Source organism: Panthera uncia, chromosome C2 (assembly GCF_023721935.1).
Source record: "Panthera uncia isolate 11264 chromosome C2, Puncia_PCG_1.0, whole genome shotgun sequence".
NCBI lineage: Eukaryota > Metazoa > Chordata > Mammalia > Carnivora > Felidae > Panthera > Panthera uncia.
This window is the reverse complement of record NC_064810.1, coordinates 103,564,292-103,636,380: the sequence shown is the minus strand read 5'-3', so window position 1 is coordinate 103,636,380 and position 72,089 is coordinate 103,564,292. Positions and strand designations below refer to the sequence as shown.

General features: G+C 37.5%; 1 pseudogene; it reads right to left on the bottom strand.

The window, feature by feature from the left end:
* Positions 1–30,829: 30,829 nt before the first annotated feature.
* On the bottom strand, positions 30,830–31,272 carry LOC125922134 (60S ribosomal protein L32-like; annotated as a pseudogene).
* Between the last annotated feature and the right edge of the window lie 40,817 nt (positions 31,273–72,089).

Sequence of the window (72,089 nt, the reverse complement as noted above, 5' to 3'; positions counted from 1 at the left end):
GAGATCGTGACCTGGGCTGAAGTTGGACGCACAACAGACTGAGCCACCCAGGTGCCCCTGTTTTTATTTTTTTTTAATGTTTATTTTTGAGACAGAGAGAGAGAAAGCGGCGGAGGGACAGAGAGAGAGGAGGACAGAGGATCCAAAGCAAGCTCTGCACTGACAGCAGAGCCTCGCGTGGAGCCTGAACTCACAAACTGTGACATCATGACCTGAGCTGAAGTCCGATGTCAACTGACTGAGCTACCCAGGCACTCCATAAACCAGACTAGTTTTAAATCAGAGAGTTTGATTACTAAAGTAAAGATAATTTTTTGATGGTTTTATTGTATCAGGCAGTTCTTGGGAAGGATTCACAGGGTGGTGATAGAATCAGAATCTTTTAGCTAAATAGTGCAAGTGAAAATTTACGGAGTGTGTCTCTTGCTTTTGTGCAAGGGGCTGGAAGTCTGCAAATCTTAATAGGGTATGTCTAATAACATGTTAATAACTCACAAATTGCCAGCTTTGGACTACAGATCTTGAGTGAAAGGGTCTTCATAAATTATACATGTCTGACAAATAGGTGATACATTTTTCAAATCACATAAGCTCCTCAGAATCAAGTCTGCTCTATGGAGATAATTAAAGAAAATCGATGCGTGTTGATTGATAGATATTTGACTTGAAAACATTCTCCATGCTGCCTCAGACAATGAGACGCCCGAGCTTTAAGGCCGTTCTCTGAAGATGGTAGGAGTGTGGTGGAAGGCTTGAGCATGCTGGGTGTAGTGCTTATTACTTTACATGCTGAGTTCTCACCTCATTGCTGGCCCTGACCCTAACTCCCCACATTGCTGAGGGCAGCTGATTTGACCTATCTCTGTCTCCTTCCCTGAGTGAGAGTATGACTCTCTGTTTTAGTCTCACTGGGATGGTGAGGGGCTTAATTCATCAATGCTGGTAAAGTGCTAGGAAGATGAGAAGTGCTGTGTCCATTCTAAGCAACATTATTGATTCAATTTTTTCCTTGTGGTTAATATAAAATTCTCCACATATCAGATAATGGCTCAGCATTGCATAAACAGCCAAGAATTGCTGGAAGAAGAGATGTGGCCTTTGTTTTCCCCTAGGAAAACTGATGTCTGTAAAATGCCTTCAGTTTCTCTGAAAAAACATTATTGCATGATTTAAACTGATTATGTATTGTTATTGCATTTTTATTTGCCTATCAGAATATTTTTTTTTTATTTGTTTGTTTTGGTTTGCTTTTCAGTAACCATCTATAATAGTGTTGAGCCCAGTAAATGCTTTACATTATGGAAGGTCTGGATTGGTAAACATTTTGCTTTTCCACTCAGCATAATCCTGTTCATCAAATGATAGTGCAAGTATATATATATATATATATATATATATATATATATATATAATATAATTTATAATATAAAGTATATATATATAATATATATATATAATGGTATATACGTGTGTGCTATATGTGTAAACATATATGTTTATATGAACATAAAATCTAACTTGCATTATCCATAGTGCATAATCCTGTTTATTAAATAATAGGAATAAATAAATACATATATCATGTTAATATCCTTGTATATATCTTTATTATTATTCTACTGAAGTAATAAATATGACAAGTAACCACTAATTGTAACATTTAGCTAATTCACCATTCTTGAAAAGATTTAGGAATTGTACTCCTAAATGACTTTCCACAGGTATTTTAAAAAGTGTATGAGAAATCTAGGCCAGTTACTTTATCATTATATTAACAAATCCCTTAACTGTAATAATATTGTGATAATATAATATCATCTAGCTTATAATTTATCAGACTTGGTTCTGGATCACTTTTGCATGCTTCCAAATTCCAAATATCCCCTCAGAAGGTGGAAAATTCAACAGAATTGGTTATCGTAAAATGTAATGTGCAGGGGGCTATACAGACTGCATTGAAGATAAAGACTCTCATTTGGGTACATAGGGTCTGGTTTATTTGTTTAAAAAATTGTTTTTTTTTTTAATGTTTATTCATTTTTTGAGAGACAGAGAGAGACAGATCATGAGCAGGGGAGGGGCAGAGAGAGAGGGAGACACAGAATCCGAAGCAGGCTCCAGCCTCTGAGCTGTCAGCACAGAGCCTGATGTGGGGCTCGAACTCACAAACTGTGAGATCATGACCTGAGCCGAAGTCAGATGCTTAACCAACTGAGCCACCCAGATGCTCCCCCCCCCCAAATTCTGTTTCTAATGATATTATGATTATGGTGCTAGAAAAAGTCTTTATCTTTCCATGATACATACTGGAAAAAGAAATCCATCTCATTATCATATGGTTGTACTATTTACGTATAGCTCACCTATGAAAATAAAGCCTACCAAGGAATGAATTTGCTTGTTTTATTTTTTATTCATCAATTTATTTCCTACTTCATTTATTGGATGCTGGGTATGTATGAGATGCCATGAAATGCATTAAAGGGTAGAAGATAGTCTTTACTTTTAAGGAAGTTGTGATCTAGTTGAGTCAAAGAAATGTTCTAGAGACAAGAGATTATATAAATTACTATGGACAGGGGCTGGTAGTTGTCCCCCAACATCTATTTTCCTCTTCTTTTTCAGTAACAGAATTCCTAGTTTTTAGTTGGGCACATGGCCACCCAGAGTAAAGATGCATCTCATCAGCCTCCCTTGCAGCTAGATGTGGCCAGTGCCAGGTTTGGACAGTGCTGTGTAAGAGGAATTGTTCTCTGGCAGTTTCTGAGACCCTCCATTATTTGTCCGCTCTGCTCCCTTTGGCCATTCTTTTTCACATCTTCTTGCTCACTGGATGTGTATGTAACTGTTGAAGCTCCTGTGACCATATTGGAGCCTGCAGATGAGGGCCTCACCTAGGGATGGAGGAGTGAAGTCTGGAAGGAGACTGGGGCCCTGTGTTTATGGGACTGCCATACTGCCCTGGGCACCCTCTCTCTGGATTTCTATGTGAGGAAGCAATAAACTGCCTTCTGTTATAGGTATTTGGTACTTCTGGCCAAATATAATCTTGACAGGCACATCCGGCAAACTGTGCATTTTAAGTGTGGAGGGGACAGCATGCGGAGCAGTAATCAGAATGGGGAATTGCGAGGAGGGAAGGCCTCCTGGAAGTGTTTGCTATCCCCGCTCCAACTCTTCTCTTAACCTACTCATTATTTCTTTCACCTCATCATTTCTTGAATGTGACAGCACTCTCTCACTTCCTTACCTTTGCTCATGCTGTTCCTTTTGCAATGCTTTCTGTATGCAACTTCTGCGCACTGAGTTAATTTTATAATTATATTAAATTACATAATCTCCATAGGCATTGAGCACAGTTAATTAAACTGAGTAAACACTCAGTACATTTAGCTGTTATCCTCATCGTTATTACTGGCCAGCTCAAATTTTGCCTGTGTTCTAAAACCTTTCTTGAACACTCGCCCACTTTTCTCAGAAAGAACTGTCCTCTCGGTATCCTAAAACCTGGCACTAAACGATCGTCAGGGAACTAAACTGTTTGGGGGAAGTGACTGGCTAGTTATTTGTGTAGCTACCTGTCAGGAACAATGGAGGGGCAGGAGAAATATGGCCTTCCAGCATTCTTTCTTTGCATTCTGGCTGCTTCTTTGCCATTGTGTCCCCTCTGTATCCCCAGGTTGCTGCTTCTATGGCCACTTTTCAGAGGCAAGGCCATAGCAACACAGCTTCAGCCCTGCTTTAGTTTTGCTTCCTGGATCCTGAGCTTTGCAGACATGAATTCTTATCTTTGTTACTTGGGGGTCAGGAGAACAGATTAGAGTGTAGGGCTGGGGACAAGTAAGTATTTTAAGACCAACTTTAATACTATATTGTTCTGCTCTTTGGTTTTCAGGTGTTTCTTTCCAGGTGATTGCTGTGCCAGCATGACCCAAGTGTGGGGCTTACTCTCAGACACGCCACTGTCAGCTCTGCTCAGGTGTCCACCTTGTACTTTCCTCCTTGCAGCCTGTCCTGTTGCTGTCCTGCAGGGTGGGGCATGGTCACATTGGGGTCGGTACAGCTGAGCAGGCACTATTCTGAGGTCTTGGTTGGGCTGGCACAGAGATTTCTTGGTTAGTCTTTGGGAGTTCAAACACACTAAAAAAAAAAAAAAAATCTTCCCATCGATGAGGGCCTTGACATTCACAGGATGAGGTAGATTTCACTCCAGATCATGGTCTTTAGAAAAAGAAACTAGTACTGTCAGATTTGAGGTTTTCAGTCATTGAAAAAGAAGGGCTGATTTTGAGACTCATTTCCACAGTCCCTTCCCCCTTTCTTGGTCTTGTCTCTGTTTAGAGAACTGAGTGAAGGAAGATGTCTGTTCAGCTTCCCCCCATTGGTGCTGACATACCTATGCTGGTTACTTTTTGTACCATGTTCCACACTGGCATGTCTCACATCCCTGAAGCCAGCATACACAGGACTGTATTTCATTGTAATGGCCTATTTCATTGAGGGCTTTTTAATCTTACTTGCTTTACCCAGTAGGACAAATGCTTACTTTATTTAAAAGCTGTCTTCTGATAATAGGTGATTATAATATATTCTTTTATTTTTTAATTTTTTTGTAATGTTTATTTTTGAGAGGAAGAGAGACAGAGCGCAAACGGGGGAGGGGCAGAGAGAGAGGGAGACACAGAGTCTGAAGCAGGCTTTAGGCTCTGAGCTGTCAGCACAGAGCTGGACGCCGGGATGTGGGGCTCAAAATCACGAGCCATGAGCTGAAGTTGGACGCTTCACTGAGTGAGCCACCCAGGTGCCCCGATTATAATATGTTCTTAATCTAAGCATATCCACCTGTGTTTCCCAAAAAGCAAAGTCTCCAGGTGAATATTGGCTACCTTTTTTTTTTTTTTTTTTTTTTTAATAAAGAGGCTGGGAACATTAAGTTCTAACATTTCTTTTAGTACTATTGCTTTTTGAGTCTACATTAAGAGTTAAGGGCATATTTAAAAAAATTTTTTTTTTCAACGTTTTTTATTTATTTTTGGGACAGAGAGAGACAGAGCATGAATGGGGGAGGGGCAGAGAGAGAGGGAGACACAGAATCGGAAACAGGCTCCAGGCTCTGAGCCATCAGCCCAGAGCCTGACGCGGGGCTCGAACTCACGGACCGCGAGATCGTGACCTGGCTGAAGTCGGACGCTTAACCGACTGCGCCACCCAGGCGCCCCAAGGGCATATTTTAAAAATACAGTTAGTCCATGATATATATATCTATATATATCTATATATCTATATATATCTATAGATATAGATATATAGATATATATAGATATATATATGGCATAACTTGCACTTAGTAAACAATGTCATTTGAAAAGTGGAATGGAAAGTGTTTCTGGAATTGTTAAATTAGAAAATATGCTTTAAAAAATCCTGAGCATATAGTGTATAAGGAACCACCTAATAGCTGATGTTAGGGTGACCAGTGACATAGGTGGCAAAGAGTTGCACAGAGAGTAGCGCAACAAGCAGGACAATTAATTCACTCTCCAAAGGAAGAGAGGGGCCAGATGTCAAAAGAGATGTTGGCCCCAGCTTCTGTTGGGTAGGGCCTTTTAAAGTTTTTTTTTTTTTTTTTTTTTTTTCCTCAAGGTTGTGAGAGGGTTGCAGCTGCCCATGAGGGGTGAAGGGAGGGGGTTGATTCTTGGCCAGGTAGAGCAGGAGGTGGCAGGTTTCTTGAGGGGCTCTGCCTGTGGGTTGTGGTCTGGTCAGAGGAGCATGTGTTTTGTTGTTGTGGTCTATTTTCTGATAATGAGGGGGGCACCATGACCTGGAAAAACAAAAGAGGGCCAAGTACAGACACCTGTGAGTTTTGTCTGCGAGCTTGACTGGTGAGGGGGGCTTTGAATAGAACCCTTTCAGCTGAAATGCAAACTAAGGACATCTGATGTATTCTTATACAGTTTTTTTTTTTTTTTTTTTTTTTTTTAAAACCTGGATTAAGTAGGGTTTACAGAGCCGGGGGCAAATCTGGCCTCCAAATACTTGGGAAATGCTTTTGAGTTTCACTGCTTAGATCTCACAACCTTGCACAGAAACCACATGATCTAAATAAACAGCTCTCCTGGTTCATCAGGACAGATAACACACACAAAATCTCTGCGTTTGTTACTTAGCGAACTACATAAGATTAGAGAAACGAATCATTTCCGTTTCCGAGGAAAGGCTCCCCCTTCGCGCAGTTGGAACTGGATGCTGTGCCCGGGTTCGGGGCATTGTGGGAGTAACGAGGCAGCAGCCCGTGTGGGGGGCGGGGCTCACGCCCCACTTCCAGGAGCAACAAGCGCTTGCGGACTGGACGGAGAACGCCACCACCTCAAAACTCTGTGACTGGGACGGAGTTCATGGCTTTAGCACGTGCGGGGTGCCTGTTTCTCTGGAAGGCCTCCTCCAGGACGGAAAGGTAGGTAATCGAGTTCCTTTTTTTTTTTTTTTTTTCCAATATATGAAATTTATTGTCAAATTGGTTTCCATACAACACCCAGTGCTCATCCCAAAAGGTGCCCTCCTCACTACCCATCACCCACCCTCCCCTCCTTCCCACCCCCCATCAACCCTCAGTTTGTTCTCAGTTTTTTTTTTTTTTTAATTTTTTTTTAACGTTTATTTATTTTTGAGACAGAGAGAGATAGAGCATGAATGGGGGAGGGGCAGAGAGAGAGGGAGACACAGAATCGGAAGCAGGCTCCAGGCTCTGAGCCATCAGCCCAGAGCCTGACGCGGGGCTCGAACTCACGGACCGCGAGATCGTGACCCGGGCTGAAGTCGGACGCTCAACCGACTGAGCCACCCAGGCGCCCCTGTTCTCAGTTTTTAAGAGTCTCTTATGCTTTGGCTCTCGAGTTCCTGTTCGGGAATAAAGGATCCTCCCGGAGCAGGTGTGGTGTTGGGGTCAGAGGTGGAATGAACATGGTATTCTTAGAAACTGTCCCTTGTTGGATTTCGAAGTCCTCCCTACTTGCAGTGGAGTGAGGCCAGCAAGAGTTGAACCCGCCTGGGTTAACCTTGCCTGACCAGAATGACCCTTGAAGGTGACTTCGTTGGCACTGCCAGTGCACTGCCCTTCAGACCTGGTCTTTAATGAGACCTGAATCTCAGAAATTGAGGGGAAGGCTGGGAAATGCAGAAGATCTTAGTTCTTTGTTAGGAAGCCAGGTGGCTGGGGGCGGTGTTTGCAGCGGTCGTAGTTTTGTCGTCCTGCGTCAAAATACAGGGACTTGTAGGCAAGAGGTAATGGTACTACCCTAATCGGGGCCAAAGGCAAACACTGGGAAACTGCTTTCTCAGAGGATCGTGAAAACTGGCGTTTTGGTCAGTCTTTTCAACACCCCTGCCAGAGTGTTGTTAGCTGTAGTTTACAGGCTGGCTATCTTTTTTTTGTTGTTTTGACATGACAGTAGAAAATGGCTGAGAAATAGCCTTCTCCCTGTGATTCGCTTTCTCTCCCCCTATCTCATAGGTTGGTATAATAGTGCTAAAGTAACAAAATGGCAGCTGTAGAATGGCATGTGGCCCACAGACTTGGTTTTTATTTGGCTTGCAGAGGATTTAACATTTTGGGGGGAATTAGTTCCTAAATAATAAGTGGGAGATTTCACATAAAAAATGATTTCCAACTTTTCCTGCAAAGTCAGTTCTCATTTGATGACAGTCAGCAAGCACTGGGTGATGGCTGCCTTTGTTAGCTGAGGCATTTGCTCACCACTTCAGCACGGCCCCCATTTGTCCAGTTTTGTTCATTGTCCATTCAGTCCCAGAAGGCGTTTGGGTTTGAGACCCTTGACACAGACTGCTCCTCAGCGTCCACACTTTTCAGTGTCCCCTTTGCTACCCCTGCTATCTCAGGAGCTCCCTCAATGAGCCTGGCCCACATGTCCCTCTATAATAGATCCTATACTGCAGCCTTCTGTTCCCATCCTGGGGAAAAGCTCCATGCTTCATTGTGCTGCAGATTTTGTTGCAGGTGTAGGAGTTGGGAAGCCAAGTGATGACCCCACGTAACTATTGGGGTGAGCTCAGTTACAACCTAAAATCAGGGGCAGAGAAGTATGTTTTTTTTGTTTTGTTTTGTTTGTTTTTTAATCCTCTTGGAGAAATGTGGACCTTCCCTCTATAAAGGTTATAATAATAATAGAATTATTATATATATATATATATATATATATATATCTAAAAAGCTTTTTATAAATCATTTCTTTACACCCGACTGTGACCTACTTAAATGAGGATTATTGTTGCCCCTGTTTTGCAGATGAGCCCTAGAGAAGGGTCAGAGCACCTGCCCCAGGTCTCAGTCACTCAGCCCAGCAGGGCATCAGAAGCCTTTTAACATTTCTTAAAAATTTAAAACTAAAATCTTTTATCTGTATCTTGCAGGGTCACAATTTTAACCTTAAATGTTTCTGTATAGAGAAATGTGTGTAATTTCTATGTATTTACATATATATGTATATATATGTATATATAGCCACAGTTTAGTGCACAGAAATTATCAGAATTATTACTCACATTCACCTGTCAATGAATACGTCATTAAGGACCCTAAGGAGGAAAAATCCCCAGGACTAATACCTATAAATTTCTCAATTTAAACTTTTGGTATCCTGAACTAAATATCAAAAACAAATGAACTTTTAGTAACACAAAAAGGCTTTGGCACTTCTAAATATTCAGAAATTTGCAAATCACCATCATTCCTTTAACCATATCCACATACTGTTATAGTCTTAAAATTTTTAAATTAAAATTGACACCTCAAAAGTTAAAAATGTGTCATTTTAAATTTGAATTAAAAAAGTTAAGAATAGTCACATCTCAATAAAAATTGAAGTTAGTTTGCTAGTTATATTTTTTTAAATGTCCATGAAAATAAATATATAACTATTTATTTCATTTTAAGGTTCATTTGTGTATTATCTAAAATTATGGCACCTTTACCACCCTTTGGGAAACTCTGCTTTTGATGGAAAAAATCATGCAAATTGTAGCTCTTTATATTTGTGTAACCACTGAGTTTCCCTGGCTCAGTGTTGGAAATATATAATGTATAATACAAGAGGCATGGAACAAAATCATTGGGGGACTTGGCAACACTGTGTAGTTCTCACCATCTGTCACGTCTTCCTAGGATTTTGTGTGGTGGTGGGCAAAGCTGGTGCTTTGGTGGATATAGGATGTGCTAGGCACCTATAATGACCTATATCCTTATGGTGATCCTGCCTCACGGGTGGGGACCTGCATTCTTCGCCTGGTTTTGTGGAGAAATCTGAGTTTATCCCTGGTTGGTAACCTCTATAAGAACTCATAATAGGAACTGTCATATGAATATTTATTTTCTCTAATCCAAATGTTAATTTGATTGATTCAAGAGATGGTAGGAAAATATTCCTCATGTCTTGAATATTGAATTTAAATGTACTTTAGAATTGTAGCAGTAATTCATTTATTTTATTTTATATATTTAGACTTAGAGCCTTTTGAACTCAATTAAGCAAATTTATGCACATCATAAGCTAGTTATTAATTTGAACAAAAGGTCCTGATCTTTTTTTAATAGATTTCAAGTACTGAAGATCAAGTGAGGAAATTTGTATGTATTTATTTAAAAATACTGAAGGCAGCACTAAAACCAACAGGAACTCTTGTGGCTTATGTGCCAGAAATTCACATTGCCTGGATCCCAGTGTCTTCCTAAGCACTTACTTTATTGAGTTATCTGTATGGTTCGTATTGGTAGGCAAAGATGGGGCCATCTTACAAGATCCAGGAAAAATAAGAGTTTGGGAGATGCCCTTTGGGCTGCTTGTAAAGAAGAAGGCTCTGATAGCTCAACCTTTGTATATACCAGCTTAGCCTTTTGAAAACCAACAAAGGAATCACTGTATAACATTTCTTAATACAGTTTTTGAAAAGCTTATATTGTTCTTTAAATATGTTTACCCACTATAGTAGCCCTTGTAATCTTCTGAAAAATAATTCATAATTTGTGATTTTGGAGTGATTATATTTTTTAAATGTATGCATCCAGTCCAGAATAGCTCTCAGAGGATATACTGCACATAAGTACCAGGCTGCAGACAGGGCTTGGATTAATAGACCATGGAGGGCTATTTTTATTGAGAGTTTAAGTGCATATTATTATTATTATTGTTGCTAAACTGAATTAATAATGTCTTACACATGTCCAGCATGTGTATGACATTTTACTGTTCTACCGAGTGCTATTGCATACATTGTCTCATTTGTTCCTTGCAGCAAGCCTGGGAAGGAAGTTGGGATGTTTTTAAATGTTGACACTGAAATCCTTTGCTGGAGATAAAGTTCTAGTAATGTGAGGGAAAAGAAGATGCTATAGAAACACAAACATTCTTATTACTATATTTTTGACCAATGTCATAGCAGTTGCTTAGATTGGTTTCGGACATGCTAGTCCTTAGGGAGAGACCATATCTCATCATTTCTTCTGCCTGGTAGGAAGAAAAAAATGAGCAAAATATGAGTGCTTTCTTGGAGGAAAAACTGCAAGAGTAAGGGATTCACTTCCATTTCACAGCAATTAACAGCAAACCCTTGGATTCCCTGTTGAGCACTTCTGGATATTCTTCTTGTTTAAAAACACTTTTCTATATCCCTCTTGTGCCATGCGTGGTAAAATCTGGAGAATCAAGTAAGTATGCAGAGATTGTCAGAGGAAACAGACTATTTTGGTATTATAGTCAATAGTGATTAAATCTGGACTTATGTATTATTTATGTAATATTTTGGGCTTTCCTGTTTCACCAACAGCAACATGGGGACTCAGAGACAACAAGCTGCACATGTATTGACAGCCAGGCTGGAATAGTGAACCTAGGACTCTGGAATCCTAGAATCTGTGTTGAGAAATATTTAAATAATTCATCGTAATGATTATTTCTACAGGATACAACTGCAGGATTAAATGATAATTTTATTTGACTTACATAAAGGGGAATTATTACTGCAGTTACTTTTAAAGAGCTCCCTGGGTTTGCAGGGAGCATCTGAATTAACAGAAAATTGAGTACCATTACTTATTAATGGGGTCTAGCTGATTTATTGGTGGTATATCTGGCAATTAGCCATTCTGCATAGTGTCTTTTGTTTGGCCATTACTTTTTCCCTATTGAGTGCAAGCTCAGAGATGAGCGAGCACCTTGAACCAATGGGGAAGTCTGCCTGTCAACCTAATAGGGCCTTGCATCATCTTAATGGTGAGTTATGATCTGTCTTGAAGGATATTTGGACACACTAAATATCTTCTGGATGACAACCATTGGAAGCATAAGTGAAAGTACATGTTGTCATTGAACCACTAAAAATCTTTATTCAGTCACTAGATAGCCATTATATTATCTGACTCTCTTTGGACATTTATTTTATTTCTTAAAATTACACAATTGCTTTTGGCTTTTGTGGCACTTATAGAATGAATTGCTGTGAGTGAACAGTAGCACAGCAAGGTATGGCTAATAGTATTTATTTGCAACAGTCACTTTGGGGTGCCTAATTTGTCCTCAGGAGAAATATCTTTTTGCTCAGCCTGCAAAACGTTGTAATAAAAATTGATGATTGATGTTGATTATAAGATTAAATGGCTGGGCCACAGTGGCCAGTGTCATAAATCAAAGCAGCCCAAAGTTGTGATTGGCCACTAGAGAAGGTTCTAAGTAGGAGTGTTTTTTTAATGAGTCACTATATTTCAAGTCTGTATAGTATTGACTCCTACAGCTTATTGAAACTGTATTTAAAACATCATTCTACAGTGGTTCAAATAAGTTTCTAGTGCAATTTGTTTTTGCCTATCTATGCAGTAGTGGAAGAAAATAGACGGGAAAACAGTTTAAAAGATGGTTGGCATAATGTTGATTGTTTAGCGAAAAAATTGATCTTCTCAATCCACATTTGTTTTTTCTTATGTGTTGTGAATAATGCTCTTTGGACATTGAAAGGTAGAATACACAGTGTTAAAAGATGTGGAGGGCTTGAGATGGGAGGTGGTGTTTCAAGAATACTTCTGGCTTTTTGAAAGTGGTTGTGTTATACTTAGGGTCTTAGAAGAACTTCCCTGTGAATTTTTCAAACTGGTGTTCACAATTGCTGAGGAATTATTCTGCTCCTAGATGTAGCTGAGAGAGTTAATATATAAATAAATGTGATATCAAACAGGGGTTAGCAAACTATGGTCCATGAACCAAATCCGTCATGCCACCTGTTTTTGGAAATAAAGTTTTACTGGAACACAGTCATGCCCATTGATTTATATACTGTCTATGGCTGTTTTCATGATAAAATGGAAGAGTTGAATAGTTGCAACAGAAACTCCCTAACCCTTTACTGAAAGTCTGCTGACGTGATATAGAGCAAAATTGTTGTTAGGAATCATACTCAAAATGCTATGGAAACATGGAGAGAAATCAATTAATGGTGATTAGGTGAGTCTTCAAAAAATGGGAGCAGTTGAGTTGGATCTTAATGATATGATGAAAATTCGTAGAAGGCCATGGCCCTCTCCCTCTCTTTTCTCTTTTTTTCATGCTCTAGCCTTCTTATTCTCTATCTCTGCATCTATCTCTCTATAATTTTGTTAAATTTGCCTTTTCAGTATTACATAAAGGTTTGATTCTGTATACTCCATGTTCTAGTCAGCTTGGATATGGAAGTCAGCAAAAGTCTATGAAGTATAAGGCCAGGAAGTGGTATTACTGTGGTGAAGTAGGAGTTCAGAAATTCTTCATTTCAGTAGGCATATATCCAGAGAGGGCTCCAGAGTGGTATCTGGAAAAATGATCTGAGGGTGATGCTATAGCCTGTCCTTGAGTCGACTGTTGGTGCAGAGTTGGGTGCTATTCTTGGCCATGGTAGACCAGTACGGCTCCAAAATTTCTTGAAATTTGATGTTGTAGTACCTGCTGTAACTGTGTCAAATTAGTGAATCATTTCATTAACTGTATTTTTATAAGCCTGCTACTGAAGCCATTATCTAATAATTCTAACATAATTCCCTTTAGAATTTCCTTTCCACTTCTTAAAAAAATGTTTTTGATGTTTGTTTATTTTTGAGAGACTGAGACAGAACACTAGAGGGGGAGGGGCAGAGAGAGAGGGAGATGCAGAATCCAAAGCAGGCTCCAGGCTCTGAGCTCTCAGTGCAGAGCCCGATGTGGAGCTAGAACCCACGAACCATGAGATCATGACCTGAGCCAGCGTCAGACACTTAATCGACTAAGCCACCTGAGCGTCCCTCCTTTTCACTTCTAACAGAAGCCAGAAGGAAAGGTGACATAGCAGTGGTAGCTTCCTGGTCTCTATCTTCCCCAGGTACTTTTTTTCCCAGTCAGTGGGATAACTTTATAATCTTTTAGCAACGGAGAGAAAATTTTCTTCTCCCTTCCATCTTGCCAGGTGCTAGTTGAAATTTGCAGATAATTTAAGTACAATGGTTAAGTGTACCCATTAACCACTTCACTGAAGCTCAAAACTCATAAATGTTCAGAACACAAACAACTTTCTGTTATAGGGGGCCATATATCTTCTTAGTAACAAATCCAAGCTTAACCAGCATGTATATTTCCAGAACACATTCAGAAGGAGTTTAAAATTTTATAATAACAAAACTATAAAGAGCTTTCACCCCAATATATTGTTATTTATCCCAGATTATACTTTACTTTTTTATCCGAAGCTGTCAGGGATTGAGTTCAAAGCAATAAACAGTGGGGTGATTTTCTGGAATCTGGAAGGATTATAAATAAGGTTTCCATAGGAAGGATTTTGTTGCCCTTCAGTTGCCACTTTGGGTTGTTATTTACTCATATCCAGGTCTTATTTAGAATCCCAAATGTTAACAGAGTAAAAATCCTATTGTTCATGGTTCCTGAATCAAATGAGAGAAAGCCACTGGAAAAACCCCAATGGTTCTGTGGCTCTACAAAAATAGAAGTTATATCGGTTAGAAAACCTAAGGAACAAAGCCTTTCTTTTCTTAGAACTAAACCACCAGTCAGTCTGGCAACAGCATATTCCAACTAGAAACAAACACATTTATCTTTTATTGTTGAAAACAAGGAAGAAAGCCTAGACTGCTGAAAAGTTTTCTCCCTCACCAAATGAGCATGCCATGTAGGTTAATCTGGTGAGCGTTTATGAATACCAGCTTTGTGCAAAGGCTGCAGTGGGCAATGTGAAGATGTGAAGGTGAGTCCCCTGTGAGTCCTGAAGAAGTTTTCTTAGTACATGGCTTTGCTTTGTGTGGTTCCTTACGAACCTGGGAAAAGTGAGAGGAAGGTCTTGGAAGTTGAATCAGTAGATCTTCTCTTTGCATGAAGAGCAAGTCAAATGTAATTTGGTGGCTTTGGTCTTAAGGGAATGGGACTGTCAGAATCATGACATTGGTCTGAGCAACAAAGCGAACTAGGCTTTCATTTAGCTTTGCACATCGCTTCTTCCAGTGCACTAATTGTTCATTGTGATTCATACATCGTTCTGACAAGATGGCAAATGGAAAATGTGGGAAGTAATTAAAATAAGTGTGTGGCTTAAATTATAATAATATATTGCCCTGAGCTGAATGCCATTATCAGGGGGAAAAGGGCTGCATTCAGGCATAGAGGACTAATAGTTTCTGGGCTTGTCTTTATAACAGAAATTCAACTCCAGGAAATGGACTGAAGAGAGACTTGGAGCTTAACTTGATAGTTCTTGGAAGTTGGAATAATAATTATATTTATTGGTTAAGATCAAATTTTCTAGGGTGTTATCCATGTATATAAACTGATTAGGAGGGCTATGATTGAATTTATACATGATTATCATATGACCATGTAAATTTTGGCTCTTATTGAAGTAATATTGGAATGTTGGTCTTGTAAATATTCCTTTTTACTTTTGTCAAGTTTTTATTTAAATTCTAATTAGTTAACATAAATGGTAAAATTAGTGATTCATATAATACCCAGTGCTCATGACAATGTAAATATTCCTTACAAATACAACCATACATCTTGGAAATTGTTTCCGATAGGCAAAATTTTTGGGAAATCAAATATTTGCCTATTTGGAAAGTTTGAAATGTGCTTTATTACAAATAGCTTATATTTATTATTACAAATATAACAATGCTTGTTACAGATATTTTAGGAAACAGATAACTGTACAGAAAAACATTTCTTTGCATTCCCATTAGGCTAACTTAATAATCTCTGTAAATTTTCTGGTCTTTTTTTTTTTATTTTTTATTTTTTGGTCTTTTTATTTTTTAAAAGATAATGTGTATATGTGTGTTTGTATGTTTACATAATTATGTTCTACAATGTTTTGTATCATGATTTTTCTTTCCATTTCATTGAAACTTGTAGAAAAATATGTTTTTAATGATTATGTAATAACTGATTTTGGGTCTGGGCTGTAACTTATTCAACCTATATAGACATGTGGGGTTTGCCCATGTTTTTGATGCACAAACATTTGACTGCAACCTTATGGACTTCTCTTACATGGATTCTTTAAAGCAGAATTTCTGGGACAAAAGGTTTGATGTCATCACAAGAGGTTACTTTAGTACAAACAGACAAATGTTGAGCAGTTGAATTGAAGCAGATCTCATTTTTAGAGTCAGGGTATTATTTTTGGATTATTGCTCCTTTTTTTCTGTTCTGATTTGTTTTTCATGGTGCTAGAGTTATTGGGACTTTACCATGAAGGCCAAGATTCAAATTCTAGCTCAACTGCTTATTAGCTAATTGATGCTGATCAAATGACTTAGCTCCCCTGTCTAGTGTTCTCATCTATCAAATGGGGTCAGTAATAGGTTTTCTGTGAGGATTAAGTGCCTGTCTCTTGTTAGAGGCTCATGGAATGCTTGTTCCCTTTTAAAGGAGTATATGGAGCTGATAAAGATGTGAACATCAGTTGGAGGATGAGGGCACCAAAAATGCTTGCAGAGTGGTATTTTGAGATTTTTGCCTTATACCATTTAAAATTTACTCTAATATGAAAATTTACAGTAGACAGGGATCAAAACCATATATCATTCAATTTGATAACCCCACTCCAAGGAACTAAATAATTTGAAAATTCAACCTACTGATAAACACACCAGTTTACTCCACACTGCTTGACTTCTTTCAGAGGGAAGTTGAGTCTCTGGAAGTGATGAGAAGCAAAATTAAATGAGTACTAATCAGTATCCTGTTCTTTGGGCTGTGAGGCCATCTTTATGACAAGTCTCATTTTAATGAATTATAATAGAAAATTATAAAACTGATAGTAATGCATTAACAAAAAAGAAAAAAATGGTAACTCTGACTTCTGAATGATCTCATTCTTTCAGAGTAGACACTCATTGTGTTTTTTTAAATGTTTATTTATTTTGAGAGAGAGAGAGAGAGAGGCCTTGTGTGCACACGTGCACATGAGCTGGGAAGGGGCAGAGGGAGAGGGAGAGACCCTTTCACGGCTGGATCTCATAATCATGAGATCATAACCTGAGCTGAAATCAAGAGTTGGAGGCTTAATCAACTGAGCCACCCAGGCACCCCATGAGGTTAGAAGTCACAAGCCTTTTGACAGCTAACTCAAGGATTAATTTGGAAGGTTTTACAAATTTACTAAAAATGTATAAAGAAAAAATAAAATGCACAGTATTTCAAATATTATTTTCTGGTAATTCCTACAATGAACTGCGGCCTAGATAATGGAACTAATTAAGATTTCTCTAATTAAGCTTCATAAACTCACTATACAGAAAAGGGACAAAGCCTTTTGAAGAAAAAAAAAAAGGCTTGGTAGTTGGAAGTTGAAGAAGAAGTATAGTATTTTAACCCCTAAGAAAGGGAAATGACTAGGGGTGAGAACAGAAATATCAATTATAGCCCCTTAGTTTTCCATCTGTAGCTTTCATGTATGAATGAAATGTTACAAATACTGATGTTCTATGAGCAAAATCAAATAGTTTGGAAAAATATAAGGATTAGCACATTTTTAATCCAAAAAATAGGTTGTATTCTTTAACATACTAAAAAGTATGATGAACATGTCCTCCAAAGATAAGGCATTTGTGTGTGCCTGGCTGGATTTGCAGGGTCAACCCAGGAGTCAGAAACCATACAGTAATTTGAAAAGGACAAGTTTCATATAAAGAATTAACAACTATAACAGAGGATTGGAGCAGTGAGGAATTGGTTAATAAGAAATAAATAGAACTCTGAAAAATTTGGGAATAGCAGTTCTAGGGGTAATCATTACATCCAGGATTGAGGTAGAATACCCAAGGAAGGTGCCCATCTAGCCCAAGAGCTGAGATACAGACTTCGTTGGAGAGGGAATGACCATGGCTAATGGATGCTAAAGTCACTGAGGTGCTGTGCTGGCAGAATTCACTGGAAATCTGCCCTCGGGGGTTCAGGAAAGCATCCATAGGAAGGGACCATATCTTGGAACTTGCCTTAGGTCACCCAAGAGGAGGTTGGGGAAAGCCATTCATGGACAGATGCCTTGCCACTGTGAAGCTGCCTGTAGGGATACTGTTGAGGGAAGCTTTTGGCCACTGGGAACTGCCAGATGCTGTATGTTCCAGGAGCTGAGTGCTGGAGAAGCTGCTTATGGTGCAGGAGTGGATGCTGGTGAGACTATGTATGCTGCAGGACCTTCATGAGAGGAGCACACCAGGCTAGAATAGGAATTCCTTCTTTCTGCAGTGTACCTCCAGCACCATCAGGTGACTTAGCCTATCAGTCCAGCTGGCAAAGGAGAAATATTTACACATCTCAGTACCATAGAGGAGGCAATAAAGGGTGGATCTGCCCCTCAGGCAATACGTTGATAATTGCCACAGTATAGGCCTTTGGTTACTTAGCTTCCATATACACTCTTCTACACACATTTGAATTTCTGTACAACAATGAACAAATCCTTCTTGCAAGGGAAGAAGATTTTATCCTTTTCCCAAAATGAGGGGACACACAGTCCCAACAGTCATTGTATCTATTGTTGGCTATATTAATTAGTCATCATTCTGTCAAAGACCCACAGCATATTTTGTTACTTACAAATGAAATTGTAAAGTTAACCTCTAACAACTTCTATATAAAATAAAGACGAGAAGGAGGTAGAAGGAGAAAATTGTTAGCATATGTAGATATACACATACATATAGCAAGCAAAGAGAACATATGCAAATATACTATAGACCTTGTTTCTCTAAATGGTCAGAAGGCTTGTACTTGATATCAGTGGTTTCTTTTTTCTACTACCTTTCTTGTTACTTTCTGTTGGAACCTCAACTGGTTGGGGTTTCTTATCTGATAGAGTAACCCACATCTCCCCAAGGGTCTGGCTCCTCAGTTCTCCTTCATTTTTTTTTTTTTTTTTTTGGTTGCTATGATTTTACATTAAACTTTTACTGTTGTTTTTGGAAATACTGAGAGACACTGCAAAGAATCTCCTATGTTCCAGAAATAGTTCTTTTTGCTCTCATTTGTACCAACAGCCTAATTTCCCCTTGGTAATTGGGATCAATTACTTCAGCCAGAAACATAGTCTTTTTTTTTTTTCTTCTCCCTGCTTGTTGGTTCAGGGCATAGGTCTAAAATGGCCAATTTCATTTTCCAATCCAGCGGAATCATTGTTGTGCCCTCTGATTGAAGCATTGCCCCCTTGTGAACTAAGACCTCTAAACTAGCAGAGCTCAGGTTGCCAGGACAGGAAGCAACAATTCTTAGAGTGATTGATTAGCTATAATAATAGGTGGAGCCACTTCCATGTGCAGGGTCCTAACTGGTGTCATAACTGAGTCTTCAGTAAATCATTCCACCTTTCAACTAGCCAGTTTATTTTATGGGAAAAACCCATTGCTATACTTCCCTGTGGAATAAGTTCATTGATCAGAAGCAATGGTATGGAGATTGCTATGACAATGTATAACACATTCTTTGGGTTTATGGATGGTGATCTCCACTTCCCCTTCAGCAGGGCAGGCAAATCCTTACATATCCAGAATAGGTGTCTATTGCAGTGATAATGAATCTGTGTTCCATCCATGTTGGGTGGAGTTCAGTGTAATCAACTTGCCACGTGGTGGGGGTCTGTAGTCCTGGAAATGGTGCCTTAACTGGGGATCAGTGCTGATCTCAACTATTGACAGATTAGTTACACTTAGCCTGGTCATTTCTAGGTAAGGTCTATGTTGTTGAGCACAAGCACAGCCTCCAGAGTCACTTTATTGATGGGCCCAGTGAGAAAGCACTGGGTAACTGAGGAAAGAGAATGATTGGCATTATTTTGCCATCTGATTACTAAGCATTTCCTCTGCAGCAGATAAATATGGGGACTCTTGTGGAACACAAGTATCTTTCTCAGTCACTGGTCATAGGAAGCCATGGATTGAGAAGCCATGGATTGGAGGCATCGCAACTAGAAACGTGTTGAAGGAGTCTGTATTGTTAATACAGCTTGTGGAGTAGAACACTGCAGTGTTAACCAATGCCAGGAGAAGACTCCAACTACATGGATGATAGCAAAGATCATCACAAACTCTAGCCACCAGGAATGGAACTCAAATAGTTCTACCCCAGTATATCTTAGCATTGGAATCACCAAGAAAGACATGACATTGTCACATACTGGATGGAACAGTGCTTTTCTTACATAAAGAAGAGACAGAGCAAGATCAATTCTAGTAATGTGCTTTGGTCTCTCATCACTAGTGGGTGCCCTCTGGCAGCCAATGAAGGGCAGTTGGCTTATGCGCACCTCTGTCATGCCTTAGCACAAGGACTTCTCCCCAGTCATCATGGAATCTGAAATACTGAAAGCTAGGACCATGCCTTTGGGCTGTTAATGCACACACTTAAGGAGAACAAAGGAACACACATTGAGCCTAAAACAGGAAAAGATATTACCATATAAGGCAATTAGCCCAGCACAGGCTGCATGAGCTCTTTATCTCTTGAGAAGGACATGTTCTGGACCCAAGGCCTATTCTGACTTGGCTAAGGTGGGGTCAAAAGATTGTGCACATGAGACTGCCTTTCTCAGCACAACTTTTTCAGACCTTCCAAAGTTGCTTCATTTTTGTTTTATGACAGGTAGATTGTCTACTGCACGTGCTTAACCTGTGACTAGCTAGCACTAAGTTCATCATGGGAAGCTCAGGCCTCATGGTCACCTGCTTTCCCATGGTTAGGAGTTCAGTCTCTGTCAAGGCCCAGTAGCAAACCAGAAGACGTTTCTCAAAAGGATAATAGTTATCCATAGAAAAGGGCATACGTTTTCTCCATAATCCTAGTGGTCTGCATTTTGAGTCCCTGTTGGTACTTGTCAGAAGTTCTAAATAACATCTCTGTTTGCCTCGGAGATTTCAAGTGTCATTGAATTGGCTGGATAATAAAGGTCAAGTGGTAGAGAGGCTTGTACTGCAGCCTGAACTTACTGCAGTGTCTTTTCTTGCTCTGGTCCCCACTTGAAACTGGTAAACTTGTGCATGGCTCTCTAGAGGAGCTGAAGTAGCACACTCACATGTGTGTTGCTTCCAAAATTAAAAAAAGGCCTCTCAGTCATTGTGACTTTTATTTGGTGGTAGGTGGTATGAAGTGCAAGATCTTATTTTTAATCTTGGAGTATATATCTCAACTTGTTCCAGACTATTAAACCCCTAAAACCTTCACTGAGATGGTGGGGAGGAGTTTTAAAATTTTTAGGGTTTTATTGTCCATATGTTATACCAAGACATTAAGTACTTGTTCCTTCCTGCTCATTAGATCCCATCAGTATAATCTTGTCAGTAAAGTGTGAAGTTAGTGGAACATCAAGACAATTAAGATCTCTGGATATTATATTATGAAGAGAGCAAGAAAATTGATTGGGTATTTCCTTTTGTCTAGTATGCGGATACTCACTCTAGTCAATGGCCACATGTCTTCAGGGGAAGAATTGGAGAGGTATTTATAGTGAGAACTTAGGGTCTCTTTTGAGGCAGATTCCATCACAAATTTAAATAGATAAGAAATCTATAGTTGCTCTGAAGCAAGACGGTGAAGATATACTTATCTTCCCTTTGAAGAAAAACAATTTCTTTTTTTAAAGTTTATTTATTTATTTATTTTGAAAGAGAGAGTGAGTGGGGGGAGGGGCAGAGAGAGAGGGGGAGAGAGAATCCCAAAAACAGGCTGCATGCGGTCAGTACAGAGCCTAGTGTAAGGCTTGAACTCCTGAACCAAGAGATCATGACCTGAGCTGAAACCAAGAGTCAGACATTTAACCAACTGAGCCACCCAGGTGCCCCAAAACAAACTATTTCTGATGGTCTTTGCACATTACTATGGAAAGAAAGGCATTTGTTACATACCACATGACAAAGGCTATTTATTTGCTTAGTAAAGATACTACATCTAGGTCAGCATCTGCATTTATTGTCACTACTTGATTAAGATTGTGATACTCCACAGTCATTCTCCAGAATCGATCTGATTTCTGCACAGGCCAAATTGGTGAGTTAAACGCACATGTGATAGGTACAACCATCCTTGCTTCTTTCACAGCTTTGGTGGTGGCATTAATTTCTGAAATTTCCCCAGGTTTACTGCCTTGGTAGGGAGGGGAAGTTCCAATAGCTTTCACTCCATAGAGATATACTTCCAGTTGCCAAATGTGTCTATTCCAATTACACATTCAGAAATTGGGGAATAACTGCAAGCTAGGTCCATAGACCAGATGGGCCCACTGTAATTTGCAAATAATGTAAGACTCCATCTATCATGTGAGCACTGTGAACCCCTCCATAGCTCATAGTGATATTGTTGTTTTTTAAGAAATTAGTGTCAGCTCAGAGCCAGTGTTTAGTAATCTTTGAAATATTTGGGTATTTCCTTTTTTTCCCAGTATACAGACATTCTAATAAATGGCCACAGTCTCTTGGAGAAAACTTAGGGCAGTTTTTATAGTGGGAACTCATGGTCTCTTTTGAGGCAAATTCCATCACAAACTTAAATAGCTAGGAAGCATATAAGGATTAACATTTTTATCTGAAACTAGGTTTTATTGTTTAATTTATCAATAGCATGATAAACATTTACTCTAAAAGATACAGCAACAGGAGAAAACATTTACCTGACTTTTCTAGCTGAAATGAAGGTCTGGGGCATTTCAAGGGCATCATCGCTCAAACCCTCGTTCTTTGCAGACTTACAGAATCATATTTATAATGACCTAGACCTGATATTAGAAACAATAAAATGAAAGCCAAAAGAATCATTCTCTTACAGACCAGAAAGCATCTGATTATTATGACAAAGGTCTTTGTAGCCAGCAAAGGTCGACTTGTCATCACCTTTGCTCTAACTGCAAATCCTGTCAACAAGTTGCCTTTGAAAAGTTACTTAGGACAATAGACCAAACGTGTTTCCTGACTATCTGAAAAGACAAAGCAATAGTGAGTGTAGACATTTCAAACATAAAACCTGACCAGTTTAAGGTGAGCATGCTCCAAAATGTTGCCGAGTTAAGGAAAACCTCAAATCCACACTTGATCCCTCAGTCCAGTTGAAAACTGCCCCATTGCCCATTTTACTAGTTCTACAAATTACACCTAGATAGCTTGGCTCGAGGGTGATCCTTCCCTTTCTGAATGTACACTGTTACTGCTAATGAGCAAGAACATAAGGATATGGCTCAAAGTGGGCAAGAAGCAAAGAGCTTTGGAGAAACCACAAACTAGAAAACCTGACAAATAATTGACAGTTTAGCAGCCTGTGCAAGCATTGTCCAGAAGCCTGTTTCTGCAGGTACAGGGGGCACAGCATTACTTTCCTGGGAGGAAAAGCAACCTTTAAAATTATGTGTTAGAAGCTTTTACAGTTCAGACAGGCTCCCCATTTGAGGGAATAGCTTACTTAAAATGGTTCATTTGAAATATTTTTTGCTAAGGTTTATGTGTCCAAGGTCTTTTTTTAAATATTTATTTTTTTTGAGAGAAAGAGAGAGAGCATGCATGGGAGGGCAGAGAGAGAGGAGAGAGAGAGAATCCCAAACAAGCTCCACACTGTCAGCACATACTCCAATATGGGGCCGGAACTCATGAACCATGAGATCATGACCTGAGCTGAAACCAAGAGTCAGCTGGTTAAGCTGGCTCCAGGGGAGCCACCCAAGCACCCCGGCCTAAGGTCTTTTTTAAGAATAAACTTGTTTCTAGTTTGAGATAATTTTAAAATCATTGGTTTCTCTTCTTTCCTCGAATTTAATAATAGATACTAATACTTATTTGATATTTTACCTGATTAAAGCTTAGGTCTGGCTTGCTTTCTAAGATACTTCCATGTATTTAAAAATAGTAAACATTGGTGATGTTGCATTACTGGAATTTTTTCCCCTTCACTCTTCATCTCTCACCACTCTCACTAATTACAAAATATGAACAAAAAAGATTAGGAAAATGAATTCTATGACATGTCATGCACAGGATGTTACACTTTAGAAACCCATTTATATTTTTAAGAACCAGGATCACATTAGAATACTATGGCATATAGCTTTAGTAATCAGCCTCTATTGATTTTGAAAATGATAATCATACAGAGACAGTTTTCTACACTTAATTTTTCTCCTAATATTTTCCAGGTAAATGTCTATATAATCTCTGGCCATAATGTATATTATAACTTTCAAATAATTCCATGTGTTGGTGCATTCATTTCAGAATCATATATTCAATAGCTTTGGACCTGTGCTTAATAATATTTGTCACATATAATTCTTTCTTAAGAAATTTCTTTCTTTTGGCTTAGTAGCATTGTGGTCATTTGACTCTTATAGGGTAGAGGGAGGCATATCATAATAATATAAATAAATGATCAACTTGCTACTCAGTTATAGAAATGCCTTAATATTCATAATATGAGGCCCTGTAAAATGCCATTTCCTACTTCAGGAGGAATAGGGATACTTTGGGGAACGCTTATGTGTGTATACAGGTCTCTGTAGAGATAATCGTCTTCAGGCGATAAATGGTAAAACACTAGCACAAGGAGAGCCCAAGATACACATGTGCACTCATAGATCACCTCTCAGTTACATTAAATAGGGTGTGGTCTCTAGGTTCTAGAAAGTGGCATCCTAAGTGAAGAAGGAACCTGCACAGGTAAACTGTTAATTGGAGAAGACTTGGGCAAACACCTTGGTTTCTGAGGTGGAAAATGGTAGATTCTGGACATGGTAGAACAGAACCAGTATAGATTTTCTAAGGAAAGTCTTGATGACTTAAACAAAACATTACCTAGCTATTAGAGGTGATTTCAGTTAGGTTGGATTGCATGAAATTGGTGATGCTGGGAGATACTTGTCTTAGAAAAAATAGTAATTTCATAAGATGCAACCTACTAACTACTGTGTTTTGTTATTAAAGCATTTTTAAAAAGTTTTCCAAGAGTGAGATGATGGAATCTCACCTGGGTTAGCTCTTTCAGCACTAGGTATGGCTAATGGCTCAGTGTCCCCTTGACTGGTGTCTCTTGCTGAGCTCTAAAATAAAGTGCTCTGACTTTGGCTCCAGCCTGTCCAGTGTTTTCATCAGTATCTTAGGTAAAGCTAAACAAAGCAGACTTATTAAATTTAGAGGGAACATGAATTAAGAAGTATAACTAATGCTGAGTTTAGACTGCAAATGACCTCAACTAACTGAATTTCAAGGCTGATTCAAAAATTAAGTAAACAGCAATGGATGGAGATTCCTAAATTGAGATTTGTTTAGTTCACTGGCTCTTATTGAATCCCTACCATGTGCTAGACACTGTTCCAGGTACTGACTTTATAGTGATGAACAACTCTGCTAGGGTCCTGCTTTGGAGGTTGGGCTGAAAAAAATAGACAAAGACCAAACTATCCCTTACCCAAAACAGTAAAGGAAAAGAAAGATCCTTAGTGCAGCAGGTTCTTGTGCAAAAATTTTGGAGGCTTTTGATTATCAGGAACTTCAGTGCCACAGACTTTCTGGATGTGTTAGGAATTGTACTAAAATTGTTAAGCATGTGGTATATTTGCTAGAAGAAAAAGAGCCAGTGAAATCTTAGGATTCGTTGTCATAAATGCAATGTTCAGCCCTTTGGAAGTGATTTGACCATGGTTTTCTGGGCCTTTCAGACCACCACAAGGGTCATTCAGGGGTGGGATAGGTGGGAGGGATAACATTTTAAAAGGAATGCTGACAAACGAGAGTGTACCTAGACAAGGGGAATCAGGATATCAGTGGATCTGGAAGTCATGTATTTTAAGAAATAGCTGAAGGAACTATAGAAAAACACACACTAAAGGGAGACGTGGTAATTATCTTTAAATATTTGAAGAGCTGACAAGTAGACAGGGAAGGAGCTTATTCTTTGTTGCTCTGCTTGGCAGAAATAGCATGAAGCAAAGGAAGTTTCAGGACGAGAAATTTTTATTTGATATTATAATGACACTTCTCAGATATAGAAGCTGTCCTTCATTGGGACACATGGTGCTTGAGGTAGTGAGCTTCTTGTCTCTGGAAGTATTTAACCAGAGGCTGGTTGATTCTTGGTCAGGGGCAATAACTTAGCATTCTTGAATTGGACGAGAGATAGGAGGAGATGCCCTGGCAGTGTATAGGAACAAAGATCAGTTTAAATTGGAGTTGGAAGTAGATTGCCTCCAAGTTTTTGGGACCAGTCTCAGAGTTGGAGAGTCACTACAAATTAGGTATAGGAATGCTAGGAATGGGTGAGGAATGGGCCACATGGCTGTTGGCCACAAGCCAACTAGCTTGTGTCTATGATCATAACTGGGAGCAGGCAAGGCCCCAGTATAAAAAGGTGAGATTTTACTCTAGTTACCAGTCCTAGACTCTGGGGTTGAGAGTGGGATTCTGGTTAGGACTGCTGGTTGCCATAGACAGAAACCCAACTCAAATTGCCTTAAACTAAAAAGAGGTTGATTGACTCATATAACTAAAAAGTACAGGGGTTGATCTGACTTTAGGCATGACTGAATCCAGATGCTCCAACCATCTGTCTTCCTTCTTCCCTCTCTTTTGTATTCCTGTGTGGCTTACATCTACCATCTACTAGGGTACCTGACAGGGTAGATATCTAACAAAGATTTGCTGAATGCATACATGAATGAGTCCGCCATCTTGGCAACCCTACTTAAAAGCCTCATAGCCAGAGTTCCAGATGGGCTTCAATTTGGCCATACTTTGGTCATGTGCTTGACTTTAAGCCAATCACTAGCATTGGGGAGGATGGAACACGCTGATTAATTAGGCCATTAGGCTAGACTGACTAGGCCTGGGAGTTAGCAATATCTAGTTGCATTTTATTCTCCATCTTCTGTAGGCTCATTAAGGGGAGAAGGAAGGCCCTCATACTTTTCTTATATCCCCATAGAGACTAGTACTAAGTGCATCGTTTTTAGTCAGCAAGTGTTTATGCTTTTCCTCTAACCCAGAATGGCTCTTAATAAGCAAAGGTACTGAAATAACTGAATTATGGCACCTTTCTTGAAAAAGGTACAACAAAAGATTTGAATGAATTCAGAATTTAATGTATTGCTTCCAGATAATTTTCATGTGCATGAATATAAGTGGTAAATAGGAATTCTGAATTCATTCCACTCACCACAGAAAGTTATCCTTTCAGCTTTTTTTTGTGCAATTAAAAGATTAAAATTGAGTGAATATTCCTGCAAAAGGAATAATTTTCATGGAAAAGCTTATCTTTCCATCAAGGGTATCTGACTTCTGCCCCTGGAACAAAATTAAGGAATGAGTTATTTTTTATATTCTTTCACATAATTTTTAGCTCCTCTAGTCAGGACCTGCCGCCGAGGGTGGTGCTGCCTTGTTCACCAGGAATAGGGCTGGACTGTATGGATACAAGAAAATGGTACAGAAAATGAACTTGAGCAGATAAAGAATACTTTACAAGTAGGATTGTTTTTAAATGTTTTGTGGGGGCAGCCACCCTGGCCTCAGGCCACCTTGCCCAGCAGCTGGGATAGTGGAGTCAGTGAGCTCTTTTTAAACCTGTGGGGAGCTGATTTTTCTGAAACACTGGAATGTTTCAGTGATTTGGTCTGGCAGGGATATGATGGAAAATATCCTGATATAGCATTCAGGGACTATCTTTTTGTAACAGCAAAAGGAAATGATTCTTTTTCCCTTCGAGAATCCTTCCATTTTATATTTGAAATGGCTTTGCTGTGATATAACAGAACCATAGTCTGTATGGATTCTTTTTCCTTCTGGTCTAATTTAACAGAAACTGAAATATACTCATGTGTGGTGGAAATTAAGTGTATTTGCAGTGTATTTATCCTACCTGATCTCTTTTTAGTTTTTTAATTATGTTCTTCCCTTGTCATTATTATAGCATTCTCTTCTGATACTATAAGATACATGATGATTAAAAAAATAAAACCCATGAGACTGACACCTCTAATGAGAACAGGCCTGTCATTATTTTATAGGCAGACCTAGTATTAGAGTGTCTGAGAATCAACAGAGACTACATTGATAAATATAACTCTAGCATTCAAAATGAACAGATATTAAACATCATTTTACTTGTGTATATATTTATCTTTTGTTAAATCTTGTCTTTCTCTGTCAGCTTCTCATAATTGAGATCAGATAACTGTTGGGAGAGAATGAAAATGTGGATAATATTGTACTGCAGTATAGCTAGAACATGTTGGGAGAATTTTATGAATATTGTTTCATTTGTATTCTTTATTTGTATGATGGTGACAGATGTTATCACTATTCTCACCTATTAAGCCAGATGACATTTGTGGTGGAAAACACACCTATATCTATCTATCTATCTATCTATCTATAATTAACCACTTGTAAATACTGTATCTGTCGTGTGTGTGTGTGTGTGTGTGTGTGTGCGCGCGCGTGCGCGCGCACGCGCACAAATAACTATTTTATAGCTAGATGGAAAAGTCTGGTTAACAGGTCTAAGTATCTTATAATTTTCTATTCAAAAGTCTAACTATCTAAAGAACATCAGAACCACTACTACCAAAAGAACTGAACAGGTTAAAGGCATGACTAGTGACTCCCTATTGGTTTGACAAATAATCTTACCTTAAGGAGCAGAGAAGCCTGTCTAGGAGATTGACTGAGCGGATTGCTTGTTCAAAGCTTCCACTTTTACGCTTGTAGCATTTTGGAAGGGCTGTCAAACGACACTTTCCACTTGAGAAAATCTTAGCTTAGTGCCTTCAGAATCTCTACAACAGCCACTTGGGCATTCAAATACTTTCCTAGCTGGATTTTAAGCTATCGGTGCAATAGGTGGAAAAGGGCAAACGGAACATTTTATAAACTTGAGCATTTGTTTTTTTTTTTTTTTTTTTAATTTTTTTTTTCAACGTTTTTTATTTATTTTTGCGACAGAGAGAGACAGAGCATGAACGGGGGAGGGGCAGAGAGAGAGGGAGACACAGAATCGGAAACAGGCTCCAGGCTCCGAGCCATCAGCCCAGAGCCTGACGCGGGGCTCGAACTCACGGACCGCGAGATCGTGACCTGGCTGAAGTCGGACGCTTAACCGACTGCGCCACCCAGGCGCCCCGAGCATTTGTTTTTTACAGTAGCCTCTCTCTGAGGATTTTTATTGTAATTCTGAGCATTAGATGCATCATGGTGAATTTTAGTAAATACAAAACACTGCTAGTTTAATTTTTGAATCATTCAGATACCCACCTTTCTCATATAGACTAAAACCAACACATTACTATTTGAAGCTTCACTGATCTCCTGCTAAATAATGAAAATTTAGTCAATATTCTTTAGCATTCCTCTTGCTTAGTAACTTGTATTCATTTGTGGCTTTCTGATGTCAACCGGATGGGTTTTGCATAATTTGGGTGCCTGTGCATCTTTTAGAAGGAAGACATGCTTTCCAGAATGTATTAATATTGATTGTCACTATATTATGGCCAGAGAGATTAATGTGCGCTTCTTAGAATTTCACCCAGTTTAGTCCTGGTTGACAGAAGTTGATTTATGTACAGTCATTGTAGATGGTCCCTTGCAGATATTATATGAGGGCAGTAGGAAAGTTCTGCCTAGAAATCTCTCCCATTTCTAGGATATCTGAAATTCCACTTTACATTATTTGCTACTTTGGGTTAAACATTGTCTTCTTTGGCTAATCCTTTAAAACTAAAAACTTAGTAGGAATTAATTTCTCCCAGTTGTATTTGTTTTAAATTATGGGAGCACATGTTATTTTAGGACTCTGAAGTGAAAAAAAAAAGTATATAGAAAGAGTTTTGCTGAAGGTAAATTCAGGGTACTTCAGAATTTTTGCTAATGGTCAACTTTGATGTGTGAAAGATTTTTTTCCAGAAATATTGTCTTTCTCATGTTTTCTAATTCCTTCTGTTTCAAAACAGAAGGAATACAAAACCAGAATAATCCCAATGTTGCAAAAAAAAAATAATAAAGTAGGTTAACAAATACTGCATATTAGAACAGATTGGTCCCCTTTTTTCTTTTTTCCCTTTTTCTGCAAATAAAAGAAAACTTCTTAATGATATGAGATAGATTGAGCTTTGGGTGAACAGTGATAGAAATAATAATACACTGTATACTAGTTAAAGAGTAGCATTTCTAAAATAATATATAAAAGCATATACATATCAGAGACCTCTGTCTTTCAGGCATACATAGTAGCCCAGTCATTCTATGACAGTAAATCAATTTTCTAGTAGAGAACAGTTATGGAAATAATATTAATTTGTGGCTTGAGAGAGATGGCTATGAGTTGAGGTTTGAGGCACTGAGGGATAATGATGATGTTATCTCTGGCCTGGAGTGGTCCTGGCCTGAAGTGGATGGAAGCGAATGATGCTATGGTGGGCTCTTGATGGGGGTTGGAGGTGAATACAGCATTCATGAGAATGGTACTCAATGGTGGCCAGTGAGTAGAAACAGGGTCATGCCTAATTCTGGCTTTTATTGTCTGGCTATCTTGCTGGGTTCTTGAGAAAGATGAAAAGGTAATTTGCTTACTGATAAATGGATGCTGAACAGGCTTCATCTGAAATAAGGACAGATCAGCTGTGAAATTGAGCAACAATACAATTTTATAGAAAAGCAACCACAGAATAGTATGTATTAAAAAATGTTCCTATTATTAAATAATTGTACCTCTTGTTGACTTTTTTTTTCTCTGTGATTTGGGATGGACCATTACTTCTTTTCCTTTTCTCCAGACTCCTGTTATTGTTAATTATGTGCCTAGTATAGACAACAGAGGGAAATGCACCAGAAGGTTTGCAGTGGTTACCTTTGGATAGAAGCATTATGGGTGATTTTTATTGTCTTTGTTTTTGTTTTTCTCCATTTTCCAGATTTTGTCATGAACATTAATTACTTTTGTAGTCTGTAAAATAAAAGCTGTAATAGTAACAGAGTGGTTTGATCTCAACATGAACATGTTTAATCTAGTTCTGCAAGCCAAGGAAGCTGCTTCCTTTGCACAAATTGGACTAGTGGGAAGACAGAGTTACAGTCTTCATAAATGTGTCAAATCCCTCTCCACTACTCTAATTGCTTCCCTAAAGCGCTGAAACTGTTAAATTATCAAATGCTTAATTTACTGCAGGGGGTAATTTACTTACCATGTTAGGATTATATCAAACAAACATGTTTTATAATTTGTATTAGAAACCTGGCCCATTTGTAAAAGACCACCTCACTGACACTTGGATTTAGAATTTTATTTATTTATTTTTTATAGTTTTATGGTTTTATTAATACAAATATGATGTGCACATAAGCTGTGTATTCATTTTCTTTGCTGCACAGCCTGGCATTGGAATTGGTGACTCTGATGGCCAGCTGGGCTGCTCTTTTCACAATGGTTTTACTGTTTTTGGAGTAAACATTGTGAGCAATCTCTACACAGTACGATTGTTGCACATTAGGAGCGCTTTAAGCTCCTTGACTTTGTGGACTAGGAACTTCTGGAATCTACTGGGCGGCATATGCTTTGTTTTCTTGTTGCCCCTGTAACCAAGGCATCAAGATCTGGCCCTTGAATATTCTGCAGACCTGTTATCACTGCTTCTGGGTTTCCTCCAGAAAATGTTGACACATTGGTCTGACTGGTGCCAGATGACATTCTTGGTCCTCTTTTTAATGATTTTGGGCTTCATCAGAGGTCTGAGGGTGGCCATGATGGGGAGTAGGAGATCGCTGCCACCCCCAGAGGCAGCGCCAAGGAAGAGTGATTTAGAATTTTACAACACACCGATAGAGAAAAATTGAAAAAGCGGGAGGCTTTTCATTGTGTTAAGAAATATGACTTTTAAGCAAGTTAATAGCGTTAACTTAGTTTTAAAAAACTGTTTTAAAAGAACTTTTAGCTCACTGTTAACACAGATGTTTGTGTAGTCTCTGAATTTAAAAAAAAAACAGTGAAAGTGTTATTCTAGCTTAGGCAAGATTCTGCCAAATTTTATACAGATATGTATAAGTACACATATTGAAAAACTTCCTTTATAATTTATTCATATTCTGCTTAACTTTGGAAAAGGATTCGATGAAGGTTATATCTGCTTCCTATTGAAGGAAAGTTGTTTTTACTTCTTCAAGCAAAGATGCAGTTAGTTTATTCTTATTCATATGCCAGAACTTTACTACTTTTAAGCATAAGTAGCCAGAAGTAGGATTACTGGGTCAAATCATGGGCTTACTGGGCGGTAGTTGTGGTTGTTTGTGTTCTCATAGCACAATCCGAGAGAGCGTTTCTCTGATATGCCATGCTAGGTATTACTCCGCTTGCAGGTTTGTGCCAATTTCTTCACTGAACAAGAACATCTCACTTTTACCTAACTTGCATTTTTTTGCAATAGTGGTCAGGTCATTTTTGTGGCCATTTATTTTGTTCTTCTGCCACTTACCAAGTCATACATAGTTTTTGCCCCGTTTTTGATTACATTTTCTTCTTACCAATATGTAGTAGCCTTATGTATTTTATGAACAATAATCTGTTGTTGGCTGTCTGGATTGTAGTCTTTTTCACTGCATATTGTTTGGGTCTTTTAATGGTATGTTTACTAAAACAAATAGTTTAATTTTTCTGTCATCAAGTATTTTCCTTTATGGCTTTTAGATTTCCTGTCTACCTGAGAAAGGTCTCCTCAACTCCCAGTTTATAAAAATATTTTCTTATGTATTTTCTGTATTTTAGAGTAATCTGTTAATTATATATATAAACATTTAATTCATTGGGAATTTATATTTTTAAGTGGGGTGAGGTAAAATTCCACTTTCTTTTTTTCCAAATGCATAACCAGTTGTGCCAGCATCATTTATAAATAAATCACTTTTTAAAAAATTTAAATTTAGATACTATCTTTATTATTCCTCAAGGGCTAATGCGTACTAGAAGAGATAACACCTGTTGGGATGAGTGCTGGGTGTTCTATGGAAACCAATTTGACCAATGTATAAATTTCATATTTAAAAAAAAAAAAGAAATAATTAAAGCTCAGGCTCTGAAATATGTATTTTTTTTCCATCCAGTTGACTAATGCAATTTAATGGTAAATGAGATAAACATGCCTGCATATAGACACATTCTCCCAATATAACACTAGCACTCTCTTTTACCAGTTGCTCTTGAAATTTATATAATGCACATTGTTCACTAATGAACCTGGCTCACTAGTTTTTAATCCTGAACTTCCTGAATTATAGCTCGTCCAGAAAAGTTTTTTTTTTTTTTTTTTTTTTTTTTTTTTTTTTTTTTTTTTTACTACTGGACACTTTTGGGCATAGTAGCCCATGTAGTATTTCAATCATAAATTTTTGTTGACACTATATGAATTTTAAACAACAAAATCCATCACCTAAGCACCTTAAAGAAGGGAATTAGTGTCTTTTTTATTGCTTATGTATTTCCTTAATTTAGCTTTATCCAAGTTCATCAGATATATTGTACACAATTTGCTTTTGATTTAATGCTATTTTGTGATATATAGTGCTTCAAGTAAATGAAGTTGTATTGACAATATTTCTAGACATAAATATAACCAAAAGTCATGAGATTTTATAAACTGGTAGAGGTTTATAAATGGCAGAATTCTTATTTACTGTAATATTCTTGATCTCATTTCAGAGGGTAAATTGACTTGAGATTATTATTTACACCACTGTAGCAATTGATTTAATGGACTGTTGTCCCACAGATTTATATATTACCCATGTGACTGGGTTAGAACAAGTCCCTAAAGAAATATTTCTAGAAATTAAGTAGGCGTATATAGGATTTTTTACTATAACTTAAAAATCTTAATTTTATCTATTTTAATTTTGAAGATAGGTAATATAAAAAAGTATAATTAAATTATTTTTGGTTGTTTATTTTATCCCCAATAACTGAGGAATAAATGAGATGAAAAGAAAGGACTAGAACTCCTTTTAAAAGTTTTTTTATTGAAGTATAATTAACATATAGTGTTATATTAGTTTTTATATATATTACGTATTAGTATATTAGTGTACAATATGATTCAACAGTTTTATGTATTACTCAGTGTTCACCACAAGCGTTGTCACTGTCACTGATCAACATAAACACAGTATTATTGACCATATTCTTTATGCTGTACTTTTCATCTTTGTGACTTATTTATTTTATAACTGGAAGTTTGTACCTTTTAATCCATTTATCTATTTCATGCATCCCCCTACCACCTCCCCTCTGGCAACCACCAGTTCTCTGTTTTTAAAAGTCTGTTTGTTTGTTTCTTTGTTTTTTAGATTCCACATGTAGGTGAAATCATACAGTATTGTTATTCTATGTCTTTCTTACTTGACATAGTATAACACACTCTAGGACATCCATGTTGCAGGTAGCAAGATCTCATCCTTTTTATGGCTGAGTAATATTCCTGTGTGTGTGTGTGTGTGTGTGTGTATACACACACACCACATCTTTCTTTATTCATCTCTTGGTGGATCCTTGGGTTGCTTCCATATCTTAGCTGTTGTACTTAATGCTGTGATAAACATAGGAGTGCATATATCTTTTCAAATTAAGGTTTTCTTTGGATAAGTACCTAGTAACAGAATTACTGGATCATATGGCAGTTCTATTTTAATTTTTTGAGAACTTTCCATACTATTTTTCACAGTGGCTGTACTAGTTTGTAGTCCCACCATTAATTCATAAATGTTCCTTTTTCTCCATATCCTTGCAGTACATGTAAATGGGTGTAGCTGAATTCTAGCTTTTCTCCTGGTATGATGTTCAGTGGTTTTTCTGAATAAAGGTGTTTTCTTACCCCTGCATCCTTGTCATGAGCCCTTATGGTAATCATTGTTACTGCTACTTATAGACAGCCTACCTCTCCTCCTGCTGGATGCATATCAGGATCATCTTCTCTGGCTCTGTGAAATTAGGTGTTACTATGTGACTTGCTTTCACCAGTGAACTATGAATAGAAGTGACATGTTTACTTCTGGGCTAAGCAGGTGAGAACTGTGTGGCCACCATGTCCCTGTCCTCCATTTGACCAGAGATGTTTCTGAGGTTGGAGGCACTGTCAGCCTGGTTCCCGGAGTGAGGTTGGCATGGGGAAGAACCCCATACTGACCTGAAGTGGGCAAGGAGTGTGAATGGAAATGAAACCTTTGTTGCTTGAAGACTTTTAAGATTTGGAGGTTGTTAGTACAGCATAGCCTAGCTTATCTTTCTAGACACAAGCCTCTTATTAGTGTTGGGAAGCTTTGCAAGGCAATAGGTACATATTTAGGTTTCTTTCAAGCTCATTATGACACGCTTTCCCTCATTCTGATCCCCATAGGGATGAGCACCTAACAGCCAAATTTTTCCTATTTGTTTGACCTCAACTTTTTGGCTATAGTTGATAGGATACCTCACCCAAAGCCGGGCCAATCAAATTATCTTTCCCCGAATTTAGAGCGGACACTGAGAGAAGTGCAGTCCTTGGTTTGGGTGCATGAAGGAACAAGTGACATTGACCAGGGGTCTGCTGGACCCTTGTATGCAGAGCAGCAGAGGGCAGCGGTTTCAGAGAAAGCCTCTTGAAGTACTTGTGCAGAGAGCAACAGGCCAAGAGACTCTGAGAGGGAGGAAGGAGAGGGAGAGAGGGAGAAGGAGGGAGAAAAGGAAAGAGACGGAGCAAAGAGAGAGAGGGAGAAGAGAGAAAGAATCTGAAGGAGAGGCTGCTGCTTTCTGATTGGTCTTGAGTTTCTAGGATTCTGTGAGACACATGTGTATTGTAGTTAACCCTCCTCCCCTCCCCCCTGTCCCCCTAAGATGGTTTGAAAGGGTTTCTGTTAGTCGAAACCAAAAATCTTTGGACTGTTAGGGCAGCCCATAGCAAGTGCTGCAGTCTAGCCCTTCTGCCAATGTTAATGTTCCGAGGAAGGTTCAAGGCAGCAATTTCCATTTCTATTTGAAAGTCTGCTTTTGTCCCTGAGTGAGGGTGTACCACTGTGCCACAGGGCTGCCAGTCAGAATGCAGTAGTAAGTCTGCTGATTGTGAAAACAAAACTAAAATAGTCTCTTAATAGTCTGAATTGTGAGGAAAACAGGGTGTGCCTGTTGCAAACAGTGAAGACTGTTGAGTTTTGCTACCTGTCCTCAATAGTATCTGAGAAAATCTGACTTTAAGACATTAGTGTTATAATACTGTCCTATGGCTTATAATTTCAGAAGACTCCTGTTGCATGTAGGGTTTCTCATTAAAGGGAAAGGAGGGCATCACATGTACACTATATCCAACATAGACCCACAGAGTGGTCAGCTCCTTCCTGATACCGGGGAAAATTTGGGGGATTAGGTAGGGAAAGCATTGCTACCTGTAAGGTTAATTTCTACTAAGAAGGGCTGGAGGAAGAAACACGAGTATTCAGTGTTCAAATTGTGAAATAAATAAGATCAACGATGTCCTACCCAAATCCCAGTTGCATGTTTGAGGCCTTCCCAGAGCAGGTAGAAAAGTGAAGACTTTCCAGAAAGGTGGCAATAAAGCTGAAAGTGTATATTTACAGTCAGATCACTGATTGCTAAAGTGTCGTGGGCCAAAATTAATAGTTTTTACTTTAAATTTTGAAGTAAAGGTGTACAACCCAGGAAGCAGGTGGGGTAGTTGACTATGAATGAAGTGGGGGCAGAGTAAGAATTGTAATTAGGTTTGATATTTCGAGTTTTGTAAAAACAAAAACAAACCTCAAAAAAACCAAAAACAAAACATTCATTGAAGTTGGGAAGACTGCAAGTAGATCTTACACTCTTTTTAGGACTGTTTTCAACTGAAACATTTTATAGTTAAATTAATTAAAATTTTTGTCCACTCAACAAGTTTTTGTTAAGCCTATACTTTATGCTAGATGCTATGTAGATCCTGGGATTATAACAGTTATGAATTCTTAGATCTTTTTTGTTTAATTTGAATACAAAAGCTATAAATTATAGTCTTCTAAAAAGAGTTTACTTAAATCTATGCAGACCCTACACTGTTCCAAAAGGGATTTAAGAAGTCTCAGAAATTATTATAATTAGCTTCAGATGTGGACTGTATTTGAATTATTTAAGCTCCATTTATCAGAAGCAATGCAGACTGCTGTTCTAAACTTCCAGGCACATATGCTTGTCATCTAGTGGTGATAAATAATGAAAAAAGATACAGGATCTTTAAAATTCACAGAAGTCTTTGTTCTGACAATGTTCCCCAGTACAGATGATATCATATGACTATAGAATAAAAGTCTATATAATTGTGATATATATTTTTAAATTTACTTTTGAATGGGTAATGCAGGTGCATGCCACACAATTCTAGGTATAAAATGGCATATAATAAAAAGCGAGTTTCGTACCTTCTGTTTCCCAGTTGCCTGCTTAATGGCTTGCTTAATGGCAATCACTTTGTGTGTGTGTGTGTGTGTGTGTGTGTGTGTGTGTGTGTGTGTGTGTGTCATTCTTCCTGAGATAATTTTTGCAGTTTACAAACATAGGTGTGTGGGTGTATGTATTAGTCCCTACATCAGTGATAGCAAATTTTATACTGTTTTGCACCTTACTGTTTTGTTTAATATATTTTGCAGACCATTCCTTAATACGTCATGCTATCCAATTTTTTTTTACATGGCTTCATTGTATTTCATTTTAAAGATAAACTAGAATTTATTTACTAGTTACCTATTATTTTTTTTAATTTTTACATTTATTTATTTTTTGAGAGACATAGAACAAGTTGGGGAGGGGCAGAGAGAGAAGGAGACACAGAATCCGAAGCAGGCTCCAGGCTCCCAGCTGTCAGCACAGAGCCTGAAGCAGGGCTTGAACTCACAAACTGTGAGATCATGACCTGAGCCGAAGTCGGACGCTTAACCGACTGAGCCACCCAGGTACCCCTACTAGTTACCTATTATTGATGGATGTTTAGAGTTACATTTTTTGTTTCTACAAAAAAGATGTTTCATTAAAGATCCCTGTATAAATATCCTGCGTATAACTGCCTAGAAATAGAGTCAAAGGGTGTGTAGACTTTAAATTTTATTACATATTGCTACATCATCTTCCAAATACGTTGTTTCAATTTCCAATTTAACTAAAAATGTATGGAATTCCATTTTACCCACACTGTCTTTAATACTTTGTGTTTTCAAATATTTTGATTTTTGCCTCTTTAACAGATTAAATGGGGTTTCATTATAGTTTTAACTTACATTTCTTTTAATATAAGTGAGGTTGAATATCTTTTCATATGTTCAAGATCATATTTCTTTTTAAGTGAGGTATCTGTTCATATTCTTTGCTTCTTTTTCTCTTGGTTTGCTGACTTTTTTATTGTTTATAAGACTTCTTTATTAAAGAAATCAATTCTTTGGAATATGAGTTGCAAATACTTTTCTCTAGTTTGTCATTTTTGAAAAATGTTGTTTAACAACTCATAAATTTTAGTATTGGTCAAATTTATTGCTTTTTTTTTCTGGATTTTGTATCATGTTTAGAAAGATCATTCCCATTCTGAGACAAAAAAAAAAATTACCTGGGTTTTCTTATGCTGTTATGGTTTGCTATTTCAGATTTATATCTTTCATCTATTTATAATTAACGTTATTAGAGAGTATATAAAATTTTATTATAATTTAATTAGAAAATTAAGTTTAATTAGCAAGTGTAATGCCCCTATGTTCGTATTTTTTCCACTGTCTGGCTAGCCAGTGGTGTCACCATGCAGTACTTTGTAAGATGGTTTTAGAATGGTATAAGAAATTTTTACGGCAGTGAGAGCAAGTGGAAAGACACTCTGGAGGATCCATGTGATGAATTCCGACACTTTTTTTTTCTTTTGCCTGGACTGTTTCTTCTTTTTCCTCCTGTTCCCACTTGGGTACACTTGATTTTTGTTGCTCTAATCTGATTTCTGAATATTTCTACAAGGGTCTCCTACCCTGAGGGTGAATTGAAGTAGCCTTTCTGCTTCCTTTTGGAAAAAAGGAGCAAGCAGTTACAGAATATACATATGTTTATGTGGTGAGGCTTGACAAAGCTGAAACTAAACCTAACCTGCATTTGAGTAAATAGTACCTACTGTTTGACATTCAAGCTTCTTGGGCTTTTGAGTAGAGGCTGACTTCCTGAGGAGATCACAGAGATGCTCTTGAGATCGAAGACTCCATGTATTTTTCAGATCATTTTGCTACTGACCTAAATAGTTATTTATTATAGGACATGGTTTAGAAGTTGGTATATCCTATATTTAATGAATGTATTTGTATTATTTCTGTGTGCATATATTGTTTATCACTACAAGTAACTTGTTTTTTGGATTTTTAAATTCTTTGCATAGTTTTTAGTCAGTAGGGACTTGAAGTCAGTGCTGAGATTGACCTTATTTCTCTTGTGGCAGCAACTTTCCTAGGAAGGCACAGATGACTTAAAACAATAATTTGGGGACCACCTGGGTGGCTCAGTCGGTTAAACGTCTGACTTCAGCTCAGGTCATGATCTCATGGTTCATGAGTTCAAGCCCTGCATTGGGCTCTGTGCTGACAGCTCAGAGCCTTGAGCCTTCTTCAGATTCTGTGTCTCCTTCTCTCTCTGCCCCTCCCCTGCTCACACTTTGTCTCTCTCTCTCTCTCTCTCTTTCTTTCAGAAATAAACATTAAAAAAACATTTTAAAACAATAATTTGGAAGAAAGCATGGCATAAAGCATGGTATCTAGAAAGCTGAAGCTGGCACCAGACTTAGTTCACACATTTTTTCTCTTGGCACAGCACCTCCCACCTCCTTTATGACCCCATGCACAGTCTCTCATTCCCCTGAATCTGGAACCTTCAACCCTCCTCATCTTCATAGCTTCTATCCTTCGTTTATAAACACACTTCAAGCCCCTCATGTTTATAAAACAAAGATGTAAAACAACTGCTTTCAGTCTTTCCAATTCCCCTTTGAACTAGAGCATAATCTCTTATCCCCCTTGTTATTCAAATTTCTTGAAAGAATAGTCTACTCTTGTTACTTTATTTATTTATTTTTTAATTTTTTTTTCAGTGTTTATTTATTTTTGAGAGACCGAGAGAAACAGTGTGAGTAGGGAAGGGGCAGAGAGAGAGAGAGGGAGACATAGAATTCAAAGCAGGCTCCAGGCTGTGAGCTGTCAGCACAGAGCCTGACGCGGGGCTCGAACCCACGAACCGTGAGATCATGACCTGGGCTGAAGTTGGACGCCCAACCGACTGAGCCACCCAGGCACCCCATACTCTTGTTACTTTTAAAAAAAAATTTAATGTTTATTTATATTTGAGAGAGACAGAGCATGAGTGGGGGAAGGGCAGAGAGAGGGAGACACAGAATCCTAAGCAGGCTTCAGACTCTGAGCTGTCAGCACAGAGCCCAATGCGGGACTCAGACTCACAAACTGTGAGATCATGACCTGAGCCATTGGATACTTAGCCGACTGAGCCACCCAGGCACCCCTACTCTTGTTACTTTCAATTACTCTTTTCTCAACCCACTCTTGTCCAGGTTTACCACTTTCATACCATTGATATGACTCTTGTCAGTGATTACATCCTCTAATTGCCAGATCCAGTGGATATTTTCCAGTCTCTATCCTTTTGGAACATTCTCTGCTGGATTTGTATATTTGGCATTGCTCATTACCTCTTTCCTTTCAATTATGACGTGTTCCTCTCTTTCTGTGTTTAGTCTTTGTCTTTCAAAGTTGGGCTTCTTTTCTTCTTCACACTTCTTAAATATCAAGGAGTCCCAAGGTTCTGGCCTCAGCTGTGGTTCTTACTGCTTCACATGCTCTTTGTGGGTGATATCATGCATGTTTGGGTACCAACTGTTATACAGTTGGGGAAAAAAACCCTTCTCTATATACCAGCAGACCTCTACTGTAAGACCTAGATTAAAAAATACAACCATGCTGGTGGTCACATAGGTCCTCAAACACAGATGATGACTGGACTCCTTATTTTCATTCTACATTAGCTTCTCCTCCTCCTCCTCTCTTGTCCATCTGATTCAGCAGCATCATCCTTCACTCAATTGCCAGGAACCCCAAACCAGAGGCCTTGTTGCCTCTTCTCTCTCTCTCTCTTTCACCCTTACATCCATTGGAGCAGCAGCCTTTGGCAGTTATGCCTCCCATGTTTTTAATCTTTTCTCTTTTCTGCCATAGTTCAGGTTCTTCACGTTCTTCTGGACTATTTTTAATTGGACACTTTGATTCTGGTCAGACCATTTTTCATACAGTTCCCACAGGGGTCTCTTAAAAATGCATATCTTATTAGGCTACTCTTCTTCTGTGGCTTCATACTGCTTTTGGTTAAACCCATTTTTGGGCTATTATCACAAGACCCTCTGATCTGCGCTGCCCAATTCTCCACAGAGCTCTTGCTACTCCTTGCCTGGCACTGCTTTCACATTCCACAATGTGGAATAGCTCTCTTCTCCTCTGGTCTCTGTTTGTTTAGGCTGTATTCTTAGTACACTATACTCTATCTTTGAGTGAAGCGATGTTTGTTCTCCCTTAGGATGGCTCAGGTGTCACCCCCTGGGAAAGTGTCCTCTTGAGGACTTCTCATTTTGTTTAGGTAGTCTTTATAGGAGATTCAAAATAGCACCTATCTCTATCATTGCATTTATCCTACTTTTTTTTTCCTTCTGAATAATTAGTATTTAAGCATAGGGCAAAGATAAATGTTTTCATTTTGTATCTCCTGTGCTGAACTCAGAGCTTACCACATGCTTTAACATGTTGTTGAATTAATCTTGAATGAATAGATGATCGAATGACTGAGTGATTGAAATTCAGCAACTATTTGTATACAGATAAGCATCACATTGTTGACTTAGAAAATATCTCAGGAAGAATTTTCTATTAAAGCACATATAAATACAAATGCACATTTTTGCTCATATTTATCAAGAATCTGAAACAGAGAACCTTAGAGCCTTAGAAATACATTTCTCTGCCATTCCATTTTTTCATTGGCCTAATTTTCTTTGTAGTTGGTGTTTGTTGGGAACTGTTAGGCATACTTGTATCCTTTTATTGATGCTACTGAAAGATACAGATTGAGGGGAATGGAGATATCGGCAAATGTAGGTGGGGACAATGAAATGGTTTCTTTACAATCTGCTTTCAAGGCTGTTCTAGACCATTTTGACTGAAAAGTTAACCATCTTTTTTTAAAGCTTTTAAAAAAATGTCTACGTATTTTAATGCTAATTTGTTTTTTCAGGGAAAGAGAGAGGGAGGGAAGGAAGGAGGGAGACACAGAATCTGAAGCAGGCTCCAGAATCTGAGCTGTCAGCACAGAGCCCAGTGCAGGGCTCAAACCCACAAACCATGTGATCTGAGCTAAAGTTGGATGCTTAACCAACTGAGCCATTCAGGTGCCCCTCAGGTTTTTTAAAATTATTTATTTATTTTTTATTTTTTTATTTAAGTGATCTCTGTACCCCACATGGAGCTTGAACTCACTACCCTTAAATCAAGAGTCACATGCTCTTCTGACTGAGCCAACCATATGCCTTAGTCAATCAGCTTTTTTAAACATCCAGAAGGCATAGATAGCTTACTCCAGTAACAGGTGATATTATGTGAAGGAAGGCACATAGCAATTGTGGTATCTGTGAGTTTCTCTGTGGAGCAATTATTCTGTATACTGGCCCAGCTCTTGAATTAATGTGTTACTAGTAGAGTCTCTTAAAAGACTATGTTTATTGATTGACGCTATAATAATAGTACTGCATGCCCAGTGGTTGATATACAGTCTTTGATCATTGTTCCATATTACTGAGCCTTCATCCACACTCAATCAATCATCCAGCACAGTCAAGTGCATTAGGAAATGAAGGCCAGCTTTTGTTCAGCAATGCATTTGATAAGTTCAATCTTCGAAACCTGGAACTAGGTGATGATATGGCTAGTCTGTGTTCAAATGGAGAATAATTTATTGTGATTTTTGGCATGCAATTTCACCCCTGTTGGTCCAGAAACTCATTACATGGTGGAGGTGATTGCTAATCAAGATTCCTGGGCTCCCTTCTGTCCCTGATAAGTCTTGGCACCCCTCCCACTCTTCATATTTTATCCCAATTTTCAGCTGATATCAGCATGTAGCATGTCTTGCCATAAGTAATAAAACATTAGGGAGGGTTATGTGATATTTTTAAATATTAGGGAATAGTTGTAAATCATATAAAGTGATTTTCCTTTGTGTTTTTTAATCATGACATCTCTGTAATGGGGAATGTCTGAATCTGAGGCATTGGAGTACTGAAATGGCCCATTATCTAGAGACCTTTTTTCTCATTGGTCTATAAAAGCTTGAAAGGTATGTTATCATGCCTATTCCATAGCCGTCCTTTAGCAGGGTAGCACTGGTTGGTATGGTACTGTGGTGGAAGCTGACATGGCATTTATGACTGATAACTGGTATGGGATATTTCCAGGGCATTGAGGAATATAGAGGAGGGGGGACATCTGAAATGGGATTTAGAGTGGGACCATATAGGAAAAATGTCACATGTATGTTACTCAGTTATTTCAATCATTATTATTAAAAAATAAAAATTGAGATTTGTGTAATTTGATACTTAAATCCATTAAAATGAAATTAATAATAGTTAATCGTATTTCCCAGAGCACAATAACATTTATACTTTTGTATATTTTGCCTTTTTGTATAATATCCTTTTATTATTATCTTAAACAGCTAGTTATTTGGCAGATCAGAATGTGACTATTCTTTATACTTGGAGGGTTTTGTTGTTTTGATACCTATGTTTTAGCAAAGTCTTAAGGAACATTATTACAGCTACATAGTGGGCGGATGGTGTACTCACCTAATACCTTAGCTGTGTGCCAGATTGTGTATTATATTTAAGTAATTTATTTTTAAATGTATTCAGAGAAAGTTGTTAAAGGAATCCTTAGTGAGATTTTTTTATAAAGCAAATTCTCCCTAATCAGGATGTTTATTATGTGTTGGGTTTCCTTAAAGCAAGGCATGCAGTTAAATTCAAATAGAGTTTTAGAATCCAACAGAAAGCATTTTTGAATTGTGGATAAATTCCAAGGTAAAGTTGTTTTGTTTTAATTCTCAGTAAGACTTTATAGCACATTCCAAGTGTTCCCCCCCACCCCCCCCCGCCAATAGAAAATAAATCTGAAGTTGAGAGTCTCTTTAGATGAGAATATGGGAAGCAAATTCTCCTCTGAGAACATTGTGTGGCCTTTAGCCCTTGAGGCCCAGGCGGCAGGTCCCTTGGCACACACAACTGCACTGCCTGTGCCACGAAGCTTGAGCAGAAAGAAACCAGTTTGGATGTGGGCCTGTGACTTGCTGGGCCTTTCCCTCTGCATCCAGGAGCAGCACTTCTAGTTGTGGCTGCTTTAAGTTGAAATTTGAAGTCATAAAATGTTCAGGATATTTTCTTTTCTCAAGTTAAAATGTTTGCTCCAGGTTTTACCTAACCCCACAGAGAGATGTGCACGTCAGAAAGGCAGAACCACATCCAACTTCACTCAAGATGCTGCTTTGAACAGTTAAAAAAATAAGGGAACTCAAATTATAGTGTGAACACAAATGTCTCTCATAAGGAGCCAGCTGACAGTTCTGTCAGGGCTTTGTTGCTTTAGTAGGTGGCTGATGTCACCTTATTTGACATTTGCTAAAATGTCATTGCATTTATGGCAGACCACGTCCCCTCATCAGGCCCCATTAGTAGAGTTGCTTTCTGAATGGCCTTGCCCCCTCTCTCTGAGTTCCCTTATCCAACTTTCACTGTGGCCACATTTGAGGATTTTGCTAGAGTGTAGAAAAAATGCTGATTGGTGTGTATGATCCTCAGCCCCATGGAGGTGAAAGAGCCAAAGATACACAAAGGTATTATGTGTGTGTAAACTCATAATGAATGTTTGGTTGCCTTAGGATAAGGCAATATGATTTATTTACTATTACTACTTAGTGATATTACTCTGTAATACTAAGTTTCAGTATTACTTGGGAATATATGTACATATGTATGATTTATAAAACAGTAAAAGGTAAAAAAGCAATATGATAAAATGCTGGACAATTTAAACTGGAAGAAAATACATCATAAAAGCAACATGTTCCCCTTCCACTGGACTTTCCCAGGGGGCATGGAGGTTAGTGATTTAGGGCCCTTGCCCCTCAGAACAAGCCTAGCAGACAGTTTGCAGAGAACCTAGATTGTCCCTCCTGGATGAGGTCTTTCTCTAAATTTAGGTAGAATGAGAAAGCTAACCTCATGTTGACAAATGGCAATTTATTTTAATGATTGATGGAGACAATTTCTCTTTAAAACCAGTTATTCTAGGTTTGGAGTTCATGTATGGAACTAGGTATCTCTGACTCTTGAAATTTTATGCAAACTTTTGTAGGTATTTGTATTTGTGCATATTTCTGGGGATAGTTTTGTATGTGGGTACATTTTTCTGAGGATAAATTCTGTACTTTTTATCAGATTCTCAAAGTGGTGTGTGAACACTCCAACACTTGTGAAACAACTGTGTCCTAAACCATTCCAGGTTTTATAACATAGGAATGGTAGATTGTATTGTAAAAAAGTTCAGAACTTTTTTCTACACCTCCCTGTGACCCCTTCCTGCAGGAAGTATTGAGTCCCACCCCACAGATACTGGAGTTGGCCATGGATTTGCTTTGGCCAATGAGATGTGAGTGGAGGTGACACATTCCACTCCTTAGCAAAAGCTTTAAGAGCCATTGTGTGATTCCACCATTACTCTTTTACCCCTGTGTAAGACTGACACGTTTCAGAGAAGGGTTGTGCATACTGCCTGGGCTGGGAATGAAGATAGTAGAGCAGAGGTTAACTTCTGAACGTGGTATGTAAGTGAGAAATAGACCATATTGTTGTAAGTCACTAAGATTTGGATAGTCTTTGTTGCTGGCAGCGTAATTTAGTCTGAGCTGACTACTCCAACAGGTAGAAGCCTGAGATACATTCAGAATCTAACAAGGCACACTGGAAATCCCTTGTATAATGAGCTTCCTCAAGTTTGATGCGTTTAGAAGTGACACATTTTTCCTATGGATTATGTGTGCTCCTTCAGGTTTTCCCCATGGAGTCAGAAAGAAGATTTTAGTTCTGTAGGATTAGTCTTTTAAGGGTCAGAGAGCCCATTCTGTGCAGTCAAAATCCTTCTTTCTGGAAGAAGGGAGCTACTCTGGGTCTGTTTATTTCACCTGCCCTGTGGTTAGTGTGTCCCAGGAAAGAATTACTGATACTAGGAGTGTCTGAGTAGCTCTCTGAAACATAATGCAAACCACCTAACACAGTAGATATGAACATATTGAAACATTATGGGGTGCATATCATTTGCGGTGTGACATATAGTACAGATTAATTTTCTAAAATGCTCCCTTACTCCAGGCATGACAAGGATGAAGAATAGGTGTTACCACAATAGAGCTCAATGAAAGGCCACCCAAGAAAGAAAACAGATTTCAGAGGTGACTCATAAACAAAGTACTACCTTCAAGAAAATAAAAAAGCCATCCATTATCCACACAAAGTGCATAATAATAAGGACAAGTGCTTCATCACCTCCTGTTTGACAGCTAGAGGTCAGAACTCCCATAAGGGAGACACTGCAAAACCTCGTACTTTAGTCAGAATGAGCTGCACTGGAATCAAAGAGCTGTTCTGTCTTTGGACAAATTTGACTTACTCTCCACCTCCATCCCCTATTCTTAACTATGGTTACCTAATTAAGCAGTTTCAGTTTTTAAAAATTTTATTGTTTTTTAAAAAAACTGTACTAAGTTAATTATCCCTATTGACTTAAAAATGGAAGATTGATGGTGAGCTCGTAAAAGGTCTGCCCTGAAGCTTTTTTACTCAATGAAAAATGATTCTAGGAAATTATTTTGCTAGTGCAACATTCAACTTCTTTTCATTACAGATCATAAGACTTTATTTTATATTACTTTATGGTACTTATTCATTTATTTAACAGTTATTTATTGATTGCCTATTCTTTGTCAGGGATTATTGTTGGAGCTGGAGCTCAGCAGACTCTGCCCTCAAGGTGGTTGGATTCTAACGGGAGAAGATAGAAATTAAGTACCAACAACAAAAACAAATAACTATATAATATGTCATATGGTGACAAATGCTCTGAAAATAATAAAGCAGAGTAAGGAGAGATAATTAGGAGCATGGAATACTATTTCATAAGGGTGATCAGGGCAATTCTTGCTGACTGGGGGCATTTGAAAGTCCTGAGTGAACTGAAGGAATGGCCATGTAAAGTGTCTGCTGGTAGAGTGGCAAGTTGGATTTAGATCTCATTTTACTCAGATACATTCCTGACAAATGGTATGTGAATTAAGTTTTATTTTAAGCATATTATGGGAATGTCTCTTAAATCTTTTTAAAAGTGAATCTGTCTCTAAAATGAAGATCCCATTGATTAAATGAACAATTATGTTGTAAAAGTAGTCTGCATTATAAGTACAAGTTTCCTCATATTGAATTCATTTTAAGCAGGTTACCCTTGTTTAGATTAAGATGTTATAGAGGAATAATGGAAAAGAAGAACAGTTTGAATGAATGAAAAGTCTTGGGTGTATATATTTTAAAAAACTTATTATTTTAAACTATAGTTATAAGCAAATCAATAATGTTGCATGGTTGAGGCTCTTACATTACCTCTTTGAATTAGTAATCAGAATGCTTTGTTATTAGCGTATGCAAGTCACATAAATGCTTTCAAAATATCTGAGAGCTCTTAAAAAATGATTTCTATAGCCAGGTTAACATTCTCTTTGTACTTCTCTGTCCCCTGAGGATGCACTAGAAATACACATTTTTCAGAGATAATTCAGACATAGCTAAGGCCTTGGGCAGGTTATCACGATTTCCAAAGAAAGGTGTTTAAACCTGTAAGACTATGCTTTGCCCTTTAGGTGCACCCTTCCTATATTCACTGATTGCTTTGAAATAAAACTGTTAACAGAATACAGTGAGTCCAAACTTATCATCACCTCTCTTTAAAGTAACCCTTATGCATCACTCTGACTTTATAACAAAAATTGCATGATCTGATGAAATTAAGACCTCAGGGAATATGAGCTTTGATTGCAGTTGCTATTTTAGAACATTAAGGTGGTTGTTAATTTGTAGAAGAGTGCAACTGTTGTGAAAGTGAGCAGTCAATATAAGAAATACAGTTCCTCATCCCCTTCACTCCCTGCAAATTTCCCTTTATTCCCTTTCAGTAAGTACAGTAAATGTCAGATGCTGAAGAGTTAGAATCAGATCTTACTTTTAGCATTTATGACCAGTGTCAGGATGGGACATTTCTGGGGGAGTGCTTGTATGACGTAGTCATTTCCCTCCCTTTCCCACCACAGAAGAACTCTCAGTGAATTAACTGGATTACTATGCTCTTGCTATCACAAGTTTACAATTCATAGGCATCTTTCTTAGGGGTTACCTGAGATGGCGTTTTTGCATGTATTTTCTCTGTTGAGTTAAATAACACAGCTGTTACTTTTAATATGTAAAAACATTTGTCTCTTCATGGTGGAATGGTAATTTATAGGCAAAATACTTCATCTTTAATTTACAGGTGTACCAGACCATGCTCTTTGTTTTAAAAAACGCTCAAACTCAGGGTGCTGGCAGGGTCATGCTCTTTGACAAGGCTCTAAGAAGAATCTTTCCTCGTCTCTTCTAGCTTCTGTTAGTTTCCAGCTACCCTTGGGGTTTCTTGTGTTGCAGATGTGTCACTCCAGTTTCTGCCTCTGTCATTGTGTATCTCTGTTTTCACATGATGTTTTTCTTTGTGTCTCTGTCCAAATTTCTCTCTCTTTTTTAAGTTCAACAGTCATTGGGTTAGGGCCCACTCTAATCCAGTGAAGACCTTGTCTTCACTTGATTACATCTACAAAGACCCTATTTCCAGATGAGGTCCCATTCTGATGTTCTAGGTTGGCATGACTTTTGGGGGACACTATTCAACTCAGTACACATGCCCAGAACTGTTCTTGCCCAGAGCTTGAACATGGTCAAATATAATCAATTCTAGTCTGAGGCTTTTCTTTTGGTAAATGTTTCAAATACATAGGATAATTCTCTTCTTTTTTTTTTTTTGTAAACTTTTTATTGAGATTTAACATACATTCAGAAAAGTTCATAAATTATAATTGATTGAGGTTTTACAGAGTGAACAAAGTCATGTAACTACCACTTATATTAAGAAATAGAATGCTACCAGCACCCCAGAAGACTTCATCATGCCTTTTCTAGTTATTATCTCTCTAGAATAATTTCTATTATAACTTCTCTGAGCATAGATTAACTTCATTTGTTTTGAAGTAGTTCATTCTCTTTGACATAGTATTCCATTCTGTGAAAATGTTGTAATTATTTTTCCATGCTATTGCTGGTAGACATTTGAGCTACTTACAGTTTTTGCAGTTATGAATAATACTTTGTGAATGTTTCTTTGCATGTCTTTGGATGCACATACATATGTGGCTGTGTTAGGTAAATGCTTATAAGTAGAATTGTTAGGTCATAGACTATTTATTTAGTATTAGCAGATACTCTCAATTTTCCAAAGTGGTTGCACCGGTTTACAGTTGTACCAGCAGCGTATAAGAGTTTCACTTGCTCTGTATCTTTGCCATACTTGAATATTTAAGGAAAAAATAGCCTTTTGTTGAATATATTGTGAGATCTCATTGTGGTTTTAATTTGCATTTCCTTAATGACTGGTGATGTTGAGTACCTTTTTATATGTTAATTTGCCATTTGGATGTCATCTTTAGTGTATTGATTTTTTAAGTCTTTTGCCCTTCATTTAATTGGATTTAGCTATCATTTTATTATTAACTTATAATAGTATTTTACATATTCCAGATATGAATTCTTGTCAGATATATGTAGTTTAAAAATCTCCCAGGCTGTAGTTTGTTTCTTATCTCTTAATGGTGTCTTTTGATGAATGTAAGTTCTTTTTTTTTTTAAAAAATATTTTTTTTTCAACTTTTTTAATTTATTTTTGGGACAGAGAGAGACAGAGCATGAACGGGGGAGGGGCAGAGAGAGAGGGAGACACAGAATCAGAAAGAGGCTCCAGGCTCCAAGCTGTCAGCCCAGAGCCTGACGCGGGGCTCGAACTCACGGACCGCGAGATCGTGACCTGGCTGAAGTCGGACGCTTAACCGACTGCACCACCCAGGCGCCCCAGATGAATGTAAGTTCTTAAATCACATCAGTTTAACTTTTCCTTTATGGTGAGAGCTTTTTATATCTTGTTGAAGAAATCTTTGCCTCAGGCTCATGAAGATATTATCATATGTTACCTAATAGAATATTTGTTTTTACCTTTTATATTTAGACCCATGATCCATTTAGAATTGGTTTATGTTTGTGTGAAATAGAAATCAAGTTTTTTTGTGTGTGTGTCCCTTATGGATAGAATTGATTGATCACCATTTATTGAAAAGACTATGGTTTTCTACTTTTTATTGATAATAAGATTGTGTATGTGTGGGTTAGTTACTTGACTTTCTACTCTGTTTTATTTGAGCTAATAACTGTTTTATTTGGTTTTTATTTGAACAGCTAATAAGCTGTTTTATTTGAGCTGTTTAACTTTTGAGCTAATAGTATTTTATTTTCATTACTATAGCTTTATAGTAAGTCTTCATACCTAGTTATAGTAGATCTTCAAGTTTAGTGTTCTTTTTGAAGATTATTTTGGCTATTCTTGGCTTTTTTGCATTTCAGAAAAGTTTTTGAATCAGCTTGTGAATTTACAAAGAAAATACCTATTAGGAGTTTGATTTAGAGTTATTGAGGGTATGGATTAATTTGAAGAGAATTGACATCTTTATAATATTGTCTTCTATATCATATAAATGATGTATTCCTCTATTTCAAGGATTAGTGACATTTTCTGTGAAAAGTCAGATAGTAAATATTCGACTTTCTGGGCTATGTACAGTCTCTGCACATAATATTATTCTTTTTTTTTTGTTTTACAACCTTTAAAAAATGTGAAAAGCCTTCCTATTTTGTGGGCAATAGAAAAATAGGCTATAGGGGGCGCCTGGGTGGCGCAGTCGGTTAAGCGTCCGACTTCAGCCAGGTCACGATCTCGCGGTCCGTGAGTTCGAGCCCCGCGTCAGGCTCTGGGCTGATGGCTCGGAGCCTGGAGCCTGTTTCCGATTCTGTGTCTCCCTCTCTCTCTGCCCCTCCCCCGTTCATGCTCTGTCTCTCTCTGTCCCAAAAATAAAAAAAAAAAAAAAAAAAAAAAGAAAAATAGGCTATAGGCTGCAGTTTACCCATCCTTGCTCTTATTGTTTAGATTTTCTTTAATAGATCTTAATAATGCTGTATAATGTAGAGTCCTCAAATGCCTTTCATTGTATTTACTTTTAGATATTTGGTGATTTTTGATACTATTATAAAGAGTATTTAAAATTTTTAAAAATTATCTACTTATTTCTTTACTTTTGGCTTTTTAAGTGTTTATTTTAGTTCCAGTTAGTTAACGTATAGTGTTATATTAGTTTCAGATGTATAATATAGAAATTCAACAATTCCATATATCACCCGGGGCTCGTCACAAGTATACTCCTTAGTCCCCATCACATATTTAACCCATCCCGATTCACCTCCCCTCTGGTAACCATCAGTTTGTTTTCTATAATTAAGAGTCTGCTTCTTGATTTGCATTCTCTCTCTCTTTCCCTTTGTCATTTGTTTCTTAAATTCTACATATCAGTGAAATCATATGGTATTTGTCTTTCTCTGATTGACTTATTTTGCTTAGTATTATACTCTCTAGCTCCATCCATGTCATTGCAGATGGCAAGATTTCATTCTTTTTTATGGGTGAATAATATTCCATTGTATGCAGTGTGTGTGTGTGTGTGTGTGTGTGTGTGTGTGTGTGTGTGTGTGTGTGTGTCTAGTTTATCCATTCATCAATCAGTGCACACTTGGGCTGCTTCCATATCTTGGCTATTATAAATAATGCTGCTGTAAACATAGGGGTACATGTATCCCTTTAAATTGGTGTTTTTGTATTCTTTGGGTAAATACCCAGTAATGCAATTGCTGGATCATAGAGTAGTTCTCTTTTTAACTTTCTGAGGAATCTCCATAAGGTTTTCCACACTGGTTGCACCAGTTCCCCTTACCACTATCAGTGCACAAGGGTTCCTTTTTCTCCACATCCTCACTAATACCTGTTGTTTCTCAAGTTGTTGATTTTAGCCCTTTTGCCAGGGGTGAGGTGATATTGCATTGTAGTTTTGATTTACATTTCCCTGATGATAAGTGATGATGAGAATCTTTTCATGTGTCTGTTGGCCATCAAGATGTCTTTGGAGAAATGTCTGTTCATGTTTTCTGCTTATGTTTTAGTTGGATCATTTAGTTTTGGGGTGTTGAGTTGTATCAGGTCTTTATGTATTTTGGATACTAACCCTTTACCAGATATATCATTTGCAAATATCTTCTCCCATTCAATAGCCTTTTAGTTTTTTTGATTGTTTCCTTTGCTGTGCAGAAGATTTTTATTTTGATGTAGTTACAGTAGCTTATTTTTGCTTTTGTTTCCCTTGTCTCAGGGGACATATCTACAAAAGTGTTGCTATGGCTGATGTCAAAGAAGTTACTGCCTGTGTTTTCTTCTAGGATTTTAATGGTTTCAAGTCTCACATATGGGTCTTTCATCCATTTTGAATTTATTTTTGTGTATAGTGTAAGTAAGTGGTCCGATTTTTTCCTTTCACATGTTGCTGTTCAGTTTTTCCAACACTGTTGAAAAAACTGTCTACTTTAAATGGAGATTCTTTCCTGCTTTGTCTAAGATTAATTGACCATATAGTTGTGAGTTTATTTCTGGATTTTCTATTTTGTTCTTTTGATCTATGTGTCTATCTTGTGCCAGTACCATACTATTTTGATTACTGCAGCTTTGTAATATAGCTTGAAGTCTGGAATTGTGATGTCTCTAGCTTTGCTTTTCTTTTTCAAGATTGCTCTGGCTATTTGGGGCCATTTGTGGTTCCATACAAATTTTACAATTGTTTGTTCTAGTTCTGTGAAAAATGGTGTTGGTATGTTGATAGAGATTGCATTAAATGTCTAGATTTTTGGGGGTAGTATAGACATTTTCACAATATTTGTTATTCTAATCTATGAGCATGGAATGTCTTTCCATTTCTCTGTGTTGTCTTCAATTTTTTTCATAAGTATTTTACAGTTTTTTGAGTACAGGTCTTAGACTTCTTTGGCTAGATTTATTCCTAGGTATCTTATTGTTTTCAGTGCAATTGTAAATGGGATTGTTTTCCTAATTTCTCTTTCTGCTGCTTCACTATTGGTGTAGAGAAATGCAACAAATTTCTGTACATTGATTTTGTGTCTCAAACTGCATCTACATACTTTCTACCTTCTTCTATGTGGCCTCTACTCTACCTTTAGTTGTGGAGTTTGTTCTACCAGTCTTCAGGTCAATTTCTGGGATATTTAGGATTATTTGATAGTTATCTAGTTCTATTGTGGAATAAGGTGAACCTATGGTCATTCTACTCTGCTGCCATCTTCCAACTTCTCCTATAAAGTATATTTTTTTAAATTTATTTTTCCAATTGTTTGTTGCTTGTGTTTAAAATTAAAATCTATTAAAAAAATTTTTTTTAACGTTTATTTATTTTTTTGAGACAGAGAGAGACAGACCATGAACAGGGGAGGGTCAGAGAGAGGGAGACACAGAATCTGAAACAGGCTCCAGGCTCTGAGCTGGCAGCACAGAGCCCGGCGCGGGGCTCGAACTCACGGCCCGCGAGATCATGACCTGAGCCAAAGTCGGCCGCTTAACCAACTGAGCCACCCAGGCGCCCCTTAAAATCTATGTTTATATATTTACTTTCTGTCCAGTGATTTTACTAGGTTAATTATTTATGATAGTTTATTTGAGATTCTTTTGGAGTTTCTGAATATAAATAATGCCGTGTGCTAACTATAGAGTTCTTTATCTTGCTTTCCAAACTTCTTAGCATTTATTCATTTTCTTATATTGTACTGGCTAGGACTTCCAATATAAGGTTGAATATCGTGATGACTGTGAACATACTTATCTTTTCAAGAAGGCATTTAAATGTTATGTTTAAGTACAATAGTAGCTATAGGATTTTTGTATAGATACCTTTTGGAAGATTAAACATGATCCCCTCTACTGGTTTGCTAAGAGTTATTTTTAAATTGTTAGCATTGAATTTTATCAGTTGCTTTTTTCTGCATCTATTTTGATGGTTATATGATTTTTCTTATTTATTAATGTGGTAAATTATACTTTTAAAGTTACATTTTAGTTTCAAATGTTACAGTAACCTTGAATTCTTGGGATAAACTCTAATCAGTAATTATGTATTATCCATTAATATCTATATTGCTGTTTCACTGGTGTGTATTTTCATGACAGAGATTAGACTGTAGTTTTCCCCTTTTTGAAATGTTCTTATGATGTTTTGATATAGAGGTTATACTAATCTGTTTTCTATTCTCTTTCTCTTTTTATTCTGTTCTCTTCCCTGAAACAATATGTGTAGTGAGTGAAAGAAACTGTTATGGTCCCTCAAGTCGAGTCCAATTGCCAGCTTGAGTACTAGTGAGTGACCTCAGTCAGTGCTGCATAGAGCAGACAAGTGTCTAAGCTTTGTCTGAATTCATTACCCACAAAAACATAAAACAATTATATGGTTTTGCTTTAATCGATTAAGTTTTAAAGTACTGGGTATGTAGTCTCATGGTAGTCTTAATTTGCATTTTCAAAATAGAATAATGATTTTGAGAAATTTAGCATGTATTCCTCTGTCATGCAGATATATTCTTGAAGTATTTATTCAAATTTGGTTTCCTTGGATATTTTGTTATTATTGAGTTTTGAGAGTTCTTTATATATGCTGGACACAAGCCTTTATCAGATATGCATTTTGCAGGTATTTTTTTCAGTCTGTGACTTGCCTTTTAATTTCCTTAATGGTGTATTACAAATAAAAAAGTTTTAAATTTTGAGGAAGCTCAATTTAAAATTTTTTTCTTTTACAGTTTTTCCTTTTGGGGCCTGTATCTAGGACATCTTTGCTAAATCAAAAGTCACAAATATTTTCTTTTATCTTCTTCTATATATTTTATAATTTATTAACATTATGGTCATGATCCATTATAAGTGGATTTTTATTTATGGTCTGAATAAGGTTTGATGTTTACATCTTTCCATATGGATATCCAATTGTTCTAGTATCATTTGTTGAAAACTGTCTTTTATGAATTACCTTGATAGTGTTGTCAAAAGTGAATTGACACATCTATTCCTAGATTTTCTACTCTCTTCCACTGATCAATATGTAAAATTCGTAGTCAGTCTGTGTGGATCCTTCAGCTTTGTTCTTCTTTTTCAAAATTGTCTTGCTATTGTATGTCTTCAGTTTCATATGAGTTTTAGAATTGGCTTGTCAATTAAAAAAAATCCTGCTGGTATTTTGATATGGATTGCACTGAATCTATAGATCAGTTTGGAAAAATTTGATGTCTTAAGCCATGACATGGCTTACCTCTCTATTTAAGTCATGATTGATTCTTACAGTAATATTTTATAGTTTTATGTGTACAGATCATACACATATTTTGTTAAATGTATTTCTAAGTATTTCATGTTTCTTGATGCTATTGTAAATGTTAGTCTTTTAAAATCATAATTTTCAGTTATTCATTGATAGCATATAGAAAAAAATTGAATTTTGTGTACTGATCTTGAATCTTATAACATTGTTGAACTCATTTACTAATTCTAGCAGCTTTTGGTAGAGTCTTTAGGATTTTCCACATAATTTTTGCTTACAAAACATTTCAATTTTTTTTCAACAGTCACACGTATTTTTTAAGAACTTAAAGGATAAAAATGGTCTGTTTCAGGTGCCCAGATACTTGCCATTTTTGTTGCTCTTTAATTCTTGAAGTTCTGTGTTTTCCTTTGGTATGATTTTTTCTTCATCCTGAAGAAATTTCTTCAACGTTTGTTTTTTAGCAGATGTGCTGGCAACAAATTCTCTTAGTTTTCTTTCATCTTAGAATGATTTTATTTTGCCTTTATTCCTAAAGGGTATTTCTGATAGAATTTTGGGCTAACAGTTATATTCTTTCAGCACCTTAGAGATGTTGTTCTGTTCCCTTCTGGCTTTCATGGTTTCTGATGAAAATTTCTAGTCATTCAAATCGTTAGTCCCCCCCATATGTGATGTGTCATTGTTTTCTCTTGGTGCAGTTTGATTATGAAGTATCCGAGCTTGATTTCTTGAGTTTATCCTGCTTGAAGTTCTCTTAGTTTCCTAGATCTGTAAGTTAGTATATACTTCCCAGACTGGAAGTCTTTTCCTTTTTGTTTTATAGTCCTTTTTGATCTATGTGCTTTATGTTGGGTAGTTTCTATTGCTATGCCTCTGATATTTTCACTATGTCACTAATATTTTTTTATGCAGTGTCTCATTGGCTGCTAATCCTATTCACTGCATTTTTCATTGAAGTTTATTGTCAAATTGGTTTCCATACAACACCCAGTGCTCATCCACAAAGGTGCCCTCCTCAATACCCATCACCCACCCTCCCCTCCCTCCCACCCCCCATCAACCCTCAGTTTGTTCTCAGTTTTTAAGAGTCTCTTATGCTTTGGCTCTCTTCCACTCTAACCTCTTTTTTTTTTTTTTCCTTCGCCTCCCCCATGGGTTTCTCTTAAGTTTCTCAGGATCCACATAAGAGTGAAACCATATGGTATCTGTCTTTGTTTGTATGGCTCATTTGAGCATTTTTATATCTTTTGTTTCACTGCTAATTGTGCTCGTGTTTTTTCCCATATCACTGAACATATTCATGAGATTTATAGCAGCTACTTTATTTAATATATTCGTCTGCAAATTTAATGATCTCTGTCATTTCTGATTCTATTTATTGGTAGAATCTTGTGGTTAAAAGTCATATTTATTGTCTTTACCACATGCCTGGTAATTTTTTATTAGATTCCAGACACTGAATTTTATATTGTTTAATGCCAGATTTTGTTTTATTCCTTTAAAAAGTGTTGGGCTTTGTTTTTGCACTTGCAAATTAATTTGATCCCTTTGAAACTTGTGTTTAAGTTTTCTTGTGGCAGGTCCAGAGCAGTCTTTACTCCAGGCCCTGCTACTACGGCATGACTTTGGAATATTCTAATGTTCTGTATTTTATGAAGTTTGTCGATTCTGTGTGATGGGAATGTGAACTATTCCCATTACTGGGTGATTCCAGGGACATTTTCAGCCTATTGCTTTCAGACTGGTCACTCCAGTCTCATGGAGTGCTTTCCCAGGCATATGCACATCAGTACTTGTCTGCAGACTTGAGGGGACTCCTTTGAAGATACCTGGAGCTCTCTTTCTCTTTAGCTCTTTTGAGTATTCTGACCTACAAATTCTACTTACTGTGAGTGATTTGAAGTCTGATCTTTGTCTCTTCAACTAAATGAGTCTGCCAGATTGTCTTTGAGTTCCTGCTCTCTGAGCTGCAGCCTTGAAAATGTCTCCAGGCAGTCATAGCACTTACCTCATCATTCCCCTTCTCTGAAAGATCACAGTCCTGAGCTATCTGTTGCCTAATATCTGAAAAGTTGTTTTATATATTTTTCCCAAGTTTCAAATTGTTTATTCTACAGCAATCCCTGTAGCAATTAATCCTTTATGCATAAGTTAAAGTCTGAAAGGAGACTTTTGAGCATCTTTTACATACAGGGCACTGAGTTAGTTATAGGTTAAATACATACATTATTGTATTTGAATGCATGCCAAGTTGAGACATACCCTCTGATATGTTATCTGTATATTTCCTTTTCCCTGGGCTTCCATTTTTGATACTTTCAATTTGTTCATTCTTTCTGTAAAATTGATTGTGTTTTAGTATAAATGACTGTGGTTGTATGTCAGAACTATTGAAAGTCTTCGTTATTTCATGGCTGGACTATTGCAATAAGGCAGTATTGCGGTCCTGACTGATCCTGGTTTTTTCAGTCTCGCTCTTTTCTACTCCTGTCTTCTCATTGTCTATATAGTGATTTTTAAAATACGTAATTTGGATAATTACAAACACCTACAGTCTCCCCTTTTGCTTCTACCATGCCCCCTCCTTCCACCACAGTCTGTTTTCAATGTAACAGCCAGAATGATCCTTGTATTTTTATTTTTAAATTTATTTTATTTTTTAAAAATATGAATTCCAGTATAATTAACATATAGTGTTACATTAATTTCAGGTGTACAATATAGTAATTCAATAATTCTGTACATCAAGTCATTACAATAAGTGTACTTTAATCCCTTTACTTACTCCACCCATCACCACCCACCCACCTCCCCTCTGGTTCTGTTCTGTATGGTTCTGTATGGTTAAGAGTCTGATTTTCTGTTTCTCAATTTCCTTGTTTGTTTGCTTTGTTTCTTAAATTCCACATATGACTTAAATCATATGGTATTTGTCTTTCTTTGACTGACTTATTTGACTTAGTGTTATACCCTCTGGATCCATCCATGTTGTTGCAGATGGCAAGATTTCATTTTTTTTTATGGTTAAGTAGTATTTCATAGTGTGTGTGTGTGTGTGTGTGTGTGTGTGTGTGTGTGTGTATACACACACACACACACACACATGCTACATCTTCCTTAACAATTCATTTATTAGTGGACACTTAGGTTTGCAATTTTTAAGGAAGAATTCCCTGTTTAATAGTAACAAATTAAATATAGTTCACAGAAAATTGATTGTGTGCACACATGCAAATTATAGAAACATATCTATCATGTTGCATAAGAATGGTAGGCTTATTTTTTCCCAAATATACAAAATTCATTTTATTCCCACTTAGTATTTTTTTTTAAATTTAAATCCAGTATAGTTAACATACAGCATTATATTAGTTTCAGGTGTACAGTATAGTGCAACAATTCTACCCATTACTCTGTGTTCATCATGGGAAGTGTACCCTTAATCCCTTCCCCTATTCACCAATTACCCACATCCGCCTTCCCTCTGGTAACCATCAATTTGTTTTCTGTAGTTAAGAGTCTGTTTCTTGTTTTGTCATTCTCTCTTTTCTTTTTCCTTTGCTCATTTGTTTTGTTTCTTAAACATAGGAGTGAAATCATATGGAATTGGTCTTTCTCTGACTGACTTACTTTGCTTAGCATTATACTCTCTAGATCCATCAATGTTCTTGCAAATGGCAAGATTTCATACTTTTTAATGAAAGTAATGAAAGTAATATTCCATTGTATATACATACCACATTTCCTTTATCCACTCATCTATCAATGAACACTTGGGCTGCTTCCATATTTTGGCTCTTGTAGATAATGCTACAGTAGACATAGAGATTCATATATCTTTTTTTCAATCTTTTTTTTAAAGATTAATTAATTTTAATTTACATCCAATTAGTTAGCATATAGTGAAGTAATGATTTCAGGAGTAGAATCCAGTGATTCAACCCCTACATATAACACCCAGTGCTCATCCCAGCAAGTGTCCTCCTTAATGCCCCTTGCCCATTTAGCCCATTCCCCCACCCAAAACCTCTCCAGCAACCCTCAGTTTGTTCCCTGTATTTAAGAGTCTCTTATGTTTTGCCCCCATCTCTCTTTTCATGTCATTTTTGCTTCTCTTCGCTTATGTTCATCTGTTTTGTTTCTTAAATTCCACATAAGTTATGATATTTGTCTTTCTGTGACTAATTTCGCTTAGCATAATGCACTTTAGTTCCATCCACGTTATTACAAATGGCAAGATTTCATTCTTTTTGATTGTTGAGTAATATTCCATTGTGTGTGTGTATGTATATATACATACACACATACATATATATATATGTATATATACATACACACACACCACATCTTCTTTATCCATTCATCAGTTAATGGACATTTTGTTTCTTTCCATACTTTGGCTATTGTCAATAGTGCTGCTATAAACATTGGGGTGTATGTGCCCCTTTGAAACAACACACCTGTATCATTTGGATAAATACCTAATTGTGTAGGTAGGGTAGTCGTATTTTTAATTTTTGGGGGAACCTCTCTACTATTTTCCAGAGTGGCTGGCCAGTTTGCATTCCCACAAGCAGTGCAAAAGTGTTCCTCTTTCTCTGCATCCTCGCCAACAACTGTTGTTGCCTGAGTTATTCATTTTAGCCATTCTGACAGGTGTGAGGTGGTATATCATTGTAGTTTTTGATTTGTATTTCCCTGATGTTGAGTGATGTTGAGCATTTTTTCATGTGTCTGTTGGCATTTGAATGTCTTCTTTGGAAAAGTGTCTGTTCATGTCTTTTGCCCATTTCTTCCCTGGATTGTTTTTTTTGGGTGTTCAGTTTGGGAAGTTCTTTATAGATTTTGGATACTGACCCTTTGTGTGACATGTCATTTGCAAATATCGTCTCCCATTCCATTTGTTGCCTTTTAGTTTTGCTGATTGTTTCCTTTGCCATGCAGAAGGTTTTATCTTTATGACATCCCAATAGTTGATTTTTGTTCTTGTTTCCCTTGCCTCCAGAGACGAGTTGAGTCAGAAGTTTCTGTGGCCAAGGTCAAAGAGGTTTTTGCCTGCTTTCCCCTCTAGGATTCTAATGGCTTCCTGTCTTACATTTAGGTCTTTCATCCATTTTGAGTTTATTTTTGTTTATGGTGTCAGAAAGTGGTCCAGGTTCATGTTTCTGCATGTTGCTGTCCAGTTTTCCCAGCACCACTTGCTGAAGAGACTGTCTTTATTCCATTGGATATTCTTTCCTGCTTTGTCAAAGATTAGTTGGCCATATGTTTGTGGGTCCATTTCTGGGTTCTCTGTTCTGTTCCACTGATCTGAGTGTCTGTTTTTGCACCAATACCATACTGTCTTGATGATTACAGCTCTATAATATATCTTAAAGTCCAGAATTGTGGTGACTTCAGCCTTGGTTTTCTTTTTAAGGATTGCTTTGGCTGTTTGGGGTCTTTTCTGGTTCCATACAAATATTAGGATTGTTTGTTCTAGCTCTGTGAAGAATGCTGGTGTTCTTTTGATAGGGATTGCATTGAATATGTAGATTGCTTTGGGTAGTATTGACATTTTAAAAATATTCTTCCAATTCATGGGCATGGAACATATTTCCATTTTTTTGTGTGTCTTTTTGAATTTATTTCATAAGCTTTCTATCATTTTCATTGTATAAATTTTTCATCTATACAGTTAGGTTTATCCCTAGGTATTTTATGGTTTTCAGTGCACGTGTAAATGAGATCGATTCCTTGATTTCTTTTTCTGCTGCTTCGTTATTGGTGTATAGAAATGCAACCAATTTCTGTGCATTGATTTGATATTTTGTGACTTTGCTGAATTCATGGATTAGTTCTAGCAGTTTTATGGTGGAATTTTTCAGGTTTTCCACATAGAGTATCATGTCGTCTGTGAACACTAAAAGTTTGACTTCCTCCTTGCTGATTTGGATGCCTTTTATTCCTTTGTGTTGTCTGATTGCTGAGGCTAGGACTTGCAACACTGTGTTGAAAACATGGTGAGAATGGACATCCTGGTCATGTTCCTGACGTTAGGGGGAAAGCTCTCAGTCATTCCCAGTGGTGGGTCTTTCGTATATGGCTTTTATGATCTTGAGGTATGATCCTTCTGTCCCTGCTTTCTTGAGGATTTTTATCAAGAAAGGATGCTGTGTTTTGTCAAATGCTATCTATTGAGAGGATCTTGTGGTTTTTGTCCTTTTATTGATGTAATGTATCACCTTGATTGTTTTGCCAATATTGAACTAACCTTGCATGTCAGGTATAAATCCACTTGATTGTGCTGAATAATTCTTTAATGTATTGTTGGATCAGGTTGGCTAGTATCTTGTTGAGAATTTTTGCACCCATGTTCATCAGGGAACTGGTATATAGTTCTCCTTTTTAGTGGGGTCTTTGTCTGGTTTGGAAACAAGGTAATTCTGGTTTCATAGAAGGAGTTTGGAAGCTTTCCTTCCATTTCTACTTTTTGGAACAGCTTCAAAATAATAGGTGTTAACTCATCTTTAAATGTTTGGTAGAATTCCCCTGGAGAGCCATCCAGCCCTGGACTCTTGTTTTTTGGAGATTTTGGTTACTGATTCAATTTTTTTACTGGTTATGAGTTTGTTCAAATTTTCTATTTCTTCCTGTTTCAGTTTTGGGAGTTTATATGTTTCTAGGAACTTGTCTATTTCTTCCAGATTGCCCAATTTATTAGCGTATAACTGCTCATAATATGTCCTTATTATTTGTATTTCTGCAATGTTGGTTGTGATCTCTTCTCTTTAATTCTTGATTTTATTTATTTGAGTCCTTACCTTTTCCTTTTTGATCAAACTGGGTAGAGGTTTACCAATTTTGTTAATTCTTTCATAGAACCAGCTCCTGGTTTCACTGATGTGTTCTACTGTTGTTGTTGTTGTTGTTTTTAAATTTATTTCCATAGCATTGATTTCTGCTCTCATTTTTAATATTTCCCATCTTCTGTTTTTGGCTTTTATTTGATGTTCTTTTTCCAGTTCTTTAAAGTGTATGGTTAGGTTATATATGAGACCTTTCTTCCTTCTTTAGGAAGACCTGGTTTGCTGTATACTTCCCTCTTATGACCACCTTTGCTGCATCCCAGAGTTTTTGAGCTGTCTTGTTGTCATTTTCATTGACTTCCATGTGCTTTTTAATTTCCTCTTTAACTTCTTGGTTAACCCATTCATTCTTTAGTAGGATGTTCTTTACAAGTATTTGTGGTCTTTTCAAATTTTTTTCTTGTGATTGATGTTGAGTTAATATAATGTTGTGTTCTGAAAGTATGCACAGTATGATCTTGATCTTTTTATACTTGTTGAAGACTGATTTGTGTCCCAATATTTGATCTCTTCTGGAGATGTTCCATGTATACTCAAGAAGAATGTGTATTCTGCTACTTTAGGATATGTTTTGAATATATCTGTTAAGTCCATCTGGTCCAATGTGTCATTTAAAAGCCTTTGTTTTCTTGTTGATTTTCTGTTTAAACAATCTGTCCATCACTGTAAGTGGGGTGTTGAAGTCCCCTACTATTATGGTATTATTATAAATGAATTTCTGTATATTTGTTATTAATTGATTTATATATTTGGGTGCTCTCACATTGGGGACATAAGTGTTTACAATTGTTAGATCTTTTGGATAGACCCCTTAATTATGATATAATGCCCTTGTTAATCTCTTGTTCCAGTCTTTATTTTTTATTTTATTAAAATTTTTTAATGTTTATTTTTGAGAGAGAAAGAGACAGAATGAGAGTGGGTTAGGGGCAGAGAGAGGGAGACATAGAATCTGAAGCAGGCTCCAGACTCCAAGCTGTCAGCACAGAGCCTGACGTGGGGCTCGAACCCACAAGCTGTGAGATCATGACCTGAGCTGAAGTCAGACGCTCAACCTACTGAGCCACCCAGGTGCCCCTACAGTCTTTATTTTAAAATCTAATTTGTCTTATATACATATAGTTACTCCAGCTTTCTTTTGGTGATCATTAGCATGATAGATGGTTCTCCATCCTCTTACCTTCAATCTGAAGGTGTCTTTAGGTCTAAAGTGGGTCTCTTGTAAACAGCATATATGTGGATCTTATTTTCTTATCCATTGTGTTACCCTGTGTCTTTTGATTGGAGCATTTAGTCCACTGACATTTAGAGTGAATACTGAAAGGTATGAACTTCTTATCATTGTGTTGACTGTAGAGTTGGAGTTTCTGGTGGTTTTCTCTAGTCCTTTCTAGTTTTTGTTACTTTTGGTCTTTTTTGTTTTGATTTGTCTTTTCTCCCTTCAGAGAATCCTCCTTATAATTTCTTACAGGACTGGTTTAGTAGTCACAAACTTGTTTAGTTTTTGTTTGAATGGGAAACTTTTTATCTCAACTTCTATTTTGAATGACAGCTGTGCAGGATAAAGATTCCTTGGCTGCATATATTTCCTATCAGCACATTGAATATATCCTGCTACTCCTTTCTGGCCTGCCAAGTTTCTGTGGACTTATCAGCTGTGAACTTGATCTGTCTTACCTTGTAGGTTAAGGACTTTTTTCCTTGCTGCTTTCATAATTCTTTCCTTGTCTGTGTATTTTGTGAATTTGACTTTTATATGCCTTGTCAGTGGTTGTTTTTTGTTGAATCTGTTGGGAGTTCTCTGTACTTCTTGGATTTTGGTGTATTTTCCCTTCCTTAGATTAGGAAAGTTTTCCACTATAATTTGATCACATAAACCCTCTACCTCCTTTTTTCTCTCTCTTCATCTTCTGGGACTCCTATGACTTAGATGTTATTCCTTTTTAATAAATCACTGAGTTCTCTAGTTCTTGTATCTTCCTCTTTTGCTTTATTTTCCCTCTTTTGTTCTGCTTCATTATTTTCCATAATTTTGTCTTCTGTATTGCTGATTTGCTGCTCTGCTTTGTCCATCCTTGCTGCCATGGCATTCAATTCGAGATTGCTTCTTGGTTATAGCATTTTTAATTTCATCCTGACTGGATTTTACTTCTTTTATCTCTGCAGGAAGGGATTCTGTGCTTTTTTCATCCCCAGCTGGTATTCTTATTATCGTGATTCGAAATTCTAGTTCAGACATCTTGCTTATATTTCTGCTGATTAAGCCCCTGGCTGTCATTTCTTCCTGTACTTTCTTTTGGGGTTAATTCTTTCATTTTATCATTTTGGAGGAAGAAAAAGATTAATAAAATTAAAAATTTAAATAAAAATATCAACAATAACACAAAAAGTTAGATAAAGGAAGCTAGATCCTGGGTGTGTTTTCATCTAGTTGTTGAAAGAAGCTTGATAGAATAGAGGAAAAAACAAAGGAAAGAAAAAAAAGGTAAGAAGAAGTTTAAAAATTTTAAAAATGTATACAATGAAATAGGATAAAATGAAATGAAGAAAGTGAAATAGAATAAAACATTTACAAAAAAATAAAAAACATAGTTAAAAGAATTAAAAGAAATGTTTTTACAAAAGGGAAATAAAAATAATTTTTTCTCTTTTTGAATCCAAGAAAAAAGAAAGAAGAAAAAGAAAAAAAAAACAATTTAAACAAAGGCAAAAAAAAAATAGATGAACAAGCTAATAGAATGAAACCTGAATGAAGTCACATCCAGTTTTCCCTGGAACTCAAACTATGAAGCACTCTGTAGTCTGTTCATTAAGCAGACAGAGAGACTCGTGCTGGGCTTTTAGGGCGTGTGCTTTGAGGGCATAGTTGGGTGGGGCTTGATGTAATGGTTCCATTCTCCACTAGGAGCTTACTGGGGTGGATGGGTGGGCACCTGTGACATGCACACGAGTGAGAGAGGTGAAAATGGCATTACCTTGCTTCCTATTTTCTGGCACAGGAACTCTGCACTCTCACTGACCTGCATTCAAACGCCCCTCCTTTGTCTCAGGCTTCTGTCCACTTCCTGCTTCTCCGTTGTCCATGATCAAGCTGTCAGCCTGCTAGGTGGCACCTCCTTCCCAAATTTTATCTCAGATGGGGCTGTTTCCAAATCCCTCACTTGTGAGAACACTACAGCTTGGACCCTATCTGACTCTCTTGAGGAGGGTCTCAGTGAGCAATTGCTGAGTGCCAGCTTGCCCCAGAGAATATGTGTGTGATTGTGCAGTGGCAATCAGAAATTGTAGCAAATCAGAACACAGCGTTAGCGCTATGTTTCACCGCACTCTGGTGTCTTTGTTCCAGTACCAGCAAACATGGCTGTTCTCTGGGGACCCCTGAGGCCTTTGCTTGTGGGGAGGCTATATGGCCTCTACCAAATGCCCTTCAGGCAGGGCAGCTGCTTCTCCCTGTGTGGCCCACGGACTCCTTGGACCTAACTGCCTGCTCCTGGGGATTTGTCCTTCCTCCCCACCAGAGCACACCAGCTATAGAGCTCCGAAATTTCCGACTCTGCGCTGCTCTGTTTGTAGAGTCCTCATGGTATCAAAAACCTCTCCTTTCTCCCTGTCAGTGTTTTTGGGGAACAGATTTCTTGTTTAGTTCCTTGTGAGTGTTTCCAGTCTTTTTCTTTCTCTCCAGCTACCTTTGCGGGGAGTGCTTTTCCTTTACCCTCTCTGATGTGCCACACTCTCCCTCCTCCCCTCTGTACTCTCTCTGCAAAAACAGCTCCCTACCCTCTGCAGCTTCTCTGTCCCCCAGTTCACCTCTCTGCACTGTGTAGTTCTTTGCATTGCTGAGTTCTGTGGCTCAAGTTATGCATATTGTTGTGTTAATCCTCAGATCAGTTTCCTAGGTGTGCAAAATGATTTGGTGCTGATCTAGCTGCATTTCAGGAAAGAGAGAAGCTGAGAACTTCCATGCTGCTCTGTCATCTTGGTCCCACCTCTACAAATATATTTTTAAATTAGTTTTCTCATATTCTTGGGCAAATACCCAGTATTAGAATTACTGAATCCTATGGCAATTTGTTGTAGACTCTGGGTCTAAAGTTCCTTCTTTTCCAGCAAGAAAGCGGGACACAGGATTAAAATGCAAGAGATGGCTAATGTCCAGTAGGGAACAACAGCCCGGATTAAGGGTCCTTGCTCTGTTTTTATTAGGATCAGAAGGCTTACAAACATGGTGATGGACATGCACAAAGAGACAATAAATCTGTGAACATTAACTCATGGGTGTGAGGGAAAGAGGGTTTTGAAGATATACATTGTTAAGGGTTTGGGTCAATGTAAAACAAGATCCTGGTGCTGGGCAGATAGTTGTTGATGGCAGACATGAGGCTCCTGTTTATCTTAGCTAGCCTAGGGGATAAGACAGAGCATGCTACCTCAGGGTCAGCAAGGCACCTTTCTTTTGCTAATTAGCTCTGTTCTGGACAGCTTCACCCTTCAGCAGTCTATAGCCCTATTTACCTAATTTGGTTCTTAGTTCCTTTGAAAGTAGATTTCTGCTGTAGTACTAAATTGGGGGGCATATCCGCCCTGAATACCTAATCTTATTGATCTCAAAACCTTTGTATTGGGACCTTTGCCCTGCCTCTCTATACTAATTTACCTAATCTTGTGTGACCTAATCTTGTGTGACCATCCTATGGCTTTGTAATTCTTTATGCCTTGTTAACCCATCAGTGCAGAATAATTCTATTTGAAATTTTGTGGGAACCTCTGTACTTTTTTCCACACATTGCCATCAGTATGCACTAGGATTCATTTTTCTCCACCTGCTCGCCAACACTTGTTTCTTGTTTTTAGCTATTCTGACAAGTGTGAAATGTATCTTACTGTCGTTTTGATTTGCATTTCTCTCATGATGAGTGATGTTGATCATCATTTCATGTGTCTGTTGGCCATCTGTATGTCTTCTTTGGAAAAATGTTCATGTTTTCTGTCCATTTTTAATCAGATTATTTGTTTTTTTCATGTTGAGTTGTAGAAGTTAAGTTTATTTTACTTTTTAAATTTTTATTTGATTTCTAGTTAACATACAGTGCAATATTGGTTTCAGGAGAATTCAGTGATTCATCACTTACATACAATACCGAAAGCTCATCACAACAAGTGCCCTCCTTAGGACCCATCATCCATCTAGCCCATCTTCCACCTATCTATTTCCATCAACCCTCAGTTTGTTCTCCATTTTAAGAGTCTCTTATGGTTTGTTTTCCTCTCTTTTTTTTCTCCCCCACTTTTCCATATGTTCATCTGTTTCTTAAAGTATGTTTATTTTTTATTTTTGAGAGACAGAGAAGGAGTGAGTGAGAGAGAGAGAGAGAGCACATGTGCATGAGTTGGAGAGGTACAGAGAGAGAAGGGGACAGAGAATCTGAAGTGGGCTATGTGATGACAGCCAAGACAACTGATGTGGGGTTTGAATGCACAAACTGTGAGATCATGACCTGAGCTCAAATTGGACGCTCAATGGACTGAGCCACCCAGGTGTCCCATCATTTGTTTCTTGAATTCCACATATGAGTGCAATCAGATGTTATTTTGTCTTTCTCTTTTTTTGCTTAGCATAATACAATCTAGTTCCATCCACATTATTGCAAATGGCAAGATTTCATTCTTTTTGATGGCTGAGTAACATTCCGTTGTATATACACACCACATCTTCTTTATTCATTCATCAATCAGTGGATATTTGGGCTCTTTGCATAGTTTGGCTATCGTTGATATTGCTGTTTAAAACATCAGGGTGCCTGCACCCCTTTGAATCTGTATTTTTGGGTAAATAACCTAGTATCCTTTGGGTAAATCCTTTGGGTAAATAACCTAGCAGTGCAATTGCTAGATCATAGGGTAGTTCTATTTTTAACCTTTGAGAAACCTCCATACTGTTTTCCAGGGTTGCCACACCAGTTTGCATTCCCACCAGCAGTGTGACAGGGTTCCCCTTTCTCTGCACCCTTGCCAACACCTATTGTTTCCTGAGTAGTTAATTTTAGCCATTCTGACATATGTGAGATGGTATCTCATGGTGGTTTTGATTTTTATTTCCTTGATGATGAGTGATGTTGAGCATCTTTTCCTGTGCCTGTTAGCCATTTGGATGTCTTCTTCGGAAAAGTGTCTATTCATGTTTTCTGCCCATTTCTTCACTGGATTATTATCATTATTATTATTATTATTATTATTCGGGGGGGTGTTGAGTTTGATAAGTACTTTATAGATTTTGGATACTAACCTTTTATCAGATATGTCGTTTGCATATCTGATTCCTTGTCTTATTCCTGACTGTAGGAGAAAGCTCACAGTTTTTCCCCATTGAGCATGATGTTAGCTGTGGGTTTTTCATATATGGCATTTATAATATTGAGGTATGTTCCATTAGTCCCTACTTTGTTGAGGGTTTTTATCAAGAATTGATGCTCTATTTTGTCAGCTTCTTCTTCTGCATGTATTGAGAGGATCATATGCTTCTTATCCTTTTATTAATACGTATATCATATTGAATGACTTGTAAATACTGAACCAGTCCTGTAGCCCAGGAATAAATCCCACTTGATCATGGTGAATAATTCTTTTAATGTACTATTGAATTCGATTTGTTGGTATCTAACTGAGAATTTTTGCATCCATGTTCATAAAGGGTATTGCTTGCAATTCTCCTTTGTAGTGGATTCTTTGTTTGTGAAATCAAGGTAATAATGGCCTTGGGAAGTTTTCTTTCCATTTCTGTTTTTCGGAACAGTTTCAGAATAGGTATTAATTCTTCTTTAAATGTTTGATAGGGGCACCTGGGTGGCTCAGTCAGTTAAACATCCAACTCTTGATTTTGGCTCAGGTCACGATCTGACAGTCATGAAATTGAGCCCTGTGTTTGGTTCTGCACTGAACATGGGGCATGCTTGGGATTCTCTCTCTCTGCGTCTTTCCTGCTCATGCATGTTCTCTCTCTCTCTCTCTCTCTCTCAAAATAAATAAATAAACTTATAAAATATCAGTGTTTGGCAGAATTCCCCTGGGAAGCCATCTGGCCCTGGACTTTTGTTTGTTGGGAGATTTTTGATTACTGATTCAATTTCTTTGCTGGCTGTGGGTCTATTATAATTTTCTATTTCTTCCTGTTTCAGTTTGGAAGTTCGTATGTTTCTAAGAATTTGTGTATTTCCTTAGATTGCCTAGTTTGTTGGCATATAATTTTTCATAATATTCTCTTATAATTGTTTGTATTTCTGTGGTGTTGGTAGTGATCTCTCCTCTTTCATTTGTAATTTTATTTGGGTTTTTTCTCTTTTGATAAGTTTGGCTAGGGTTTTATCAATTTTATTCATTCTTTTTTTAAAGTTTATTTTGAGAGATCAAGAGAGAGAGAGAGAGAGAGCACGCACGCGCGCACAAGCATGAGCAGGAGAGGGGCAGAGTGAGAGCAGAGAACCTCAAGCAGCTCTGTGCTAGCAGTGGGGCCCAATCCCATGAACTGTAAGATTATGACCTGAGGCGAAATAAAGAGTTGGGTGTTCAACCTACTGAGCCACCCAGGCTTCTCCAATTTTATTAATTCTTTTGAAGAACCAGCTCTTAATTTTGTTGATCTGTTCTACTGTTTTGTTTGTTTCTGTATCATTGATTTCTGCTCTAATATTTATTATTTCCCTTCTTCTGCTGGCTTTAGGTTTTATTTGCTGTTCCTTTTCTAGCTCCTTTAGGTGTAATGTTAGGTTGTGTATTTGAGACTTTTCTTGCTTCTTGATTTAGACCTGTATTGCAATATATTTTACTCTTAGGACTGCCTTTGCTACATTCCAAAGTTTCTGGACTATTGTGTTTTCATTTTCATTTGCTTCCATGTACTTTTTTATTTCGTCTTTTAATTTTTTTTTTTTTAAATTTTTTTTCAACGTTTTTTATTTATTTTTGGGACAGAGAGAGACAGAGCATGAACGGGGGAGGGGCAGAGAGAGAGGGAGACACAGAATCGGAAACAGGCTCCAGGCTCCGAGCCATCAGCCCAGAGCCTGACGCGGGGCTCGAACTCACGGACCGCGAGATCGTGACCTGGCTGAAGTCGGACGCTTAACCGACTGCGACACCCAGGCGCCCCTCGTCTTTTAATTTTATGGTTAACCAATTCATCCTGTAGTAGAATGTTCTTACCTCCATGTATTTATGGTCTTTTCAAAATTTTCTTATGGTTGAGTTCAAGTTTCATAGCATTGTAGTCTGAAAATATGCATGGTATGATATCATTCTTTTTGTACTTACTGAGGCCTGACTTGTGACCTAGTATGTGATTTGTTGTGGAGAATGTTCCATGTGCACTTGAAAGGAATGTGTATTCTCCTGTTTTTGGATGAAATGTTCTGAATATATCTGTTATATTTATGCAGCCTAGTGTGTCATTCAAAGCCACTGTTTCCTTGTTGATTTTCTGCTTAGAAAATCTGTCCATTGCTCTAAGTGGGGTATTAAAGTTACCTACTATTTTTGTATTATTATTAATGGGTTTCTTTATATTTGTTATGAATTTATTTATATATTTGGGTTCCTCCAAGTTGGCATAAATATTTACAATTGTTAACTTGATGGGTAGATCCCTTAATTATGATGAGTGCCCTTTTTCATCTCTTTTTTTTAAAAAAAAGTCTTTTGTTTAAAATCTAGTGCACCCCTATGTTTATAACAGTATTATCAACAATAGCCAAATTATGGAAAGAGCCTAAATGTCCATTGACTAATGAATTTATAAAAAAAAGATGTGGGGTGTGTGTGTGTGTATAATGGAATATTACTCAGCCATCAAAAAAATGAAATCTTGCCACTTGCCATCTTTGCCATGTCATTATGTGGATGTAGCTAGAGTATATTATGCTAAGCAAAATAAATCAGTCAGTAAAAGACAAATACCGTATGATTTCACTCCTGAAGCCAAGACTATATTGTATGGTAAGAAAACATATTCTTTCTTGTGAAGAAAACAGAAGAACATGGGAGGGTAAAAAAAGAAAAAAGAGAGAGGGAAACAAATCATAAGAGACTCTTAAGTAGAGAGAACAAACTGAGGGTTGATGGAGGGATATGGATAGGGGGATGAACTAAATGGGTGATGGGCATTAAGGAGGGCACTTGGGATGAGCTCTGTGTTATATGTAAGTGATGAATCACTGAATTCTCCATAAACCACTATCACACTATATGTTAAGTAACTAGACTTTAAATAAAAATTTGAAAATAAAAAAAAATCTAGTGTGTCTTGGGTGGCTGGGTGGCTCAGTCGGTTGAGTGTCCGACTTTGGCTGAGGTCATGATCTCGTGGTTCCTAGGTTTGAGCCCCGTATCAGGCTCTGTGCTGGCAGCTTGTAACCTGGAGCCTGCTTTGGATTCTGGGTCTCCCTCTCTGTCCCTACCCCACTTGCTGTCTCTTGCTGTCTCTTAAAAAATAAAAAAAAAAATATGTTAAAAAATTTCAAATCTAGTGTGTCTGATGTAAGTATGGCTACTCCACCTTTCTTTGGATGTCCATTACCATACTAGATGGTTCTCCATCTCTTCACTTTCCATCTACAGGTGTCTGTAGTCTAAAATGAATCTCTTTTAAGCAGCTTATTGAAGGGTCTTGGTTTTTTTTTAATCTACCCATTTTATTGTCCTATGTCTTTTGATTGGAATGTTTAGTACATTCACATTCAGAGTGATTATTAAAAGATAGAAATTTAGGGGCGCCTGGGTGGCGCAGTCGGTTAAGCGTCCGACTTCAGCCAGGTCACGATCTCGCGGTCCGTGAGTTCGAGCCCCGCGTCAGGCTCTGGGCTGATGGCTCGGAGCCTGGAGCCTGTTTCCGATTCTGTGTCTCCCTCTCTCTCTGCCCCTCCCCCGTTCATGCTCTGTCTCTCTCTGTCCCAAAAATAAATAAAAAACGTTGAAAAAAAAAATTAAAAAAAAAAATAAATAAAAGATA